Source organism: Pristis pectinata, chromosome 20, assembly GCF_009764475.1.
Source record: "Pristis pectinata isolate sPriPec2 chromosome 20, sPriPec2.1.pri, whole genome shotgun sequence".
NCBI lineage: Eukaryota > Metazoa > Chordata > Chondrichthyes > Rhinopristiformes > Pristidae > Pristis > Pristis pectinata.
In genome coordinates this window covers 35,943,160-36,015,248 of record NC_067424.1, presented here as the reverse complement: position 1 = coordinate 36,015,248, position 72,089 = coordinate 35,943,160, and the positions used below count along the sequence as shown (strand labels likewise).

The 72,089-nt window shown below is 47.3% G+C and overlaps 1 protein-coding gene across 1 annotated transcript; it reads right to left on the bottom strand.

The window, feature by feature from the left end:
- Positions 1 to 33,859: 33,859 nt before the first annotated feature.
- Positions 33,860 to 52,816, bottom strand: LOC127580976 (insulin-like growth factor I). The gene is made up of 4 exons (XM_052034999.1): positions 52,718 to 52,816; positions 47,546 to 47,687; positions 41,699 to 41,838; positions 33,860 to 37,784 (listed from the first exon to the last, which is right to left on the bottom strand). Exons 1-4 carry the CDS (start codon positions 52,760 to 52,762, stop codon positions 37,614 to 37,616), a joined length of 498 nt encoding a protein of 165 aa, XP_051890959.1. The 5' UTR covers positions 52,763 to 52,816; the 3' UTR covers positions 33,860 to 37,613.
- Positions 52,817 to 72,089: the final 19,273 nt, after the last annotated feature.

Here is a 72,089-nt window from a genome sequence, read left to right as displayed (position 1 = left end):
CTCTCACTCTCTCTCTGTCTCTGTCTCTCTGTCTCTGTCTGTCTGTCTGTCTGTCTGTCTCTCTCTCTCTCTCCCTCTGACTCAGTCTCTCTCTCCCTCTCTGTCTCTCTCTCCTTATTCTCTCTCTCTCTCCGTCTCACACACACACACACACACACTCTCTCTCTTGCACTGCTCTTGTCTCAGTCTCACTGTCCTTCTCTATTTTCTCTATTTTCTTCTGAACATCTCTCTGACTATCTCTTATGCTCTTAGCTTCTCTCCCTCAGTTGTTCTGGTGTACATGTAAACAAGTATGCAGACTCTTATGATGTGTTTGATCCTGCATTTATTGTTGTGGATGTGTCCACAGTCCAGAGTCATAGACATATACAGCACAGAAACAGGCCCTTCGTCCCAACTTGTCCATGCCAACCATAGCTGTCTGCTTGAGCTAGTCCCATTTCTCTGCATTTGGCCCATAATCCCTCTAAACCTTTCCTATCCATGAACCTTCTCTAAATGTCTGATTGTACCTGCCTCTACCACTTCCTCTGGCAGCTTGTTCTATATACCCACCACCCTCTGTGTGAAAGAAGTTGCCCCTTTTAAACCCTTTCTGTCTCATCTTAAGAAAGCCCAAGTTCTAGAGTTCCCCTGGTTTGCTCTGTATTACTCTGCACACTCTGCATGTCACTTCTCTGAAGATGAAGAACCCTCACAGACAAGAACTGAGAGTACCTGAAGGAACAAATGCATTGATGGAGATGGTTAGGAACTTTGACCAGCGCACAAAGTCAGTGTTAAAGCAGTGAGAGTGGATGGCAACAACACAGTTGGGAGGTCTAGCACCAAGTGTGAGTCATGGGAACATGTTTAGAGCTAAAGGGGACACACACAGAAGGGAAAGGCTGATGTAATGGAGGTCATTCCTGGCAAAGGCGCCAGTTTACAGCAGCAAAGTGCTTCAACTGCAGAAAGAAAGATCCAATAGCTTAAGCTGAGACCCAGTGTCGCAAATGAGAATAACGTCAGCAAAATGCAGAGACAAGAGATTCTGCAGATGCTGGAATCTGGAGCAACGCACACAAAGTGCTGGAGGACCTCAGCAGGTCAGGCAGCATCCATGGAGGGAAATAAACAGTCAACGTTTCGGGCCGAGACCCACCATCAGGACTGCAGAAGAAGAGGGCAGAAGGCAGAATAAGAAGGTGGGGGGAGGGGGAGGAGCACTGGCAGGCAGGCGATGGGTGAGTCCGGGTGAGAGGGGGAAGGTGGGTGGGTGGGCGAGGGGGGAGAGTGGGAATGATGTGAGAGGTGACGGGTAGAAGAGGCAAAGGGCTGAAGAAGAAGGAATCTGATAGGAGAGGGCTGTAGACCATGGAATAAAGGGAAGGAGGTGGGGAATGGATGGGCAGGTCATGAGGGCAGGGGAGGGGTAAGAGAAGGGGTGAGGGGGCCACAGGAATGAGGGAAATCAAAGGGAAAGAGAAAGAAGAGGGGAGGGGTTACTGGACATTAGAGAAATCGATGTTGAGGCCGTCAGGTTGGAGACTCCCAAGGCGGAATATGAGGTGTTGTTCCTCCAACCTGTGCCTGGCCTCAACGTGGCAGTAGAGGAGGCCGCGTTCACAACGTGAAGTCAACACAGAAAGTCACAGAGTCTTGGACGGTGCTGAAGCCAGTGAGATGTGCGAAGAGCAGCGTTTAAACAATATCTACGTCACGGCAACAATGATGGGAAATGCAGTGATTTTTAAAATTGAAGTTCAACGGCCAGTATTTCAACACGAACATCAATACAGTGGCTATGAATGGCCCTATTGATGTACTGACAGCTCAACCATGAGCAGAGATAGGCTCCACGTAAAAAAACACACTGAAGTCAGAGATGGATGCTGGTGAGCCACTGACAACACAGGGTCAGACGCAAAATACATTTCTCATAATGAGGAACGGGTGAGCTACCAATCAGATCAACATACAGAGTTTTGTTGGCTATCCTTGGATCCAGTGACTGTCTTAGGAACACTGCAGTGGGCATCTGCAGTGTGAAAATGCTGATTCAAATCAAAGAAAAGCTGTGTACACCCTACAAAGAGCGGGGAATTGGCTTCCTGTAACAGAGGTGGTGAAGCAATATTCACACAGAGAGCTCCAGTGCTAAACCAAATGAATGCTGAGTATCTGGGTTGATTCAGACACACGTTTGGTATGAGTATAAGAAGTCTTTCTGTCACAGATTTCTGCAAATCAGGTTTGTATTAAAGGAGCACACAGCACAATTACTATGAAAGCAGAATCATAGAGGAACATCATCTGAGTATTTGGGTATTGGTAACAAGGAATCAATTAACCCTTTATCAACAGCGCTTCCAGTTTCCCAACAGAGACCTCGTTGAGAGAGATGTGCTCACCTTCCTGCTGTTCTATAGAGGCTGCCTGACCTGCTGAGTGTTTCTAGCATTTTCTGTTTTTATTTCAGGACACATCTGAGTCTGATTCAGACAAATCTGGAAGGAAATTTGGAAGGGAGTCAGTTGAAACAGATGCTATAAAGGGAAATATTCAGATTACATGGTAGTTTGGAAATCAAGGAAACCGCAGATGCTTAAAATCTGAAATAAAAACAGAAGACGCTGGAAATACTCATTTATTGTTATTTCTTTATCGGTTTCTTATTGTCATGTGTACCGAGGTACAGTGAAAAGCTTTTGCTTGCGTGCCATCCAGGCAGATCATGCCATACATAAGTACTTCGAGATAGTCAAAAGCAAACAGAATGCAGAATGTAGTGTTGCATGCTCAGCAGCGTCTGCGGAGAGAGAAACACAGTTCACATTTCAGGTCCAGGACCTTCTGTCAGAAGTAGGAAGGTCAGAAATAGCAGGGAAGGTTGGTGGAACAAGGGGTCTATCTCTGAAGGGGAGAGACAGGATGACCTAACGAGGCAGTTAAGGAGCAGTCTGGGTAATGTGTTGCTCATGGCAAGGCAGAGTGAAGAGGTGGTGACTTCAGTGAGTTGGACTCCATGCCAACAGCATTTGTTCAGTGTCCAGAATCCAAACAAGCAACACCGATGCAGCTGTAAGGACCAAGGTGCATTCAAAACTCACTAAACGATTAAACCTGTATAAGACGTTAAACTAGTTTCATTCTTTCTTTCCTTTTAAAGGGAGGAGCAGTGTAGTATCTACAAACGTGACATTACTAACGACGTATTGTGCATGTACACAGTCTGAGTAGAGCCTTGGAATGAGGCAGACGCTTCTCCCAGAACGATCACTTCCCGCCTATTACTCTGCACACCCCACATGTACCTCACCATGGACAAGGAAACCACAGGAACATGTTCGATGCAGTTTCTATCTTTGTGGCTCTCCCTCTCATTCCTTCTCACTTATGTTCTACTTGCTCCCACTTCAATTATTACTAACAGATTTACTTAAGTGGTTTCATTATTCTCTCTTATCCTCAAACTTTGATTCTCTGCTGGTCCGAATCCTCTCAAACCAGTCCCCACCCAAACCCACTTCACCCAGACCAGCAGCACATCTGTTGTGAAGCACCACCAAATAGTTCCGTATTCTTTCTTGTTTTCCTTCCAGCCTTTTCATCCAACTCCATCTGGAGATGGAAACCTCAGTCATCTCTGGATGACTCTGAGGAGTGTTTATGATCACAGGTAGAGTGAGTCAGTGAGTCTGCATCTGGTCTCAATAGACATGAGGCCATAGTGAAAATATGCCCCGGATTCGAGCAGACATCCATTGGTGATGTAAGCAGATAAACCGGGCTTGTTTTCCTCCACTTGCTTTCTTGTTTTCCTGTGGGGTTGACTGGAGTCCGCAGTTTAGGCATGGAAAAATGGAAAAGTACATGGTTGTTTCTCAGTAAATAGTTACATAATTTTTAGAGCAGGAAATGTGGGCAAAATGACCACACATTGCAATAGTTGTGCAAGCTCAGTGATTGCTACATCCCAGTACCAGTCCTCCTTTGGGGAGATGCTGAGCGACAGGAGACACTGTAGGAAATGAAGAAGGCATTGCAGAACATTGTTGGAAATGTGCGGCATTGTTATTGAAGCAGTGAATCTCCAGTTATTGAGGCCTTCCAGCCCATCATAACTGTACGCTAGCTCCTGGGAAGAATAATTTGTCTCCATTCCCTACTGCTTCCCCACAGCCCTTTGATTACTTGGAGTATCGTGTGCGGTTCCGGTCACCACACTGTAGGAAGGACGTGACTGCACTGGAGAGGGTGCAGAGGAGATTCACCGGGACGTTGCCTGGATTGGAGGACTTTAGTTATGGGGAGAGATTGGGGAAGCTAGGCTTGTTTTCCCTGGAGTGACGGAGGCTGAGGGGTGACCTGATAGAAGGATATAAGCTTACGAAGGGCACAGATGGGGTAGATAATCAAAGTCTATTTCTCAGGGCAGGGTAGTCTAGAACTAGAGGGCACAGGTTTAAAGGGAGAAACTTAAAGGAGATCTGAATAACACCCACAAAATGCTGGAGGAACTCAGCAGGTCAGGCAGCATCTGCAGAGGGAAATAAAAACAGTCGACGTTTCGGGTCGAGACCCTTCATCAGGACTCAATGGGAGGACTGAAATCAGGAGTCCTGATGAAGGGTCTCGACCTGAAACGTCGACTGTTTATGTCCCTCCACAGATGCTGCCTGACCTGCTGAGTTCCTCCAGCATTCTGCGTGCGTTGCTCCAGATCCCAGCATCCGCAGACTCTCTCGTGTAAAGGAGATCTGAGTGATGGGTGTTTTACACAGAGGGTTATGAATGTGCTGCCAGAGGAGATGACACAGTTACTATGTTTAAGAGGCATTTACTTAGGCACTTAAAATAGGCGGGGCATAGAAGGATGCAGACCTAACGTGGGCAAATGGGATTAGTGTAGACGGGCAAAAGGGTCAGAATGGACGTGTGGGCCGAAGGGCCTGTTTCTGTGCTGTACAACTCCGTGACTTGACTCTTCCATCGTCTTATTTGTGAGTCAACATGAAATGCACCTTCAGCGACCTCCCACCGTGTTCAGCAGCCCACTGCGGGGAGGAGTTGGCCGCGAGTTGGAATGGGCCCCAATCACATGCACTGAAGAACCAGTGCCGGTCGAGTCTCCCCCCAGAGCATTGCTCCATTGGGTGGGGCAGCTTTGGAAAGGGCGCCGTGGTATCTCCGACCTCCAAAGAAGCAGCGAGTGTCAAGCCGCAGGGTTTCTTCCAGGGAGATGCATTGGTCACTACGGTCAAACCTGCCAGGGTCTCTCTACCTAAAGGGCTGCCATGGGATGGAAGGGATTGGGAGGGGAGGGGTAGGGAGGGGAGGGGAAGGGAGGGAAAGTGGGGGGAAGGGAAGGTAAGGGAGGGAAGGGGAGGGGAGGAGAGGGGAAGGGATTGGGAGGGGAGGGGAGTGGAGGGGAAGGGAAGGGGAAGGGAGGGGAGGGGAGCACAGAGCTCTTCAGTGGCCCCAGTCCAATCTGCTGCTCAAGGAGTCCTTCACCGTCATGTGGTCATACAGCATGGAAACAGGCCATTTGGCCCAACATGTCCACACTGACCAGTGGGCACCCTTCTTGTAAATTTGTAAATTGGTTTATTACTGTCACATGACCCAAGGTACAGTGAAAAACTTTGCCATCCATACGGATCCTTTCATCACATGAGTGCATCGAGGTCATACAAAGAAAAAGCAATTACAGAATGCAGAATTTAGTGTTACGGTCACAGGGAAGGTGCACTGCAGGCAGACAATGAGGTGCAAGGGCCACGAACGGGTTGACTGTGAGGTCACGAGTCCATTCTGGCAGTTGCCTGTAGCTTTCTATGCCCAGGAGATTCAAATGCCAGTCGAGACAACTGCTGTCAGCAACTCTATTTCCACCACTGGTGGACTCGATGTATTCCAGTATTCTCCGGGTGAAAAATGTCCCCCTCAGATCCCCACTGAATTACTTACCCCTTATTCTCAATTTATGTCCTCTCGTTTTATCTGCCTCGTATAAGGTGAAAGGTTTCCTGTAGTCTACCCTATCTATACCCCTAGAGCCAAAGAGTAAAACAGCAGGGGAACAGGCCCTTTGGCCCAACTCGTCCATGCCAACCATGGTTCCTAACAAGCTGCTCCCACTTAACCCATATCCCTCTAAATCCCTCCTATCCGTGTACTTATCTTTGAAATGGTACTATTGTACCTGCGTCATCATTTTAAATAGTTGAGATTGGCCCAATGCTACTGTGAGCTGTGGGGTGATGAGGCAAGACTCTGACCTCGACACACTGAGGAGCATTAAGTCAAACAATGACCAAGCAAGGGGAAGGCGATTGCCCCAACATCCCGTCAGATCTTGTGATCAAAATGTCAAAGTTAGTTAACTTGCACCACGTTCGGGAAACGGGCTGGGTGATCCTTGCTTCCCTACGGCAGTCCTTCCATCAAGATGGGAGGTTTGATTCCAGCTGGGTCGTCGGGAGGAGGAGGGGTTAAAGGGAGCAGTGCCGACGATATGATGCCATTGTGTGGCTCTCCGAGACGGAAAACGCCTACTCCCATTTTGTGAGGGACATTATCTCACTCGCCGATGATTGCTAACACGGTTCACTCTGATGGAGTCAATTTTTCGCTGAATTACCCTTAAATAACGAGCACTGTGCAATCCAGTTTCCAGGCTGACGTGCCTTCATGTCACCTCTTGCTCTTTAGGAAGTTACTTACATCCACGATATCAAATTATCGTCTCCCTTACCATGGGCAAACAACTTTTTATTTAGTCGATCAAATCTACTCGTGATTTCGAACATCTATGTTACATCACCGCTTAACCATCCCAGCTCAAAGGAGAATTATATAAATTTATCCTGTCTCCACACAACCAGTCTTCCTCCTCTCTGCTAAATCCAAGATAAGCCTCCCCTGCACACTGTCAAAGAAGAAACTAGGATCAGGAGTAAGGTCCTTGCCCCCTCAAACCTGCACCAATTTTCCATAGCTGACCTATGGTGACCTCAACTCCTCTTCTGTGCCAGATCTCCCACAGCTTTCTTTGCCTACTTCCTGTTTAAACACCCTCAGTGATCCAGCTTCCGCAAATCTCCAGGGTAGAGAATTCCAGAGATTCCCAACCCTCTGTGAGAAGGAATTCCGACACACCTCGGTCCCTCCGCAAGAAGGAATTCTGACACACCTCGGTTTTAAGTGACCGCCCCCTAATCTCATAACTCCATCTCTGGTTCCTACGAGTGGAAACATCCCAACATCTATCCTGTCTTGCCCCCCGCCCCCAGGATCATATATATTCCAATAAGATCACCACTCTTTCTTCTAAATTCCAAAGGAAGTGGATCTAATTGTAATAAGACAAGCCTCTCACCCCACGAATTAGCATCCAAGGGCCTGGATTGGAACTGAGTGGACATTTTTTTAAAGTTTGGCAAGCCCCTTACTTTTTTTACTCTTTGCCATGGACCCCAGTGCAGTTTTTAAACAGCTATCTCAATGTGCCTAACACCATTAGATAAGATAAGATATCTTTATTAGTCACATGTACATCAAAACACACAGTGAAATGCATCTTTTGCATAGAGTGTTCTGGGGGGCAGCCCGCAAGTGTCGCCACGCTTCCGGCGCCAACGTAGCACGCCCCCAACTTCCTAACCCGTACGTCTTTGGAATGTGGGAGGAAACCGGAGCACCCGGAAGAAACCCACGCAGTCACTGGGAGAACGTACAAACTCCTTACAGACAGTGGCCTGAATTGAACCCAGGTTACTGGCGCTGTAAAGCCTTATGCTAACCGCTATACTACCGTGCCTGCCAAAGTCTTACGTACACACTTCCCCGATTCACTTGCAGCCCTTTTAAAATTGAATTCTTTAGTTTCTGTCACCTCGTTTAATTTTTCTGATCAAAATGCATCACTTCACACTTCTCTCATTAAACTTTCATCTGCTGAGCGGTGGCCATTTCGGCAAGCTGTCAATACGTTCCCACATCTGTCACTATCCATATTGTTTATGACATTCCCTGTGACATCTGGAAGTTAAAATGATGCCATATATTCTCAAACAGGTCAATAATATAAATCAGAAAATAACGGTGGGGACACAGCTGCACACAAGCCTTCCAGTCTGAGAAAATGACAATTCAGGGTAGTGAAGAAGGCATCTGGCACGCCTGCCTTCATCGGTCAGGGTACTGAGCACAGGAGTCGGGACGTCATGTTACAACTGTGCAAGGCGTTGGTAAGACCACACTTGGAGTATCAGGTGCAGTTTTGGTCGCCCAGCTGTAGGAAAAATGTCATTAAACTGGAAAAGGTACAGAAAAGGTTCACAAGGATCTTACCAGGACTGGAAGGTTTGAGTTATAAGAAGAGGCTTGGATGGGCTGGGAGCATAGGAGGCTGAGGGTGTCCTTGTAGAGATTTATAAAATCATGAGGGGTGCAGATATGGTGAACGGTCGCTGACTTTTCCCCTGGTCTAAAACTAGAGCACCTAGGTGAGAAGGGAAAGATTTAAAGGGGACCTGAGGTGCGACCTTTTCGCACAGAGGGTGGTGGGTATGTGGGGCAAGCTGCCAGAGGAAGTGGTAGCAACGGATACCATGACGATGGTTTAAAGATACTGGGACAGGTACAGGGATAAGAAAGGCCTAGAGGGATATGGGGCAAACCCAGGCAAATAAGACGAGCTCATATTGACATCTTGGTCGTCATGGAGAAGTTAGGCTGAAGGGCCTGTTTCTGTGCTGTATAACTCTGTGACTCTATGACTCCAAGTCTCAGCCTTCTGTCCCTGCACTAAGTCTGTGTCTATGTAACCACGGCCTCTTTAATTGAATGGGATTTAATTTAGCTAAGAAGCCTTCTAAATGGTGCTCAATCAAGCACTGTTAAAAACTTGGAATACATAACGTTAGCTACATCACCCTCATCCACCGTTTCCCATATTCCAGTGAACCCAAACAAGTTTAGAATCATAAATCATTGAAATATGCACCACAGCAATGAGCCCTTATGGCCCCCCTCGTCCACGCCAACCGCGATGCCTGTCTCCTCTAATTCCATTAGCCTGCATTTGGCCCGTGTCCCTCTATGCCCTCCCTATACCGGTACCTGTCCAAATGCCTTCTAAACATTGTAACTGTCTTTGCCTCCACCATATCCTCTGGCAGCTCGTTCCATATCAAAGAGAGAGAGAGAGAGAGAGCATTCTCTCTCTCCTCTCTCTCCCACTCTCTCTCTCTCTCTCTCTCTCTCTCTCTCTCTCTCTCTCTCTCTCTCCCTTGTTTTACATAGGGGTGTAACGTTTGCTGTCACCTACCCCTCTGACACCACCCCTGTAACCAAGGAAGATTAGAAAATTGTGACCACGGTTCAATTTCAGTCCTTTTTTCCCTTAGTAATTTAGGATGCTTCCTATTGGAGCGGTCAACTTTTCTACTTTAAGTACATCTTTTTATCTATTTTTATTCTATACAATATCACTATTTCCTCTCTTACTTCTGCATTGACAGTGAAGTTTTCTGAGGCAGTCTTGCAAAGTACTTATTTACTACCTCAGCCATGCCCTTTCCCTCCACAGAATAATTTCCATGTTTGGTCCTTAACTAGCCTCTCCCATCCTTGGAATACCCTTTTACTATTTTTATGTTTGTCAAAGTCTTTTGGATGCCCTTTTATGTTACCCACTAATCTATTTTTTCATTCCCTCTTTCTGCCACTCCTGTGGCAGGCACTGGAATTTAAATGTGGTTGCTTTTGGAGGGGTCCTTTGAACTGCTGCATATGGTACAAGCTCCTTACTAAGGGGCCATGCCTCTGCTATCACCCTAGGCCCCTGCACACTCCTCTGCACGCTTTAGTCCTTTTAGAGTCGCAGAGCACAGAAACAGGCCCTTCGGTCCGAGCCCATGCTGACCATTGAGTGCTGCTTTCCACTAATCCCATTTTATTCCCATAAACTCCCCCCAAATTCTACCATCCAGCCGCACACCAGGGGCAATTTACATTGGCCAGTTTAACCTACATAGAACGTGCAAATTCCACACGGAAATCAGGGTAGAAGTCTGGTCACTGGAAGCACTAGCTGATCTACTAACTGTACTACTGTTCCGCCCTAACCGAACTGGAGAAGCCAGAGACACACTGAGACTACAAGAGCAGGTTGGGAATCCTGTGGTGAGTGACTCACCTCCTAACTCCCCAGGGCCTGTCCACCACCCACAAGGCTCAGGTCAGGAGTGCAATGGAACACTTTCCACTTGCCTGGGTGAGGGCAGCTTCAGTGACACCCAAGAAGCTCGACACCAGACAGGACACAGCAGCCCACTTGACAGGCACCCCATCCACAGCCAATTCTCAGCCCACCACTGACGCACAGTGGCAGCAGTTTGTACCATTTACAGGATGCACTGCAGCAACTCACCAAGAGTCCATAGACAGGACCTTCCGAACCCGCCGCCTCTACCAGCTAGAAGGACAAGGGCAGCAAAAGCCTGGGGAACCCCACCACCCGTAATTTGCCCTCCAAGCCACACACCATCCCGACTTGGAAACACATCGCCGTTCCTTCACCGTCACTGGGTCAAAATACTTGAACTCCCTCCCTCCCTAAAAATTTAACTTCAACAAGTGCAAAATATTTCATTTTGATAAATTAAACCAGGGCAGACTTAACAGTAAATGGCAGAGCACTGGAGAGTGTATGGAACGGAGAGACCTAGGGACCTTAAGGTTAACTTGCAGGTTGAGTCGGTAGTAAGGAAGGCAAATGCAATGTTAGCATTCATTTCGAGAGAACTAGAATATAAAAGCAAGGATGTACTGCTGAGATCAGACGTTGGTCAGACCACATTTGGAGTATTGTCAACAATTTTGGGCCCCGTATCTAAGGAAAGATGTTCTGGCCCTGGAGAGGTTCCAGAGGAGGTTCACAGGAATAGACGTGGAGGGGATGTTTCCATTAGTAGGAGAGTCGGGGATCCGAGGGCACAGCCTCAGCATAAAGGGACGTCCCTTTAAAATTGAGATGAGGAGGAGTTCCTTCAGCCAGAGGGTGGTGAATCTGTGGAATTCGTTGCCACAGAGGGCTGTAGAGGCCAAGTCATTGGGTGTATTTAAGGCAGAGATTGATAGGTTCTTGATTGGTAAGGGGGTCAAGGGTTACGGGGAGAAGGCAGGAGAATGGGGTTGAAAAAAATCAGCCAAGATTGAATGGTGGAGTAGACTTGATGGGCCGAATGGTCTAATTCTGCTTCTCTATCTTATGGTCTTATGGTCTAATTTACAGAGGCCAACTAACCCGCATGCGTTCGGGATGTGGGGGGATCCAGAGCACCTGAGGAAACGCACAAGGTCATACAGACAGCACGGGAGATCAGGATCGAACCTGGGACTCTGGAGCTGTGAGACAGTGGCTCTACCAGGTGCTCCACTGTGCCACCCATTTTAACACTGATTAATTCTCTCTAGACAGGGTGATGACACGCTTGCCTGTATCGGTCAGGGTATTGAACACAAGACATGTTACAACTGTACAAGTCATTGGTGAATCCACCCTTGGAGTACGGCGTCCAGTTCTGGTCCCCCAGCTATGGGAAGGATGTCATTTAGCTGGAAAGGGGGCAGAAAAGGTTCACAAAGATGTTACCAAGGCTGGAGGGCTTGGGTTATAAAGTGCGACTGGATAGGCTGGGACTTTATTCCCTGGAGTGTAGGAGGCTGAGGGGTGACCTTATAGAGCTGTATAAAATCCTGAGGGGCAGAGATAAGGTGAATGTTCACAGTCTTTTTTCCCAGGGTAGGGGGGAGTCTCAAACTAGAGGGCATAGGTTTAACATGAGAGGGGCCCCTAGTTTTGGACTCCCCTACCCTGGGGAAAAGATTGTTACCGTCCACCCTATCTATGCCCCTCACGATTTTATAAACCTCTATACGGTCACCCCTCCTTCTCCTACATTGCAAGGAATAAAGACCTAGCCTGGCCAACCTCTCCCCCTAATTTAGGTGGATGAACTGGTTAAGAGAATATTCTAGATACCAGCCTTTATTGGCCATGGGACAGAGTACAGGAGTTAAGCTCGAACTGAATGAAACACTAGTGATTACTAGAAACACACAAAAGATTCTGACTGTCTACCCTATTATGAGAGGCATAGATGGGGTAGACAGAATCTTTTCCCAGGGTAGAAGCACCAGAGGACAAGCTTTCAAGGTTGGAGAACGGACATTTAAAGGCAACATGAGGAGCAAGTTTTTTACGCAGAGAGTGGTAGGTGCTTGGAATGGGTTACCAGGGGTGGTAGCAGAAGCAGGCAGTTTGGCAGAGTTTAAGAGGCTTTTAGACAGACACATGAATGTGAAGGGAATGGAGGGATGTGGATGATACACGGGAGGAGGACATTTAGTATAAATTGGGGTCAAGATTGGCACAATGTTGTGGGCTGAATGGCCTGTCCAGTGCTGGACTTTTCTACGTTCTATGTTCTACCAGTGAGGCCACAGTGAGAATCTGTGTACAGTTCTGGTCATCACATTACAGCGAAACGTGACTCTATTAAAGAGCATGCAAGTGATTTCACCAGGACCTTTCCAGGACTGGAGAATTATAGTTTAGGAGAAATTGGACTAGATGGGATTTGTTTTCTTGAAAGCAAAGAAATTGTTGGGAGATTTAATAGGGGTGGGAAAATTATGTGAGACAAAGAGAATGAGTTTGTTAATTAAGGGATGGAGAATGAAGTTCTTTGTTTGAAGAATTAAAGACATATTAAGTAAAAGATATTATTCCAAAGTGGGGATGAATCCGGCATTACCTAAAATTAAGGAGGGAAACCTTACCAAGTTTAAAAGCCCTGATGCAGGGTCTCAGCCCGAAACGTCGACCATCTCCTTCCCCCACGGATGCTGCCTGACCCGCTGAGTTCCTCCAGCACCTTGGATTTTTGCTCCAGGTTCCAGCAGCTACATTCTCTCCTGGGTCTCGTGTTTTCAGGTACCGGGGTGAGCAGTTGGGAGCCAAAAAGTACCAGGTTGTAACCTAAATCTGACAAGTTGGGTGGAGTGTTTGAAAAAAGTGGCTTTTGTCAGAGAGTGTGGGGGGTGGGGTAAATCCATGGAAGTGATGGGTCACACATGTGGGGGAGGGTGGGGGAGTGTGACGGTGGGGGACGGGTGGGCAGTGTGTGTGTGTTCATGTATGTATGCATGTGTGTGTGTATGTGTGTGTGAACGTATGTGGGCATGTCAAGTGTGTGTTAGTGTGTGTGCATGTCTGTGTCATTGTGTGTGGGACTGCAAATGGCGAGTGAATGTGCGTGTGTCTCCATGTGTGTCCTTGTGTGTCAGTGTGTCTGTGATATTTGTGTGTGTGTCTGTGTGCATGTGTGTGTCTGTCTGTCTGTGTCAGTATTTGTGTGTATGTGTGTGTCTGTGTGTGAGTGTGTGTATGTGTTTGTGTGTGTGGTGTGTGTGTGTGTGTGTGTGTGTGTGTGTGTGTGTGTGAGTGTGTGTGTGTGTGTGTGTGTGTGTGTGTGTGTGTGTGTGTGTGTGTGTGTGTGTGTGTGTGAAAGGGCCAGGGGCTGTTTTGCTTTAGGGTTTAGTGTGGGGATGGTGAGGTCTGAGGTGCACACCACAAGTCAGGATAGTTCCTCTTCACCGTGTGTAACATTGCCGAACACCCTCCTATGTCTGCATAGCAGTGACATTAGTTTTACACATACAAGTGTTCTAAATGTAAAGACTACACTTCGTCGCTCAGATCTTTCATTTCGTCTTAATGTCTGGAGAACCAGCATTCTGGTGGAATAGTTTGTGGTCTTGTGTTACAGTTGAGCTGCATAATGTTAATGTGGTATAAAAAGAGGGCCTTTGCAGGATTTGGAAGCCTGGACACTTCTCGTGCTGTGGTATAGTCTGTGCTGAGCAGGACGGATTGTAAAGTAGTATATTGTTGGTTAACCTGAGACTGTTATTGGCTTTAGTTATTTTGTTATCCCAATAAGTGTCCATAGGTTTGTTTTACTTTAAGTATATATAATTGAAGTAGATATAATAAAGGGCAGGTACAGTAGTGTAGCGGTTAGTGTAACACTTTACAGCACCAGCGACCCGGGTTCAATTCCGGCCGCTGTCTGTAAGGAGTTTGTACGTTCTCCCCGTGTGTCTGCGTGGGTTTCCTCCGGGTGCTCCGGTTTCCTCCCACATTCCAAAGACGTACGGGTTAGGAAGTTGTGGGCGTGCTATGTTGGCGCCGGAAGCGTGGCGACACTTGCGGGCTGCCCCCCAGAACACTCTACGCAAAAGATGCATTTCACTGTGTGTTTCGATGTACATGTGACGAATAAAGAGATCTCACCTTATCTTATCTTGGTGTATTTGAGCAGTGGTGCCCACGTTTGGGCTGTTGGGAGGAGGGGGGACTGAGGATGGTGAGAGGTTGCAGATTTCGGGTGTTCAGGGGCACCGAGAGAGGATGGGTTGAAGAATGTGGTGTTGAAATTGAAGGAAAAAATCCTAATTGTTTAAACACTGCAGTCTCTCCGCTCAGTTTTGTTTTGAAATGTTTTTTTACATTCAATTAAAGGACGTGGTATTCACAGGCTGACACAGCATTTAATGGCCCATCCCTAGTTGCCCTTGAGGTGGTGGTGAGCTCCCCTCTCGAACCGCTGCTGTCATTGAGGCACGGGTACACCCACAATGTTGTTAGGGAGGGAGTTCCTGGATTTTGACCCAGCGACGGTGAAGGAACGGCGATGTATTTCCAAGTCGGGATGGTGTGTGGCTTGGGGGACAACTTCTGGGTTGCGGTGTTCCCCAGGCTTTTGCTGCCCTTGTAGTTATACAGCACAGAAACAGGCCCTTCGGCCCAAGTGGTCCATGCTGACCAACATGTCTATCCAAGCTAGTCCCATTTGCCCGTGCTTGACCTAATTCCTTCTAAACCTTTCCCACCCATGTACCTGTCCAACTGTCTTTTAAAACTTGTTAATGTACCTGCCTCAACAACTTCCTCTGGCAGCTCGTTCCATATACTGACCACCCTCTGTGTAAAAAAGTTGCCCCTCAAGTGCCTATTAAATCTTTCTCCTCTCACCTTTAACCTATGCCTTTTAGTTCTTGATTCCCAAACTGTGGGAAAAAGTCAGTGTATTCAGCTTATCTGTGACTATTATGATTCTACACACCTCAATAAGATCACCCCTCAGGCTCCAACGTTCCAAGGAATAAAGTCCTCACCTGCCCAACCTCTCCCTATAATTCAGTCCTTCAAATCTTGGCAAGATCCTTGTAAATCGTTTCTGCACTCTTTCCAGTTTAAAGACATCTTTCCTATAGCAGGGTGACCAAAGTCTTGTACAACTGTAATATAACCTCCCAACTTCTATACTCAATGCCCTGAGTAAGGAATGCCAACAAGCCAAATGCCTTCTTCACCACTCTGTCTGCCTGTGACTCCACTTTCAGGGAACCATGTACCTGAACTCCAAGGTCCCTCTGTTCTACAACACTCCCCAGGGTCCTGTCGTTCACTGTGACAGTCCTAGCTTGATTTGACTTTCCAAAATGCAACACCTCCCACTTGCCTGAATTAAACTCTATTTGTATTTCCTTGGCCCACTTACCCAGCTGATCAAGATCCCACTGTAATTCTTGATAACTCACTTCACTGTTAACGAATCCACCTATTTTAAACAAAAAATGCTGGAAGTACTTGGCAGGGAGAGTCAGAGAGATTTCAGGTCAACGTTTTCTCTCTCTCTTTCTCTCACTCTCTCTCTCTCTCTCCCACACACATGTATACAAAACACACACACGAACACACACAAAGTGCACACTAACAAAGAAATCCACACACACACAAACCCTCTATCTCTCACACACACATATACAAAACGCACACACTAACACACACAAAATGCACACACAAACAAACCCACACACACACACACACACACACACACACACACTCAGACCCTCTCTCTCACACACACATACAAAACACACACACTCACACATGCAGACCCTCTCTCACACACATACAAAGCACATACACTAACACAAACAAACACACACACACACACACACACACACACACACACACACACACACACACACACACACACACACACACACCAGACATGGACACGCACATATGCATATTCACACACAGATGCCCCATGTGTTAACAAGTCAGATGTTCTAAATACACTTGGAATAGAGAAGTTTCTCCTGAAAAATTGAGGTATCAGCAGTGGAGAGGGTCAGCAGCTTTAAATGCCTGGGCGTTAACATATCGGACGACCTGTCCTGGGCCCAGCACGTAGAAGCAATCACAAGGAAGTGCACCAATGTCTTTACTTTCTCAGGAGGTTAAGGAGGTTTGGTTTGTCACCAAACACTCTGACGAACTTCTGCAGATGTGCTGTTGAAAGTGTCCTGACTGGTTGCATCATGGTCTGGGACGGCAATTCGAATGCGCAGGAACATAAGCTGCAGAGAGTCGTGGACTCTGCCCAATACATCATAGGCACATCCCTCCCCACCATCAGTAGTCTCTATAGGAGGTGCTGCCTCAAGAAGGCAACATTCATCATCAGAGATCCCCACCATCCGGGCCATGCCATCTTCTCACAGCTCCCATCGGGCAGGAGGTGCAGAAGCCTGAAGTCCCACACCGCCGGGTTCAAGAACAGCTACTTCCCTTCAACCATTGGGTTCTTGAACCAACCTGAACAACCCTAATCACTACCTCAGTATAGCAACACTATGACCACTTCGACCACTTTGCACTGAAATGGACTTTTTTTTTGTTCAAATCGTGTTCTTTCTTGTAAAAATTGTGTATAATTTATGTTTGATTTGTTTTTCTTGTGAGTGCTGCTTCTCTGACGCCATGTGCCTGTGATGCTGCTGCAAGTAAGTTTTTCATTTCACCTGTGCATACATGTACTTGTGCATGTGACAATAAACTCGACTTTGGCTTTGATTTTGAAACTTCTTGTATATACATTTATGAGAGGCAGAGATAGTAAGAAATGTTTCTTCATAACTGAGATATCTAAAACCAGAGGGCAAAGGTTTAAGGTGAGGAATAAGTGGGTTAAAGGGGATCTGAAGGAAAGATTTTTCACCCAGAGAATAGATACAATCTGGAACACACTTCCTGAGGGATTGGTGGAGGCTGGACCCTCATCAGTCAGGGCACTGAGTACAGGAGTTGGGACATTATGATGCAGTTGTATAAGTCGTTGATGAGGCTGCACTTGGAGTACCATTTACCATTTTGGTCACCCTTTTATAGGAAAGATGTGGTTAAACTTGAAAGAGTGCAGGAAAGATTTACGAGGACGTTGCCAGGACTAGAGGGCCTGAGTTATAGGGAGAGGTTGGCCAGGCTGGGTCTTTATTCCTTGGAATGTAGGAGAAAGAGGGGCAACCTGATAGAAATGTTTTAAATTATGAGAGGCATAGATAAGGTGGACAGTAACAGTCTTTTCCCCAGGGTGGGGGAGTCCAAAACCAGGGGGCATAGATTTAGGGAGAGAGGGGAAAGATTTAAAAGGGACCTGAGGGGCAACTTTTTCACGCAGAGGGTGGTGAGTATATGGAACGAGCTTCCAGAGAAAGTGGGTGAGGCAGGTACAACAGTGTCATTTAAGAGGCACTTGGATAGGTGCATGGAGGGGTGGGGCTTGGAGGGATATGGGCCGAACGCAGGAAATTGGGACTAGCTGGGTGGACACCGTGGTCAGCATGGACTGGCTCAGCCGAAGGGCCTGTGTCTGTGCTGTATTGCCCTATGAATCCACAACTCTCATACCATTTATGATGTAAACAAACAAGCACTTCAATTGCCAATGTGCTGAAGGACACAGACCAAGTCTGTGGCAAGGGCAGCATGGTAGCGTAGTGGTTAGCGCGATGCTATTACAGTGCCAGCGATTGGGGTTCGATTCCCGTAGCTGTCTGTAAGGAGTTTATACGTTCTCCCGTGTCTGTGTGGGTTTCCTCCGGGTGCTCCGGTTTCCTCCCACGTTGCAAAGATGTACAGGTAGGTTAATTTGGGTTTAAAATGGGCGGCGCGGACTTGTTGGGCCAGAAGGGCCTGTTACCACGCTGTAAATAAAAATTTTTTAAAAGTTTAAAGAAAAGTGCTGGTAAATGGGATGAGTACAGATGGGTATTTGATGGTTGGGTTGGACGTGGTAGGCTGGAGCTTCTGTGCTTTACAACTCTATGAATTCATTGGAGACTATCCTACATTAAAGGCCTTCCCTATAAATATGAGACAAAATATGTGGAATCTGAGATGTGGCAAGTGTTTGGTGGATGGTTGAGAGGTACGTGCTGATTTTGGACCAAAGTTTCCCTGAGTTATTCTTAGGGATTTCCTTGCCTCATGTCTAAATCTCAAGAAGGCAACATCTTTCATCATAGATCCCCACCATCTGGGCCATGCCACCTTCTCGTAGCTACCATCGGGCAGGAGGTACAGAAGCCTGAAGTCCCACACCATCAGGTTCAAGAACAGCTACTTCCCTTCAACCATTCAGTTCTTGAACCAACCTGCACTACCCTAATTGCTACCTCAGTATAGCAACACGATGACCACTTTGCACGACGATGCACTTTATTTTGTTTTTCTTTTCCAATTGTGTTCTTTCTTGTATAATTTTGTATGATTCATGTTTAATTTATGCTCTTCTTGTGAATGCTACTGCAAGTAAGTCATACATGTACCTGTGGATATGACAATAAACTCAACTTGACTGTAAACATTACTTAAGCTTTGATTTTGATTTTTGCACCGTTGTGTGAAATGGGTCGCTTGGCCTGAAGCGGCCTGTTGGGATTGAGGATGAAGTGCTTCCTCTCCTGTTCCGTGGTTTCTGATAACGTTGACGTAGAATCCACTGACTCCACCTCTGGTGGGGTAGGGAACAGTTGGTGGGAGCAGCAAGTGGGTAGTTGGGAGGTGGTGCACCAGACCAAGGGCAGCCCACTTTGTAACTAACCTTATTCAATTTCAGCATGGTCACAGGTCCTCCCAGGTTACGGCAGAGTTCCGTTCCTGTCAACCGTCCGTGACCCGAACAGTTTGCGAGCCGGGAATTCGGCCGTGAACCGAGTTCCCACACAACAGAAGGTGCAGCCCCGCAGCAGCCGGCAAATCCATCCCACTGCTCCTCCAAATGCTCAATCGTATGTACGGGCCGTACATCAGTCTGGTTTCTTAAACTGAGGAAGGCCTGAATGGTTAAATTGAAATGAGGAGCAGCCCCCTTGTATCTAACCTTGTTCAATTTCATCATAGTTAATATTAGTTAAATGTGTGGAAATGAACAACAGCCCGCTCTAGATAAGATAAGATATCTTTATAAGTCACATGTAAATCAAAACATACAGTGAAATACATCTTTTAGCGTAGTGTTCTGGGGGGCAGCCCGCAAGTGGTACCACGCTTCCGGCGCCAACATAGAATGCTCACAACTTCTTAACCCGTACGTCTTTGGAATGTGGGAGGAAACCGGAGCACCCGGAGGAAACCCACACAGACACACGGGGAGAACCTACAAACTCCTTACAGACAGTGGCCAGAATTGAACCCGGGTCGCTGGTGCTGTAAAGCGTTACGGTAACTGCTACACTAATGTGCCTGCCCTTACACTACCGTGCCTGCCCTACATGACTGCGCCTGCCCTTGGAGACTCCCAGACCAGATGAAGGGTCTCAAACTTGCCCATTTCCCTGACCCGCTGAGTTCCTCCAGTATCTTGTGTGTTGTACATTTCTACCCGTATTCAATTTCAATATAAATCTTTTTTTCATCCACTTTAATTTTCATGAAGTGTCAAGATCTAAATTGCTACTACTAGTTTAAATCTTTATTATTGTTATCTCATGTGACTTCAAAATGGTAGAAAAAGAAGTTGGTGGCTGTTGGTCATTACGGTCAACCATAGTCTACATTCTTCTGTCTGAGGAAAAGGGCCAAAGAGGGTCAAACAGCAGTTATTGTCTTTTTACAACAATAATACTAATTAAGCTTCTGGCTATAGATAGGGCGGACCAGTGGCGCAGTTGGTAGAGCCACTGCCTCACAGTGCTGGTGACCCGGGTTCAATCCTGACCTCAGGCGCTGTGTCCCAGGTTCAATCCTGACCTCAGGCGCTGTGTCCCAGGTTCAATCCTGACCTCAGGCGCTGTGTCCCAGGTTCAATCCTGACCTCAGGCGCTGTGTCCCAGGTTCAATCCCAACCTCGGGCGCTGTGTCCCAGGCTCAATCCTGACCTCAGGCGCTGTGTCCCAGGCTCAATCCGGACCTCAGGCGCTGTGTCCCAGGTTCAATCCCAACCTCGGGCGCTGTGTCCCAGGCTCAATCCTGACCTCAGGCACTGTGTCCCAGGTTCAATCCTGACCTCAGGCGCTGTGTCCCAGGTTCAATCCCAACCTCGGGCGCTGTGTCCCAGGCTCAATCCTGACCTCAGGCACTGTGTCCCAGGTTCAATCCCAACCTCGGGCGCTGTGTCCCAGGCTCAATCCCAACCTCGGGCTCTGTGTCCCAGGTTCAATACCGACCTTGGGCACTGTTTCCCAGAATCAATCCCAACCTCGGGCGCTGTGACCCAGCTGTAATCCTGACCTCGGGAGCTGTGCCCCAGGTTCAATCCTGACCTCGGGCACTGTGACCCAGGTTCAATCCTGACCTCGGGCACTGTGACCCAGGTTCAATCCCGACCTCGGGCGCTGTGACCCAGGTTCAATCCCAACCTCGGGCGCTGTGACCTGGGTCAATCCCGACCTTGGGCGCCGTTTCCCGGGTTCAATCCCGACCTCCGGCGCTGTGTCCCAGGTTCAATCCCAACCTCAGGCGCTGTGACCCAGGTTCAATCCCAACCTCGGGCGCTGTGACCCAGGTTCAATCTCGACCTCCGGCGCTGTGTCCCAGGTTCAATCCCAACCTCGGGCGCTGTGTGCACGTTCTGCCTATGAACCCGTGGGTTCCCACCACCCCTCCCCTCCACCCTTCCCCCACATCCCACCATGTGCTCCAGTTTCCTCCCACATCCCAAAGACGTGCAGGTTGGTCAGTTAACTGGCCACTGTAAATTGCCCCAGAGTGGTAGAATCTCAGGGAAGCGGATAGGGAGAATAGGTCACGTGGAAAGTTAATGGCAGAATGGGATTGAGCTAGCATAGACTCGGCAGAATGGCCTCCTCCCATCCTGTAAGGAAATATATGGAAAAAGTAAGGAATGGTTCTGTCCCCCTGAATAGCAAAGGAACACCAAGAGAGTTTGAGAAATACTGACAACAAATTTGGATATTTCACATCGCCCCTCAAAGTAATACATCAAACTGTTCCTAAAGTCAGACAGCAGATAAGGGTGTCATCTCAAACCGACATCCAAAACATCCACCACAGTGCCTTTCCATGCAGGGGCGGCCCTCTGCGTCAGTAAATGCTAACAGCTGTATGGCGTATCTGCTTTCGATGGACAAACCAGCCTGCAACCACAAATCAGGAGAAAGTGATGGTCCAGCCAGCCTGGAGAGACTCAATTAACTCAACAGCTCAGCGCTGGCTGACTGCAATTGGAGAGGGCCCAGGAGAGGGTGTGGGCAAGGCTGAGGTCACAAGCCACACGCCGGCTCTCCAAGGCGAGTGACCATGATGTCAGCTTCCCCTTTCGAACACCCTCACAGGACACAGGAACACCTTCCACACCCGCCACACAGTGCTCACAGGGTGACACAGCATCAGAAACAGACCCTTCGGCCCAACGGGTCTCTGCCGACCTACGTACACCAATTCTACATAGGTCCTATTTCACTCTCCCCACGTTCGCCCCCGGATTCTGTTACCCACTCCACACGTTACTGAGGCCAATTAACCAACTGGCCCGCACGCCTTTGGGATGTCGGGGGAACCAGGCGAACCGGGGGGAACCTCGCGTGGTCCCGGGGGATACGTTTTTCCAAAATTGTGGCTCATGAGATCAGCTGGGGCCACAATGTCTCAGATGATGGAATCCACTGTCACACACCCCTCCCCTCCCACACTACCCTCCCCTCCCCTACTGTCACCCTCCCCTCTCCTCCCCCACTGTCAGCCTCCCCACCCATCCCCCACCCCACCCCACCCCTCCCCTCCCCCAATGTCACCCCCCACCCTCCCCCACCATCACCTTCCCCTCCCCCTCCCCCACCCTCCCCCACCGTCACCCTCCCCTCCCCCTCCCCACCGTCACCCACCGTCACCCTCCCCTCCCCCTCCCCCACTGTCACCCTCCCCTCCCCCTCCCCCACCGTCACCCACCGTCACCCTCCCCTCCCCCTCCCCCACCGTCACCCTCCCCTCCCCCTCCCTCACCCTCCCCCACCGTCACCCTCCCCTCCCCCTCCCCCACCCTCCCCCACCGTCACCCTCCCCTCCCCCTCCCCCACCCTCCCCCACGGTCACCCTCCCCTCCCGCTCCCCCACCGTCACCCTCCCCTCCCCCTCCCCCACCCTCCCCCACCGTCACCCTCCCCTCCCCCTCCCCCACCCTCCCCCACCGTCACCCTCCCCTCCCCCTCCCCCACCGTCACCCTCCCCTCCCCCTCCCCCTCCCCCATCGTCACCCTCCCCCACCCCTCCCCTACTGTCACCCTCCCCCACTGTCACTCCCCTCCCCCTCCCCCACTGTCACTCCCCCACACCCCCCCACTGTCACCATCCCCTGTCCTTCCCCCACTCACACTCCCCTACCCCTTCCCCACTGTCACCCTCACCCCCCCCCCCACCGTCACACTCCCCCACCCCCTCCCACATGTGTGACCCATCACTTCCATGGATTTACCCCACCCCCCACACTCTCTGACAAAAGCCATTTTTTTCGAACACTCCACCCAACTTGTCAGATTTAGGTTACAACCTGGTACTTTTTGGCTCCCAACTGCTCACCCCGGTACCTGAAAACACGAGACCCAGGAGAGAATGTAGCTGCTGGAACCTGGAGCAAAAATCCAAGGTGCTGGAGGAACTCAGCGGGTCAGGCAGCATCCGTGGGGGAAGGAGATGGTCGATGTTTCGGGCTGAGACCCTGCGTCAGGGCTTTTAAACTTGGTAAAGTTTCCCTCCTTAATTTTAGGTAATGCGGGATTCGTCCCCACTTTGGAATAATATCTTTTACTTAATATGTCTTTAATTCTTCAAACAAAGAACTTCATTCTCCATCCCCTAATTAACAATCTCATTCTCTTTGTCTCACATAATTTTCCCACCCCTATTAAATCTCCCAACAATTTCTTTACTTTCAAGAAAACAATCCCATCTAGTCCAATTTCTCCTAAACTATAATTCTCCAGTCCTGGTAAGGTCCTGGTGAAATCACTTGCATGCTCTTTAATGCAGTCATGTTTTGCCGTATTGTGGTGACCAGAACTGTACACAGATTCTCAAAGTCATAAGTCAAAGTCGAGTTTATTGTCATAGGCACAAGTACATGTCTGCACAGGTGCAGTGAAAAACTTGCTTACAGCAGCATCACTGGCACATAGCATCAGATAAGCAGCATTCACAAGAAATTCTTAAATTAAACATAAATCATACATAATTTTTACAAAAGAAACATAATTAAAACAAAAAAAAACAAGGTCCATTGTAGTGCCAAGTGATGAAAGTGGTCATCGTGTTGCTATACTGAGGTAGTGATTAGGGTTGTGCAGGTTGGTTCAAGAACCCAATGGTTGAAGGGAAGTAGCCGATCTTGAACCTAGTGGTGTGGGACTTCAGGCTTCTGTACCTCCTGCCCGATGGTAGCTGTGAGAAGATGGCACGGCCCGGATGGTGGGGATCTTTGATGATGGATGTTGCCTTCTTGAGGCAGCGCCTCCTGTAGATACTGCCGATGGTGGGGAGGGATGTGCATGTGATGTATTGGGCTGAGTCCACTACTCTCTGCAGCTTCTTATGTTCCTGTGCTTTCAAATTGCCGTCCCAGACCATGACGCAACCAGTCAGGACACTCTCAACAGCACATCTGTAGAAGTTTGTTAGAGTGTTCAGTGACAAGCCGAACCTCCTTAACCTCATAAGAAAGTAAAGATGCTGGCACACCTTCCTTGTGATTGTATCTATGTGCTGGGCCCAGGACAGGTCACCTGATATTTTACCACCCAAGAATTTAAAGCAGCTGACTCCACCGACAATGTAGATTGGTGCATGTTCACCCTCCTTCCCCTTCCTGAAGTCAACAGTCAGCTCTTTAGTTTTGCTGACGCTGAGCGAGAGGTTGTTGCTGTGGCACCATTCAGCCAGGTGTCCTATCCCGCTCCCGTACGCCAGCTCATCACAACCTGTGATTCGTCCAACAACTGTGATGTTGTTGGTGAATTCGAAGGTAGCATTGGAGCTGTGCTTAGCCAGATAGTCATGTGTGTATAGGAGGTAGAACAGGGGGCTAAGCACACGGCCTTGAGGTGCACCTGCGTTGATGGTCAGCGAGGAGGAGATGTTGTTACCAATCCTCACTGACCGAGGTCTGCCAATGACGAAGTGGAGTATCCAGTTGCAGAGGGAGGTACAGAGGCCCAGGTCTTGAAGCTTGATGATGAGGTTGGATGGGAAGATTGTGTTGGACGCCGAGCTGTCGTCGGTGAACAGCAGCCTGACGTATGAGTTCCTGTTGTCCAGATGGTCCAGAGCAGAGTGAGGAGCCAGAGAAATCTCATCTGTGGTTGACCTGTTGTGGTGGTAGGCAAATTGGAGTGGATTCAGGTCACCTCTGAGGCAGGAGCTGATTTGCGCCAAAACAAACCTCTCGAAGCACTTTATTATGGTTGATGTAAACTCTACCTGACTGTAGTCATTGAGGCAGGTCACCTCGCTCTTCTTGGGCACCGGTACAGTAGACGCTTTTTTGAAGCAGGTGGGAACCTCAGACCGCAGAAGTGAGGGGTTGACTACATCCGTAAACACTCCAGCCAATTGGTAAACACAGATCTTCATTACTCGGCCAGGTACACTATCTGGAACGGACACCTTTCGTGGATTTGCCCTCTTGAAGGATGTCCAGATGTTGGCCTCAGAGACTGAGATTACAGGGTGATCCGGAGATCTGGGGGGTCATGTGGGTGTGTCGTAGTTCTCTGGATCAAAGTGTGCATAAAGCGCATTGAGCTCATCTGGGAGTGATGGGTCATTGCCACTTATGATAGCCGGTCTCGCCGTGTAAGAAGTTGTGTTGTGCAAGCACTGCCACAGCTGTCGAGCATCCGTCCGCGAGCCCAGTTTAGTCTGAAATTGCCTTTTTGCGCTCACAATGGGCTTGTGGAGGTCACACCTGGACTTCTTATATGACACCGGGTCGCCTGTCCTCAACACCACAGATCTAGCCCTCAGCAGATTACGAATCTCCTGGTTCACCTAAGGCTTCTGGTTGGGGTAGACTCCGAATGTTTTTCTGGGTAAACACATGTCTTTATAAAGTCGGTGATGAATCCTTGAACGTGGTCCAGTCCACTGACTCAAAGCAATCCTCAATTCGCTGCTCCGCATGCACACACACACACACACACACACACACACACACACACACACACACACACACACGAACACAACACACACAAACACACACTAAGGCACATATACAGACACAAACAGAGACACTCAGATGCACACACTCACACACACACACAACCCCACACACACACACACACAGACACACATACAGACACAAACAGACACACACACAAACAGGCACAGACTCACACACACAAGCACACACAATTCTACCTCCTTTTGTTCCTTCGGTTCTGGCAACATCCTCAAACTCTGGGAAATGACATACTCACCTTTGTTTCTTACTAAGAAAACAATGAATAATCTAACTGGTATTCCATCAGTATGTTTTTGTCTGTGGTATTTCCCATCATTGCATTGCTGTGTGTTTGCATCATGTTTAGTTTTCTAATGAAATCCATCAAATTCAACTGAATGCCAATTCCTCCCTTTATTTCCACAGATGTGTTACTTTCTAGAGAATCAGCAAAAAAACAAATTATCTCTGGCTCTGCCAGCTAGCACATTTAAAGCCAACCTCAGTTACAACTGTAACCTTGTGCCGGTGGGTTTCCAAGTTCTAATTAGTAGTCATCAGGAGCTTTGATCAGTGCGTTTGATCAATAATCCATGGTTCTGTTTGATCTCGTTAGATTGAATCCAAGAATTCATTTGCAAAACAAGAATACCGCAGGTGCTGAAAACTTGAAATAAATAATGTTGGAAATATGTGGCAGGGGGAATCAGGGAGATTTCAGGTCAATGTGCTTTCTCTCTCTCTCTCTCTCTCTCTCTCTCTCTCTCTCTCTCTCTCTCTCTCTCTCTCTCTCTCTCTCACTCTCTCTCTCTCACACTCTCACACACCATACAAAATGCACATGCACACACACAACAGACGCACCCATGTATATTCACACACACATATACAAAATGCACATATTAACACAGATACAAAACAAACAGACACACACATATACATATTCACACACACACACAAAGTATGCACATGCAAACCACACACACATAAACACACACTTATACACATGTGTGCAAGCACACATGTATGCACATGTGCAAGTACACACAAACACATAAACACACAATCACACGTGTGCAAATACAGACAAACATACACTCACATACACGTGTATGCAAATACATACACAAACATACTCATACAAGCACACACATACATGCAAGCACACACATGCACATACACAAACACACAGACACGTGCAAACATACACACACGTTTTCACGGATACAGTATGCACATCCATCTATGGACATTCACACACACGCACATGCATACAGTTTTGTACTGACGCATCCAGTTCTCAGCAGGAGTCAATAAATTACTATCAGGAGCAGTGGTCTGAGTTGACTCCTCCATTCCTGAGAACTCGGAGCGTTTCCAACCCCAGAAAAGGATGAAGAAAAGGGAAAATAGGAAATGATCATTAATTCGATGAAAAACATTCAATCAGACTGTAGGAGCTTCAACAGGTTTGTAAAAAGGAAATAACTGTGTCCTTCACAGACAGAGATGGGAAAACTTAAAATACAGAATAAGGTAATGGGAGAGAAGTTATACAATTACTTTGTGTCTGTCTTCAAGGGAGAAGATACAAAACACCTCCCAGAAATACTGGAGAACTAAATGTTCAATGCATCTGAGGGAAAAGGGGAAATCAGTTTTAGTAAAACTCTCCACTAGAGAAAAGGAATGGACTGAAACCTGATGGATTCCAGGGACCTGACGATCTACATCCCCGAGTTTTGAAAGAGGTGGCTGTAGAGAATGTGGCTGACTGATTGTCATTCTCCAAAGTCACGAATGGTTCTTGCAGTTCAGAGGGTGGCAAATGTGAACCCTCTTTGAGAAAAGGGAGAGCAAGGTCCTGTTCACCTGACATTAATAGTAGGAAAAATAAAGGATATAATATCAAAACTTGATGAGAAGATACAAAAGCCTGGAAGCACGTACCACCAGGCACGAGGACAGTTTCTATCCTGCTGTTATAAGACTATTGAATGGACCTCTTGTACAATAAGATGGACTCTTGACCTCACAATCTACCTTGTTATGGCCTTGCACCTTATTGTCTGCCTACACTGCACTTTCTCTGTAACTGTAACACTTCATTCTGCATTCTATTATTGCTTTTCCCTTGTATTACCTCGATATACTGGTGCAATGAAATAAACTGGACGGATGGCATGCAAAACAATTTTTCACTCTAACTTGATACATGTGACGATAGTAAATCAATTACCAATTAGATGCCCTCATTCCCATCCTGAACATTCCCACCTCAACTGAACTAAAGCTAGGGTTGACTTCACTCTCTTCCCTGTTTGTAATCCCTTCCCACCACCCAATTTCCTCAGTTAAGGACAAAAAAAGTCAACCAGATTTCCCTAAGCCTCAACAACACACAATGTCGACTTAAGGCCAGTATCAGACTCAATCATGTTTACCTCCACTGGTAAATGAGACCCAGGTGTACAAAATGGCTGTGGTTTGTTATTGAGCATCTAACAGGAAGAGATATCATTATACTTGGTCACAGGCTGGGGTACAGCACAGAGAGAAACAGTGTGAGATATAAATTAAGTCAATGTCAAAGTCAAAGTCGAGTTTATTGTCATATGCACAAGTACATGTATGCACAGGTGCAGCGAAAAATACTTGTAGCAGCATCACAGGCATTGTATTGGGCAGAGTCCACTACTCTCTGCAGTTTCATACAGTCCTCCACATTTGAACTGCCGTACCAGACCATGTCAGGACACCTTCGACAGAAGTTTGTTAGTGTTCGGTGACAAGCTGAACCTCCTTAACCTCCTAAGAAAGTAAAAACACTTGTTTGCCTTTCTTAAGACTGCATCTATGTGCTGGGCCCAGGACAGGTCGTCTGTTATGTTACCACCCAGGAATTTAAAGCTGCTGACTTTACAAAGATGGGTTACTGAACACAGTCAGTCTCAGAAGCGAGTACCATACACAGTCCACCCCAGAGTAGGACATATACACAGACTGACCAGAGTAAGATAACGTACACAGTCACACGGGTGATACTGTGTGCAAAGGATGGGATACGGTACGCAGATAAGCAGAGGACACATGGATACTAACAGAAGGGGACACTGAGGTTTTTCACTGTACTTCAGTACCTATGACGATAATATACCAATTACAAGACTTTCAGAAAGTAACCTGAGCCACGAAGTTATGAATGGGACATCATGTTTGACTAATCGATTGGACTTCCTTGAGAACGTATCTAGTGGTGCAGATGAGGGGGTGCAGGTGGGTGTGTTGCATTTGGATTTTCAGAAGGCTTTCAGAGAAGTCCCACACTGGGCAGGGTTAGAGGAGATGGAAGTGCAGTGTCCTGAACTAGCATGGATGGAGAGTTGGTTAACAGGCAGATAATAAACAGGTCCTGTTCAGGTTGGCAGGCTGTGACAGGTGTCCCTGCTTGCGCCGCAGTCACGCATAATCTGAGTCCTGATGCCGGGTCTCGATCCGAAAGGTCGACTGTCCCTCAGTCTCCACAGATGCTGCTCGACCCGCTGAGTTCCACCAGCAGTTTGTCCTTCGCTCCAGATTCCAGTGTCTGCAGTCTCTTGTTTTCTGCATCCACCGTTTCAGCCAAGGGCATCGCACGTAACGTTGCCAAGTTTGCCCTTGATACAAAACTAAAGAGGGACGAGGGTTGAGGTGAGGGTGCAAAGAGGCTTCGTGAGGCTACAGACAGGGTGACAACGTGGGTGACAACAACGTGACGTGTGGAGTACCACGTGGAGAAATGTGGGATCGTCCACTCTGGCTGTAGTGCTTGAGTATAACTGGTGAGAGATTGGGAAAAGCTGATGTTCGGAGGGAACGGGGTGTCCTAGTACACGATTCACTGAGCGACTAAACGTAGGTGCAGCAGGTAATTAGGTAAGCAAATGGCATGTCGGCTTTACTGAGAGAGGGTTTAAGTACAAGAGTTAAGACTACGTATGGAGTATTGTGCACAATTCTGGTCTCCCGACACGAGCAAAGGATATGGTTGCGATAGAGACAGTGCAGCGAAAATTCACCAGACTGCTTCCTAAAGACAGTGGGTCTGTCATCAGGGAAGAGCAAGAGTAGACTGAGTCTCAGATCACAATACCTCAAGACAATAAGACATAGGAGGAGAATTAGGCCATTCAGCCCATCGAGTCTGCTCTGCCATTCGATCATGGCTGATTTATTTTTCCCTCTCAGCCTCATTCTCCCCGTAACCTCTGACACCCTCACTAATCAAGAAACGATCAACCTTCGCTTTAAATACACCCATTGACTTGGCCTCCACAGCCCTCTGTGGCAACGAATTCCACAGATTCACCACCCTCTGGCTAAATATACACTAATTCCAGTTTTGCGTTGTTTTGAATTGAAGTGATAGTCTGCACATTCTAATAACTCTTTAGATGCAATTTCTTAGGGAAAGTTCTACTTTATAATTTGGCCTGGTCTGTGTTCATTTATGGCTTTGGCTGTTGAGCACCCCTTTGCAAAATCACCAAGCTGGTTGTATTCGAAATTAAACACCTGCGCTTGTGCTTCAAGGACAAGGATAAAGCCTTTTGTTTCCACTTATCAGTCTTCCTCCTCCTCCCCTCTCCCCACCTCACTCCAACTGCCCCCTTTTTTCCCCCGGAGAAACAAAGGACTGCGGATGCTGGAATCCAGATGAAAAACACGACGACGCTGGAGGAACTCAGCAGGCCAGGCAGCATCCGTGGAGAAAAGCAGGCGGTCAACGTTTCGGGTTGGGACCCTTCTTCAGGACTGAAGATCAGAAAAGGGGGGAAGCCCGATATATAGGAGGGAAAAGCAGAGGTGGACAAAAGAGGGGAGGCGGGGAGGGCACAGGGTGGTGATAGGTAGATGCAGGTGAGAGATAGAGATAGGCAGGTGTGGGGGAGGAGGGGAGGACGGATCCACTGGGGGATGGGTCGAAGGTAAGCGGAGAGAGGGAAAGGAAAAAAAGGGGTAGAAAAAATATAGGCTCAGAAAGAAAAGAAGAGGCATGGTTGTGTGTGCGTGTGTGTGTGCGTGTGTGTGTGCGTGTGTGCGTGTGTGTGGGTGTGTGTGTGTGCGTGTGTGTGTGTGTGGGTGTGTGTGCGTGTGTGTGGGTGTGTGTGTGTGCGTGTGTGTGTGTGGGTGTGTGTGTGTGCGTGGGTGTGTGCGTGTGCGTGTGTGTGCGTGTGTGTGTGCGTGGGTGTGTGTGGGTGTGTGTGTGTGCGTGGGTGTGTGCGTGTGCGCGTGTGTGTGTGTGTGGGTGTGTGTGTGGGTGTGTGTGTGTGGGGGTGTGTGTGTGTGTGTGGGTGTGTGCGTGTGCGTGTGTGTGTGTGTGTGGGTGTGTGTGTGTGTGTGTGTGTGCGTGTGTGTGTGGGTGTGTGTGTGTGTGTGCGTGTGCGTGTGTGCGTGTGTGTGTGTGTGGGTGTGTGTGTGTGTGGTTGTGGGTGTGGGGGGGGGGGGGTGGGGGTGTGTGGGGGGGGGGGGGGGGGTGTGGGAATTACTTAACGTGGGAGAATTCAATGTTCATGCCGTTAGGCTGCAAGGTTCCAAGATGGAAAATGAGGTGCTGTTTCTCCAGTTTGCGCTTGGAATTCTCCTGGCGGTGGAGGAGGCTGAGGGCTGATATATCAGTGATAGTGTGGGAGGGGGAGTTGAAGTGACCGGTAACGGGGAGATGCAGGTGGCGGTTACAACTTTTTCCTTTTTTTCCTCTTTTTTCCCACCTATAACCCACCAGTGACTCCACCCCCCCCCTTCCACCTGTCCATCACCCCCCCTTCCTCACCTGGTTCCACCTATCACCTGCAAGCCCCTGCCTCGCCCCTCCCCCTTACCACTGCCTATCTGCCCTCTACCCTCTCAGCCCCGGTGCAGGGTCTCGACCCGAAACGTCAAGCGTCCCTTTGCCTCCGCAGATGCTGCCTGACTCCCTGAGTTTCTCCTGCGGTTTGTTTACTGCTCCGGGTTCCGGCATCTGCGGTCTCTTGTCCCTGTGTTCTCTAATGTTCTGAAGGAAGAGAGGTGACCTCGTTGAAATGTGAGAAGTCCTTCGAGAGCTCAACAGGCCAGATGCAGAGCGGATGATACTGCTGGGTGAAGAGTCTAGGTCTATGGGTCACAGTATCAAAACAAGGGCAGCCCACTTTGGTCTACAATAAAGAGCAATATCTTCACTGAGAGTGCGATGAATTCTATGCTGATTCTATTATCTGGAGATCTGTGCAGACTTGGTCATTAATTTCAGTCAAAGCAGGTATTAATAGGTTTCTGGATACTGGATGAACAATGGGATACAGGGATAGGGCAGGAAGCTGGTGTCTGAGAGACAATATCAGTCATGATCTCAACGAATATTGGAGCAGGTTCAAGGAGCCTATGGACTACTCCTGTCTCTTACACTCACCAGACCCTGGGAACCTTGCTGACAGAGCAAAGTAGCCCTTTGGAAGTCCACTGCATGTTTGAAGCAACTGCAGTTAACCAATTACCTATCAATTAACCCTTTCCCTTCCTGCTCATGATTTCTGACTTGAGTTGAATTGATTGAACTATTTCTCTGGTAAATATTGTGGAAGTCAAATCGAACACAAGCCGCTGCAGTTCAATATGAAGAGCAATATCTTCACTGAGAGTGTGATGAATTCTGTGGTGATTCTTTATCTGGTGATCTGTGCAGACTTGGTCATTAATTTCATTCAAAACAGGTATTAATAGGTTTCTGGATACTGGAGGAATAATGGGATAAAGAGGACAGGCCAGTAAGTTGCTGTATGTATTTTCTGCTTGTACGGTAAGGTGGACTCTTGACCTCACAATCTACCTCATCATGGCCTTGCGCCTTATTGTCTGCCTGCACTGCACTGTAACACTTTATTCTGCGTTGTTATTGTTTATCCCTTGTACTACCTCAATGTACGGATGTGGTGAAATGATCTGTATGGATGGCATGCAAAACAAAGTTTTTCACTGTACCTCGATAGGTGTGACAACGATAAACCAACTACCAATTACGAGGAGTTATTGATTTACCACCTACTTTACTTGTGCAATGTATCTTACAAACTTCACAATGACCTCTCAGATTTCATTGTCCCTCGTGATTTATACCAATGGTCCAGTCATCAAACAACTAGATTTATAGCTAAGCCTTTTTGGGAACTGGAGCTGAAACCTCTGTGTGTTGTACACCATCACAACCTGACAAGCTGTGGAACTTACTCAGGAATTCAATGGAAGCCACTATACTGTATGGTCCATGTGCTTATATCATTGCCAGACCTTAACCACTGGCTAGAGACTACCACAGTTCCTCAGTTAAAAAACTTGAGGCTAGAGCAAAATCAAAATCAGTGTAAATCAACATAAATCCTGCCAATCGTTTCCAAAATCTGAAGGCAAATGCTGCAATACACACACATCTAACATATCACAGTTCTTTGAGAACACTTGTCTGGTGCTTTCCTAATATTGACAGAATTGTTATAGCAATAAGCATCGATAGAAATCATCATGTTTCTGTAGTCAAATACCACAAAGGTCTACCTCATTATTCTGAATTCTTTTCTTTAATTCATTTCTTTAATCCATGGAAGTATAGTTCTGAGACATAATGGTCTCTCAGAGTGGCTCCCCTTATCCAGATATGCCTGGCTTCAGGGTTGTGTTGGCACAGGGACCCTAAAGATAATGGAGAATGGATTCATGAGGTAAGTGTAGGTGACAGGAAATGGATCCATGGATTCACCGAAGGTGACAGGGAGTGGATCTGTGGTCTAACTGAAGGTGGCAATAAATACATCCAACGGGTTCCTGGTGGTGATCAGGAATAGGCAGCGAATGGTTCTGTGGATCCATTGCTCTTCACCTTGGATCTTGAAGCTGGAAAAGGGTCCATAGAGATTCATAGGGATCCTATAGAGGTAGGGAAAGGATCTGTAGAGATCTGTAAGGATGGGAAAGGATCATTGAGATCCTGCAGAGGTGGGGAAAGGATCCATACGGATCTGTAGGATGGGGACACTTTTTTCTGAAAGAGACCGCACTGTTTAAGAGCTGAGAATGCCCACGGTGGTACGTGGGATCTGATACCTGCTCTGGGAGGTGTGTCTCGTCCATTCCACCCCTGGACCAGTTATCACAGTCTTGACTAATAGACCCTTTGCTTCGGCTTCCAATGCATCTGCCTTTTACATAATATCATAGTTATAATACCAACATTAAAGTATGGAATAAATCAGTGACACGTAGTGAATTTGTGAAACCCTTTCTTTATTGTGTACCACCACCTGTGTGTCTGTAGACAGGTGCAGTATCACAGCACATCACACACTTAAAACAACTGCACAGTTCAAAGGTGCAACTTTCAGACGGAACCCTGTACGTCCAAGACCAGGTATGCATGGGGTGGGGGGTTGGGGAGGTTGGGGGGTGGGGCGCGGATTCACTGAAGAGTCCCCTCCCTGGGGTGCTCGATCACCCTCCCACCTGCCCACCATCCCATCAGCAGCAGCAGGGAGTATTCTGTCTTGCTTCTTGGCCTCACTGTCACAATTTGGTTTCCTGTCCCCTCCCTTTCTTAAGACCTCACCATCCACTGAAGGCACTTCCGTTACTTGGTCACCGATCTTGGAACACCCCCCTCAATCCAAGGCGTGAGTGTCAACCATCAATTGGACTGCAGTAGGTATCAACACTGAGTTCCCTCACTAGGTGCAGGGTGCCATAGTGGCGCAGTGGGTAGAAGCTGCTGCCTCACCACACCAGAGACCTGGGTTCGACCCCGACCTTGGGTGCTGTCGGCATGGAGTTTGCACCTTCTCCCTGTGACAGCGTTGGTTTCCCCCGGGTGCTCCGGTTTCCTCCCATATTCCAAAAGTGTGGAGGTTGGTCCATTAACTGGCTGCTGTAAATTACCCCTAGGGTGTAGGTGAAGGGTAGAATCAGGGGGGAGAATAAAAATGGGAGTAATATAGGATTAAATGGGTGGTTGATGGACTCGATGGGCCGAAGGGCCTGTTTCCATGCTGTATCTCTCCATGGGGAACACTCTCTACCTTAGTGGTATTGAGGCCTCTCATAGTGTAACTGGCAACTGCCCTCACAGCTCACGGATTCAACCCGGGCTCTTCTCAATCTGTAAGGCTGAGTCCACCCAAAGAAATGCGGGGAGCTCCAGTCAACTACAAAAATTATCCCATAGAAAATGTGTGATACAAAATTTCTCACCTGCAACACTAATTGAAAGTCCAATCACGCTTTACGTTTCACCGCCTGTTAAATGCTGCAGGAATTTATTTTCTGTCCAATAACAATTCAGAACACGGGTCCCTGACTTGCTGCTGAGGTACAATGCATTGATTTTATGAAGTGTACAGAATTCTAAATAAATAGAAAATAACAGTACAAATTCTTCCAACAGAACTCTCAAACCATCCCAAGACTAAAGGACATTTTCACTGGTCGTTTGTGACGTTGTAAAAGTGATGGGAAGATTATTTGGCTCCTCCTTCAGTGAAAGGCATTACAGCTTTATGATTCGTTTTAAGTATGAAATGTTATAGAGAGAATAGATCCATTTGATCGGGGGGGAAAATTATGGAACGATGGATGTTAGGATATGGGAATGGAGTGGGTAATTGGGAAGGGATTTTATATTTTACTTGGAGTGTAAGGACTGTTTGGGCCAAGATACCAGCTTGGATGTTGTAATCTGTGTATGATCTAGACCCCAAGGTAGTCACACTATTTGGGTCCATTCTTCCCTCCTCTGATCACAGGAACCAAGAAATACCCCTTAAAAAAAATCTAACCCAGCTACCACTGCACTTGATCGGTTCACGGTAGCACAGTGGCGCATCTGGTAGAGCTGCTGCCTTACAGTGCCAGAGACCCGGGTTCGATCCCGACCTCAGGCACTGTCTACGTGGAGTTTATGCGTTCTCCCTGTGACCCCCACAAGTTTCCTCCGGATGTTCCGGTTTCCTTAATGACATGTGGGTCGGTGGTTTAATGGGCCACTGTAAATTGCCCCTAGCGGGTAGGTGAGTGGTAGAATCTGGAGGGGTTAATGGGAATGTCAGGAGAATAAAAAAATGGGATTCATGCAGGGTTGGTGTAAATGAGTGGTTAATGGTTGGGGTGGACTTGGGTAGCTGAAGGGCCTGTTTCTGTGCTGTATCTCAATATGACTCTACTTTGCATTTATATAGGAATATTATTGTAGAGAAACGTCCCAAACCGGTCGCACAAAAACTAACACAAACCACTTCAGACTGCAGGGCAGCTGACAAGAAAGCTAGGTCAAGGCTTAGGTTCAACGTAAGATCATTCCCAAAAGGAAGAAAGGGGCAGTGTGGCTGGGTGGCTAAGAGGAGAAATTGCAGAGCATAGAATCCTGGAAATGGAGAGAACAGAAGCACGGATTGGAGCTTCAGCAGACAGTAGGCTGAGGTGAGCGTGGAAGGGATAGTGAGTGGCGAGTGACAATGGAGCCTGAACTCCAGTTCAGGATCAAGTGGGCACTGAGGTTGTACCCATGACACTGGCTTGTGGGTGGGATGGAACTTCTCCCTGGGGGATATAAGGTCTGAACCAGTTTACTTATCCAGCAGTGACTGTGCTGAACCTCCGCCTCTAACTTTGGTTCCCAAATGATGGCGGACCAGTGGAAATCTCCTTTTTATTCCTTTGCACATTGACAATATAAAGATGAGAAAATCTTTCAGTCTATAAAGCATATCATCCACTGTGACTACTGAAAATCAGCGGATCAATGATGCAATGCTGTGTTACATAACATATTAATGGATTATGGTAGTGTCACACTGTAATGTAGTGTAGCAGTGTAATACTGGGAAAGAATTGTAATGATGTCACGTGGTACTGAAGAAATTACAATGGAATACATACAAATAAGTCAACAGGCATTAAATACATGTACAGGTAGTTTGACATCAGACACAATGGGCGCCTGCAATACTCACTGGAATCGACCAGCACCAATTTTCAGAACTCTCCTCTTTAAAATAAGGTGCACCTTTGATCATTGTGGAACTGTCCGATGCGACACCTGATTTCGTTTCATTTTGCTTAAGACTTCATAGAGAGAACGGTGCTTTGTGAGTAGATTCACACCAGGTCCTCGGCTATGCAAAATTCACAAAAGGATTTAATGCGACCTTCCTCTCCCCTCCTTCTCCCGCCACTGCCCCCCTGCCCTGTCCAGCCTCTATGTTTCTTGTTTGGATCTAGGGTTTCGACAGAACCCTATGGTAAAACACTTGACTTCAAGATATCCAGCTATGGAGCCCTTATTACCGATATTGACTTCTGGTTACAGGGAGAAGGAATATTGGAAATACGCAACAGGTTGGACAGTATCTTTGGAGAGGGAGAGGAAAGAATGAGATGGCTAAACCAGTTCTGATAGGAGATCATAGAAGCAACTAACTCTGCCTCTCTCTCCACTGATACTGCCTGACCTGCTGACTATCCTCAGCGCTTTCTGTTTATAGTTCTCATATCCAGCATCCACAGCACATTGCTTTTAATGCTGTTTGACAATAAACTTGACCTTGTTAGTTAACTTGTCCCCAGAAATGCAGCCTTCTTGTTGCCGGAGGAAACTTAGCGAGTGGGTACGGTTTTCAGTTATGTTTTGTCCAGATTTCTTTGTTTTCTTCCAAGAAAAAGCCCACGTGAAAGTAGATATCAGCTACAGGGGCAATTTGAGACGGAACCTTTTGAAGTCCTGTGAGTTTCTTCCTCAAGGCCAGATCATGAGACGATTGCAGAGGCAGCAGAGTGAGGAGAGTGTGCAAAACACTTCAGTACAGCACGATCTAAAGTGATGAGCAAAATGTTTTATTGAACGAAAACCACTGGTTCAATCCAGCTCACTTCTTCATTCTGATTTCAATCACTGGCATTGAATTCACAGTAACATTGACGAGGAAAGAGCAGTAGGAACGAGTGCATCCTGCCATCTCTCCTTCCTTAGTGCTATCATAACCTCGTTCTCTGAGGTTCTGGAGCCTTCTTTGGCAACTTGCTCAACAGCGCCATCAAAGAGGTCTGACTCTGGGATGGGCTCGGGTCCTGAACCACGTGCTTGCTTCTTGAGATCCATCGGGCAGACTTGGAGGTCTCTTTGTATGATTTATGTAAATTTTCTTCCTGAAGTGAGATGAAATAAGTATTACACTTATTGCACAGTGCTCATTACATCAGCAGCATTGCCAAGCGTGGGCTTAGGGGGATTGTCATAGAGTCAAAGAGTCACACATGACAGAAACAAGCCCTTCATCCCGTCGTCTGCTTTGACCATCAAGCTCCCACATGTCTTACTTTATTCACTCTATATTCCCAACAACTCCACCCCCCCCCATCTCCCGTTCTAGCCTCACCTACACACAAAGGGACAACGTAAAATGGTCAATCAACCTACCAACCGCATGCCTTTGGGATGTGGGAGGAAACTGGAGCAGGGAGAATGTGCGAACTCCACACGGACAGCACCCAGGGTCGGGATTGAACCGGGTTTGCCACAGCTCTCCCAGTTGCACCACGGCGCCGCCCTAGTGGGGGGACGGGCAGCAGAGGCCCACTAGCTCCCTGTGCTGATTCTCTTGACACCACGTCGTCCGACACGCAATCAGAAGTTACTGTTCCTCCAAGGAGAAAATGGTTCAAGGGAAAAAAAGCCAAGGTCTACGAGGACATCTTCATAAGACATAGGAGCAGAACTAGGCCATTCAGTCCATCAAGTCTGTTCCGCCATGCAATGGTTTCAACCCCATTCTTCCACCTTCTCCCCTTAACCCCCTTACCAATCAGGAACCTATCAATCTCTGCCTTAAATACACCCAATGCCTTGGTCTCCAGACCCCTTTGTGGCAACGAATTCCACAGATTCACCGGCCCCCGGCAGAAGAAATTGCTCCGCATCTCAGTTCCAAAGGGACATCTCTTTATTCTGAGACTGTGCCCTCAGATCCTCGACTCTCCTACTAATGGAAACATCCTCTTCACGTCCACTCTCTCCAGACCCTTCAGTATCCAGTAGGTTTTAAAGAGATCCCCCCTCTCATCCTTCTGAACTCCATCGAGTACAGGCCCAGAGACATCAAATGCTCCACATATGTTAAGCAACACTGAGAATTTCCAACCATCATAAGAATTGTGCAGGCTGGGACCCTTCAGTGGGGAGATGAGGATGATGAAGGGACTTGATGGAGATCTGTAAAATTTGGGAGAGATCAGATTGGATGGATGTAAAGAAATCGTTTCCTGTTTCATGCAGTTCGAGAATATAAATTGTGAGGAATTTCTTCAAATAGAGAGCGGGGAGAATATGAAGCTCATGATAAATGAATGATTGAAGCACAAATGCACTAATGTAATGGATTCATGAGGGAGCAGAGGGATCTGATACAGGGTGGGAAGGGACTGGTCGTGGGGGAGGATGTTTCTGTGTGGGATTTAAGCATGGACTGGCTGTAGATGGGATGAGGTATCTGTGGCCATTACTTTACTCACATTGTCAATTTAGTGGAGACACAAGAGACTGCAGGTGTTGGAATGGAGAAACAAAGTCTGCTGGAGGAACTCAACAGGTCGAGCTGCATCTGTGGAGGGGGAAGGAACTGTCGACGTTTTGGGTTGAAACCCTGCATCAGGACTGAGAGTGGAGAACATACAGGGGAGAAGATAACGATGAGACAGGGGCCAGTGGGTGACTGGTGGACAGAGGAGGGGTAAGTGTCCAGACAACGCGGTTCCTATTTCACACTCCTGCTGAATTTGTCAGCTATCAAAGTGCTCAAGGGTTCATGCCCACCCGAGGCTGCAAATTCTAGGGAGTCCTCCAGACGGACAGTCGCTCTCCACAGCTTCAGGAGAAATAGCTTTCAGTAACTTTGCTGGATTTTTCTTTCCTTTTCTCTGAATGTTTATTATTTGGACACTAGGTCCCAAAGGTTACTTGACTGACGTTGATAATCATTTGGCTGGGTCAGGCAGATTACGTTGAGGAGGAGTTAGGAAGGGATGGTGATCAAAAGTTGGACAGTTGGGGTGCGGCAGATGTAGTGATGGAACTTCTAGGATGTACAGTGAATTGATCCAACTTGTGCTGGTGTTCATTCCCACAGGAGACCCCTACAACCTATAACAGTTGGGACGATGTGTTGCATCTTTACTAAACACTGGTGAGGCTGCTCTTGGAGTATTGTGTGGCGTTCAGGTTGCCACATGATAGGAAGGATATGATTGTGCTGGAGAGAGTTCGGCGGAGATTCACTGGGATGTTGCCTGGATGGGAGGACTTTAGTTACTGGGAAAGATAGGAGTGGCTGGGCTTGTTTTCCCCAGAGCAAAGGAGGCTGAGGGGTGACCTGACGGAGGTGTATAAGATGATTGGAGGCAAAGCTATGGTAGAAAGTCAGAAGCTTTTTCCCATGATAGGGGTATCAAAAACAACACATAGGTTTAAGGTGAGAGGAAGGAGTTTCAAAGGAGATCTGAGGGGTAAGTTTTTAACACAGATATCTAGAACTCAGCGCCAGAGGAGGTGGTGGAGTCAGATACGATCACTGAGTTTAAGAAGCAGTTGGGCAGAGACTCCAATAAGCAAGGCACGGAAGGATATGGTCCTAAGACAGGCAAATGGGGTTAGCGTAAATGGGCAGAAAGGTCAGCATCGTCGCGATGGGTTGAAGGGCCTGTTTCTGTGCTGTACTGCTCCATGACTCTTCACCTAATCCAATCCCCTACTGCTCGACAGTCTAGCCTTCTCCGGACTAGTGGCTCCACCGGGTGGGCCATTGTGCCGTCCCAGACTGTCTCCTGGCAGGGGTTCGAATCTTGGTCTCCCGCGAGCGGATACAAACCACTCTACTAATGAGGAATTTGTTTTCAGCATCAAGCTTTCAGTGATTTCTGCCTTTGCAAACAATGCCCAGATCCAAAGAATTTTTCCCGAAAAAGGGATAAAATTTATCCCAGATCTCCCTCCGTTAAACAGATAGAAATGATTTGCTGACAATCCAGGGAATTAGGGCTCACTCCTTGCTGTGTCTGACAGTAAAATTCCCCCTAATCCGTTGGCAACATTTCCCAGGAGCTGGTATGGGCCAAATAGTTTACTTCATATCCCTTCAGTTGTGCTTGAGTTGAAGCAGTAAAACTCCGGTAATCCGGCATCCTAATGTTCGGAAATTCTTATGGTCCCGGCATCTGGCTCACTGGTCAGTCCGAGAGGGGAGACAGGGGTCCGGAGTGGAAGAGGGGCGTGCGGCCAGAGCTGGAGGCCCAGGATGGGGCTGGGGGCCCAGGAGTGCAGCTGGATCTGGAATCGGAATCCGGAACACCGGAGGGGTGGGGGGGGGGGTCAGGAAGGTGGGTGAGTTTGTCGCCAGAGCGGGGATCTGGAGTGCTTGTACATTTCCCACTCCTTTTACACTCAGCGGATTCACTGGAACATTTTGTCGTGTACAACGTAACATGTAAAACAAAAGGTGAGACGACAATGTGTTTGGGTATCGAAGGGAGTAACATCCAACGGGCTGGGAAATCTGCTGGAAGTTCCGAGGGTGAGGGATTACTGTCAGACACAGCACGGAGCAAGCCCTAATGCCCTGGATTGTCAGAAAATCATTTCTATCTGTTTAATAGAGGGAGATCTGGGATAAATTTTATCCCTTTTTCCCTTTACTATTCCTGAGGGCAGGCACGGTAGTGTAGCAGTTAGCGTGACATTATTACAGCGCCAGAGACCTGGGTTCAATTCCAGCCACTGCCTGTAAGGAGTTTGTACGTTCTCCCCATGTGTCTGCGTGGGTTTCCTTTGTGTGATCCAGTTTACTCCCACATTCCAAAGACGTACGGGTTAGGAAGTTGTGGGCATGCTATGTTGGCACCGGAAGAGTGGCGACACTTGCGGGCTGCCCCCAGAACACTCTACGCAAAAGATGCATTTCACTGTGTGTTTCGATGTACGTGTGACTAATAAAGAAATCTTGTCTTGTCTTGTCTTAATTATCGGAGCTTTAGTTTGGCTGCTAACTCCTTTCAGAAGCTGGTCTCCTCACCTGGTGTCGGGCAGTGACAAACATTGGGGTGGACCTTGACGTCTGAGGAGTCGCACAGTATGATTCCAACAACTGCAGGTCACAGCTTTTGAAACAACATCTCTCCACAATCCCTGTACTCGGCTTCACGGAATTCTTGTCTGGAGAGCAGAGTTCAGAGTTACTTTCTGACATAGAACACCTCGTTAACCATTTGCCAATCAATCTGAGTACTTGTCACTAAGCCAGTGTATCCTTGTGTGCAATATCATTCCCAGGCAGTGAGTCCCGACTCTTCTCAGCGGAAGACCAGCCCGAGACAGTTCAATTGTATCAGGATGAAAACTAAAGCACCGTAGATGCTGGAAACCCGAAATAAAAACCGACAATTTTGGAAATACTCAGCAGGTTGGGCAACATTTGTGGAAAGAGAAACAGTCACCATTTCAGGTCAGGGACCCTTCATCAGAACTGAAAAATGGAGAAAAATTCAGGAGAAGAGGAGCTGGAGAGGGAATATTTCTGATAAGGTGAGACCAGTTGAGTGAATGACGCCTAGAACATAGAATAGAAGAGCACAGAAACGGGCCCTTGGTCCTACAAAGTCTGCGCATTACACGATGCCAAATTAAGCTAACTCGCTTCTGCCTGGAAGTGACCCATATCCCTCCATACCCTGCATATTCATGTGCCTAACGGCCTCTGGATGTGCTGGGAATGGAGGGATATGGATCATGTTGGGCTTCTTTGTCTGCGTAATGTGTTGGTATTAAAGACCGTGGGACAATCCTACAGTAATAGAAAGAGAAAAACTGAGCCAGAAATGATGAAGGGTAGAAATGGCCAGTTCTGAGTCAAAGAGTTACCTAAAGTTGGAGAGTTTGACATCAACTCCGGAGGGCTGGAATTGAACGTAGAATAGAACAGGACAGGAACAGGCCCTTCGGCCCACGATGTCTGTGCTGACCACGAAGCCAATTTAAACTGCACATCTGCCTGCACATGGTCTCCATCCCTCCACTCCCTGCCTGTTCACGTGCTTGTTCTAAATGCCTCCGAAACACTGTTATCGCATCTGTTTTCACCATCTCCCCTGGCAGTGTGTTCCAGGCACCTACTCTTAAAACTTTCCCCTCTCACCTTAAAGCTATCCCCGCTACTATTTGACATTTCCACCCTGGGAAAAAATACTCTTTCTACCCGATCGATGCCTCTCATCATTTTATAGACTTCTGTCAGGTCGTCACTCAGCCTCCGACACTCCAAAGAAAACAATCCAAGTTTGTCCAACCTCTCCTTATAGCAAATACTTTCTAATATACTAATGCAGAGAATGGAGGGATATGGGTCATGTGCAGGCAGAAGAGATTTAATTTAATTTGGTATCGTGTTCGGCACAGACATTGTGGGGCTGAAGGGCCTGTTCCTGTGCTGTACTGTTCTACGATCTATGTTCTAATGCAGGCAATGTCCCGGTGAAATGTGTTCAGACAGAAGGTGAGGTGCTGTTCCTTGAGCATATGTTGGGCCTCACTGTAACTGTGCAAGAGGCCACAGACAGAAAGATCAGAGTGAGAGTGCAATGTGGAATTAAAGTGGCAGGAAACAGGGTGACAGACCTGTCAAGGAGAGGGAAGATTTGGCATTCATGTAAGTTTGAAGGAGGAAGATCAACATTATTGCAGCTGATGACTGAAAGGAGAAAATTTATCACCAACTATATAGAATGCTATATATTGCTATATAATCGTGGAAAGATGCCGTGTGGAAATAGATTTTTGATCCCATTGAGTCTACACTGACCATCAACCACCCTTTTGCACTAATCCTACATTAAAATCCTGTTATTTATTCTCCCCTCGTTCTCATCAACTGCCCCCAGATTCTACCACTCACCGACGCACTAGGGGCAACTTACAGCGGTCGATTAACCAGAGCAGCCAGAGGAAGCCCACAAGGTCACAGGCAAACTGCACGCAGACAGCGCCGGAGGTCAGGATCGAACCCGGGTCTACGGCGCTGTGAGGCAGCGGCTCTACCCGCTGTGCCACTGAGCCGCCCTATCTGACAGTCATCAGGGTTCACACTAAGATTTGCAATGTGGGCAATTGCACCCGAAGCGCAGCACCACATCCAAGCGACGGTCCAAGCCTAGTTTTGCATGGCAGTAAAATAGGAAGTGATTAAACTAGCATCAGTGCGTCCAGTCTCAGGGTAGGCTTGGTTCCGCCAGTCCATTGAGATTTCCATAGCAGCCAAAGATTCCCAGGTGTGGACATATAAAGGTCAGCTGGCTGTTCCATTCCTTCAATGAGGCAGAAGAAAAGGAAGCGTGCCAATGTGATTCAGGGAAACAGAGAATTAATCAGTGGTAAAATGGGTGGCACAGTGGAGCACCTGCTAGAGCCGCTGTCTCACAGTGCCAGAGTCTTAGGTTCGATCCTGATCTCCGGTGCTGTCTGTGTGACCTCATGGCTTTCCTCAGGTGCTCTGGTTCCGCCCACGTGCCGAACACATGCGGGATAGTAGGTTAATTGGCCTCTGTAAATTGGACCATAAGATACAGAAGCAGGATTAGGCCATTTGGCCCATCAAGTCTGCTTTGCCATTCAGTCAGGTCTGTTTTTTCATAGACCCCATTCTCCTGCCTTCTTCCCGTAACCCTTGACCCATTTACCAATCAAGAACCTATCAATCTCTGCCTTAAATACACCCAATGACTTGGCCTCCACAGCCCTCTGTGGCGACAAATTCCACAGACTCACCACCCTCTGGCTGAAGAAATTCCTCCTCATCTCAGTTTTAAAGGGATGTCCCTTTATTCTGAGGCTGTGCCCTCGGATCCTCGACTCTCCTGCTACTGGAGAAGGCAGGAGAATGGAGTTGACAAGGTTCAGCCACGATTGAGCAGTGGAGCAGACACAATGGGCCAAACGGCCTAACTCTGCTCCTATATCTTATGGTTTTATGGCTTATCTTGCTGGGCTTTGGAACTAGGCCAAACCCTATCTACTGAATTCAAGCAACTGCTCACATGATCTGTGCACACACTGGGTTTAATTAGACACAAGAAGGAGTCTTATTTAGTTTAATCTTGGCTCCAGGCCAAACATCTGGTATAAATATTAGGTCCATATAGCTCCACATATGGGCCTTATGGTGTAAAGCAGAGTAAAGCACTGAACACTTGAATCAGAAAACCACACGGTAACTTCAGTGCCCCCGTGATTCCAGTGAAATAAAAGGCCAATGAACTTAACATCTGACTTTTTTTTTGACACAACCTGGCAAAATTTCATATTGTAGATTAAACATTCCAACCACTCACAGAGGACAGGAGCCAACCCATCGGACAACCCAATCATCTTCACTTACCCACAGCCCATATCCTATACTTAGGAGTGTCTTGGAATTAGATCAGTTCCAACTTCTGAACAGTCTGGAACCCATGAAACAGGAGAGCACATGTCTCATAAGATGTGACTGACCGTCCGTTGGAAGGCTCGGGACTGCTGATGGACATGTCATCTGAGACAGTCCTATGTGTCCCAAACTGCTTCAGGAACTCAGTGGGCCAGGCAGCGTGGGTGGAGGCAAAGGGATGGTCGACGTTTTGGGTCTGAACTGGGAATGTAGAGGGCAGATAGCTAGTATAAGGAGGTGAAGGGGAGGGGCGAGGCAGGGGCTGGCAGGTGATAGGTGGAACCAGGTGAGGAAGGAGATTGGGTGATAGTTTATTATTGTCACATGTACCACGATGTATCAATAACCTTGGCATGCCATCCAGGCAGATCATGCCATATGTAATCACATCGAGGTGGTAAAAAGAAAAGAGTATTCAGAATATAGTATTGCAGTTACAGAGAAAGTGCAGTGCAGGTAGACCATTAAAGTGCATTGGCCACGACGAGGTAGATTGGGAGATTAAGGGATCAAGAATTTATCTTTTAGCTGATGTGAGGTCCTTCCAAGAGTCTGATAACAGCAGGATACAAGCTGTCCTTGAGCCTGGTGGTGTGTGCTCCCAAGCTTTTGATGTGAGGGGGGAGAAGAGAGAATGACTGAGGTGGGAGGGGTCTTTGATTACGTCGGCTGCTTTCCTGAGGCAGTGGGAAGTGTGGACGGAGTCAGTGGGGGGGGAGGCTGGGTTGCGTGAGGGGCTGGACTGTGTCCACAACTCTCTGCAATTTCTTGCAGTCTTGCGCAGAGCAGTTGCTGTACCCAGCTGTGATGCATCCGGATAGGATGCTTTCTGTGCTGCACCTGTAAAAATTGGTGAGAGTCACTGGGGACATGCTAAATTTCCCTAGCCTTCTGAGGAAGTAGAGGCGCTGGTGGGCTTTCTTGGCCACAGCATGAATTTGGCTGGACCAGGACAAATTGTTAGTGATGGTTACACCGAGGGACTTGTGGGCAGGTGGAACCAAAGGAAGGGGGGGGGTGGGTGGACTCAGAAAGTGGCTGGTGGGTGACAGGACAAATTGTTATCCATCCCAACCTACCAGGTGATGCTTTGCACAGTAGAACAGCTCACTGGACCAGGTCTTAGGACACTGAGGGGGGCAAAAAGAGAGTGCGTAAGGGATGGCAGGTTTAAATCCCTGGGAGGCATTAATGTTCCATGAAAGTACTGTCGCAGGTAGACAGGGTGGTGAAGAAGGCTTTTGGCGCACTGGCCTTCATCAGTCAGGGCACTGAGAATAGAAGTTGTGACACCATGTTGCAGTTGTACAAGACACCGGCGAGGCCGCTTTTGGTAATACTGTGTCCAGTTTTGGTCACCCTGTTATAGGAAAGATGCCATTAAGCTGGAAAGAGTGCAGAGGAGATTTACGAGGATATTGCTGGGACTCGAGGGACTGAGTTATGGAGAGAGGTTGAGCAGGTTGGGACTTTATACATTGGAGTGTAGGAGAGTGAGGGGGCTTATCGATGTGTATAAAATCATGAGGGGCATAGATAGGATGAATGCACACAGTTTTTTTCCCAGGGTTGGGGAATCAAGAACTAGAGGGCATAGTTTTAATGTGAGAGGGGTGGGATTTAGTAGGAACCTGAGGGGCAACTTTTTCACCCAGAGGGAGGTCAATACATAGAATGAGCTGCCAGAGGAAGTGGTTGAGGCAGGTACACAATAAGAACACTTAAAAGGTGCTTGGACAGGTACACAGATAGGAAAGGTTTAGAGGGATATGGGCCAAACACGGGCAGATGGGACTGGCTAGATAGGAATCTTGGTCAGCATGGACCAGTTGGGCCGAAGGGCCTGTTTCTTTGTTGTATGACTCTATGACTCTAATGAATGAAGCATTGACCATTATGAGAAATTGAGGAGCCTGTTCAGCCCTATGAGCCAGTCCTGTCATTCAAGTAAATCATAGCTCATCAATTGTCCTTGGCTGAACTTAAACCCAAGGAGAGTAAAGCTGGCATTGGAGGGGTGAGAGTAAAGGTGGGTGCAGGAAGGAGAGAGAAGTGGGGCGGATAATGTGTTAAGGATGAGATACCACGTTAGAAAAACAGGGGAGGTACCCAGGGACTCCTGGCCAATATTTATCCCTTGTGGAATGTCGATAGAAAATCAGATTATCTGATTGTTTTCACACTACTGTTTATGGGATCTTGCTGTGTGCAGATTAGCTGACCCTCCTGCACAATGACCAAGCTGCAAAGCAACTTTAGGAATCCTCAGAAGCACAACAAGCCACAGTTTAGCGGCCAGATGATTAACCCGCAAAGGCGAAATGTGTTTTCCAAATAGTCCTCGAGCAGCCTGTTGGAAACGTTCACATCAATTTGCACTAATGCAAGGGCATGGTTTAGCTGGAAGACACATGCCTAAATCAAAAGGCGTTAGCCAGAACTTACCGAAGTAAAATCCTCGATCACCGCATACGAACTGCAGCGTGTCCACCAGCTCAGAGCCACAGAGATTCTCAGCCACCACTACCCACTGGGGCAGAGTAATGAGGCAAAGCAGGAGCATCCAAAAGTGATTCAGTGTATGGACCTGTCCAGGGAAGGAAAAAAGAGAAGCATCAGACCAGCCGGGGGGTTACGTTCAGTGAGCTAAGCTTAGGTGTACACTCCGTAGCACAACACGTACCCACTGCCCTATGGACATCGCTGACAAACAGACTCAAAAGGAAATTTGGCATGTCCCTGTTGATCCTCACCAATTTTTTACAGATGCACCACAGAAGGCATTCTATCTGGATGCATCACGGCTCGGTATGGCAACTGCTCTGCCCAGGACCACAGGAAATTGCAGAATTGTGGGCACAGATCAGTCCATCACGAAAACCAGCCTCCCCCTCCATAGACCCTGTCTACACTTCCCGCTGCCTCTGGAAAGCAGCCAACATAATCAAAGGCTCCCCCCCACCCTGGACATTCTCTCCTCCCCCCACCACCCTTCCATCAGGCTTGAAAACACGCACCACCAGCCTCAAGGAAAGCTGTTTTGAGTCTCTTGAATGGATCTGTTATATGATAAAGATGAACTCTTGACCTCACAGTCTACCTCGTCATGGCCCTTGCACCTTATTGTCTAATGCACTGCACTTTCTCTGCAACTGTAACACTATAGTCTCTGTTCTGTTATTGCTCTTCCCTTTGTACTACCTCGATGTATTGATGTGGTGAAATGGATGGCGTGCAAACAACAGTGTTCACCATATCTCTGTACGTGACAATAATAAATCAATTACCAATTAGATGCCCTCATTCCGCATCCCGAACATTCCCACCTCAACTGAACTAAAGCTAGGGTTGATTTCACTCTTTTCCCTGTTTGTAATCCCTTCCCACCACCCAATTTCTTCAGTTAAGGACAAAAAATATCAACCAGATTTCCCTAAGCCTCAACAACACACAGTGTCGACTTAAGGCCAGTATCAGACTCAATCATGTTTACCTCCACTGGTAAATGAGACCCAGGTGTACAAAATGGCTGTGATTTGTTATTGAGCATCTAACAGGAAGAGGTATCATTATACCTGGTCACAGGCTGGGGTACAGCACAGAGAGAAACAATGTGAGATGTAAAGCACTGAGGGGACTGTGATACTGTATAAAGCTGGGATACTGTACACAGTCAATCCCAGAGGCGAGTACCATACACAGTCCATTCCAGAGTAGGATATATCATTGGTAAATTGGTTTATTATTGTCACATGTATCGAGATACAGTGAAAAGCTTTGCTTTGCATGCCATCCAGACAGATCATTTCAAGACACAAGTACATCAAGGTAGAACAAAGCAATAACAGGATTAACAGAAAGCAGTATACAGCGTTACGGTTACAGAGAAAGTGCAGTGCAAGTAGACAATAAGGTGCAAGGGCCACAGTGAGGTAGATTGTAAGATCAAGGTTTTGTCTTTATCATACAAGAGGTCCGTTCAAGAGTCTTATAACAGCTGGATAGAAGCTGTCCTTGAGCCTGGAGGTGCATGTTTCCAAACTTATGTACCTTCAGAGAGAATACACGGACTGACCAGTGTAAGATAATGTATACAGTTACAGGGGTGACGCTGTGTGCAGAGACAAAGGATGAGGTACAGTTTACTGATAATCAGAGGGCACGTAGATACTAAAAAAGGGGGATACCGAATACAGTACTGGAGAGGAATACTGTAAACATGGTGCACCGTATCATGATAGGCAACTGCAAACAGTCAGTCACAGGGTGGGATACTGTACAAGGGATGGGGGAACACTATATACAGTCACAGCATGAGATGCTGTAGTCAATCACAGGCTGAAGTACTGTACTCAGATAATGACCTGTGACTGGTTGTACATAGTGTCCAAAGCTATGCTCAGACAAACACAGGATGGATTTTTTACACGAATGATCACAGGTGGGATACAGTGTACTGATATTCACAGGGTGTGCTCATGTACACAGTCCGACACATGGTGGGATATTGTATGCAGTTCACTGATATCACAGGTTGAGATACTATACACGGTCAGACACCTGATTGGATACTATACATGGTCAGTCCTAGGGTAGAATACTGAACACAGGCAGCTACCTGGTCATGTAGCACACAGACAGTCACAGGTGGGTAATGAACACAGTCAGTGGGCTCCTTCCTCACAGGTAGTTACAGGGTGGAGTACTGCACGTGAGAATCACAAGTGGGATGCTGTACACAGTCACACTGGGATGCTGTACACAGTCAGTCACATAGTGGGATACTGTACACAGTCACACTGGGATGTTGTACTCAGTCAGTCACATAGTGGGATACTGTACACAGTCACACAGTGGGATGCTGTACACAGTCAGTCACACAGTGGGATGCTGTACACAGTCAGTCACACAGTGGTATACTGTATACAGTGAGTCACACAATGGGATGCTGTATGCAGTCAACTGTGGGATGCTGTACACAGTCAACTGCAGGATGCTGTACACAGTCACACTGTGGGATACTGTACACAGTCACAGGGTGGGATACTGTACACAGTCAGTTACACAGTTGGATACAGTACACAGTCAACTGCAGGATGCTGTACACAGTCACACTGTGGGATACAGTACACAGTCAGTCACAGGGTGGGATACTGTACACAGTCAGTTACACAGTAGGATACAGTACACAGTCAACTGCAGGATGCTGTACACAGTCACACTGTGGGATACAGTACACAGTCAGTCACAGGGTGGGATACTGTACACAGTCAGTTACACAGTGGGATACAGTACACAGTCAACTGCAGGATGCTGTACACAGTCACACTGTGGGATACTGTATACAGTCAGTCATGGTGTGGGATACTGTACACAGTCAGTTACACAGTGGGATACTGTATGCAATCCATCACAGTCTGGGATACTGTACACAGTCAGTCACAGTTTGAGATACTGTACACAGTCACACTGTGGGATACTGTATGCAGTCCTTCACAGTTTGGGATACTGTATACAGTTAGTCACAGGGTGGGATACAACACTGATAATCACAGAATGAGACAGGACACAGTTACCTGGCTTTGATGTGTACAAGTGTCTTAGGATGTTAGGATGGGGTGATTTACAGAGTCACAGGATGAGACCTGTCCAGATAGTGACACAGGTGGTCACCGGGTGGGTTACAGAAGTACTCACAGCAGGAGACACTCTACAGACTCAGACATGGGGCCTGGTAGTGTTTTCAGTTACCTGGTCATTCACTGTACAGTCACAGGGTGGCGTACACAGCTTGCAGTGCTGCCCAGACTCAATCATAGGATGCGATGCTGCACACAGATAATAACATTGGGGCAGTTTTTCCATTGTCGTAGGGCAGAACGTTGTATGAAGTTACAGGTCAGGTACCATGGAGGCAGTCACAGAGTAGGATAGCATTTACAGGCAGGATACTGTCCAGACAGTCACAAGGTGAGGTACTATACAATAACTGTGTATGTTACAGTGTACACACAATTACAGCTGAGTACGTACAGAAATAGGCAGAAATACAGTTGACATGGTCAGTGTGGGGCATTGTCAATATACATTCAAACACCCGAGTGTAACACACAGAATGGGTGGATACAACACGTGCAGTCCAGGGTTAAGTATTATGCACAGTCACTGAGCCAGACTACACACACGTATGGTCACCCGATGGGGTACAACGTACAGTCACATTACAGAGTCATCGGCAGCATATTGTAGAGACAGTCACAAGTTAAAGTACTGTGTGTGCATAGAATCAGCCGGGGTGCTGTGCACAAAGTCACAGGGTAGTGTATTATACACCATCATTGAATGGACTAGTGGACATACACAGTCACAAGGTGTGGTATGATACATAATAACGAGTAGATTATTCATTCATAACACCCAGGAGTGATACTGTACATAGGGAAACATGCAGACTCAGACAATAAGTGGGACATATAACATAAGAACAAGAAGGACATTGTACACACTAGCACAGAAAATTGTACGGAATAGACTTCCACTACAACAGGGTGCTTCACATGAAATGCACACCAACTATAAAGGCTTCACATACTCAGGCTACACATAGACTGTACACAAAACTATGCACACATACTGTACAGAGGCCTGGAGCTTTGGCTCTGGAATCCCCTTCGGATAAGAATTCAAAGCATTTCCTTCTATCACAAGATATGTTTTTAACTTTATCCGTATCTCTGAACTTTTCTGGCATTAGCCTTCGATAAATCTTGCAATACATCGCAGTTGGTTCACAGCCTGCCCACCAGCCCAGCTGTGAACGTTTCCCTTGCCAGGAGGACAGTTAGCAATCAAACACTTAACCAATAAACACCACTATTATTTCAAGTTAAGATTCTTAAGTGGATGGAGAGAGCTCTCTGTTCCCCGTCATGATCACTCTGTATCTTTGCCAATAATTACACTTCTGCAGCTTTTCATTTATTATGACAGGAATATAATAAATTATGAAACTCGATGCTTATAAGTTTAAAAGCCAATTGCTAGTACCTTCAATTTTTCTCCTTCTATTTTACATCTACTTTTTCTGCTTCTCTTATCTGGCTTTCCATCATCTCACTTTCTCTGCCCTGTTCCTGTTTTTTTCCCTCTATTTCTTCCTCGCTCTGTTCTGCCCAACTTCCTGTCATTTTGCACCCTCTTGTTCCCTTTTCTCCCCTCCTCCCACTGTTTTTTTTACCCCCTTTGCTGCCTTTGTTCTTTCACCTTCCTGTGCTCCCTGTCTTGGTGCTCCTCTCTCTCCTTCTTGTGAGTCCCTTCTCCATACTCTGCCTTCAGCCACTTTAAATTTTGTTTTCTTTTTGCCGTTTTGATTGTACAATCGGTTGTCCATGTCTAGCAAGAGCAGAACTTCAAAAACTAATGCCCTGGCAGAAACAACTGAAGCTTCACATCAAATCCCCAATTGCTATGTCAAATTTTTTTTTTAAATCCAGCATAAAATCCCCCTAGCAATAAATAATGGAATTCAACCTAAATCATGAGCATTATAAAGATGACTTGTGGTTGACTTTAGACGTCAAACACAAATTGGCAAGATTATTACACAAAGAGGGTCACCTTTAGTGCACAACTGCAGCAGATGGAGTTGTGTGTAGAGTTCATGATGGAGGTTGCAGTACGACTCTCCACAGCGATCCCTCAGTGTCTGCTAATGATGTGGTGAGAGTCGGACTCCTTTGCTTTATAGCACAAGGGGAAGTCCTACCCTCAGTTACACCCGCCCACTTTCAAAGTTTAATTTATCAAAGAAAAACAGTGGTTTTCCTTGCATTCCACTCCTTCCACTAATGCACTCTGCATCTTGACTTGCCTTCTTCTTAAATCTTATTATCAATGCAGCATATTAAAAAATCTAAGCCAGTTCTGTTTTTTTGGCTGATGTCTTCATTCCAGCAGACACGTTGTGAATTCAATTTCTGACGATCCTTGCCTGTGTAAGTTATTATTCCACATTGTGGGTGTGTAATGTAAAACTGCTCCCGTCTCTCTAATAATTCAAGAGGCTAGGTCTGTTTTCCCTGGAGCGGAGGAGGTTACGAGGGGACATGACTGAGGTATGTAAAATTGTGAGAGGAATAGATAGGGTTGACTGCAGGAAACATTTCCCCTTATCGGAGGTGAATAAAACTAAATTTAGGGTAGGGGGGAAGAGGAAATCCCTGAGGAGGACATTTTTCACCCAGAGTGGGGAGTACCAGGGATACACTGCAGTGGAATAAGGTGCACTAGCGTCTCTACTTTCTGAAGTTTAAGGAGATTCGGCATGTCATCGAACACTCTGAAAAACTTCTGCAGATGTACAGTGGAGAGTATTCTGACTGGTTGCATCACAGCCTGGTATGTAAACTCCAATGGACAGGATCGCAAGAGGCTACAGAGAGTGGTGGACTTAGCCAGTTCCGTCACGGGCACAGCTGTCCCCACCATCGAGGACATCTACAAGAGGCGGTGCCTCAGGACGGCGACGTCCATCATTAAGGACCCCCACCATCCCGGCCGTGACCTCTTCTCGATGCTGCCGTCAGGCAGGAGGTACAGGAGCCTGAAGACCCCACACCTCAAGGTTCAACAACAGCTTCTTCCCCACTGCCGTCAGGTTTTTGAACTGACGTAATTCTACCTTGGACTATATTTCCCTCAATTTACGCTAACGTCGTTATGTTTGTTTTTGTTTATTTTGTTGTACAATTTATGTTAATTTAAGTTTATGTAATTTATGGTTGTCATGTCTGTAAAGTACTGTGCTGCTGCTGCAAAGGGCTAATTTTCATTGCATTTATACCCTGGGTACGTAAGCCCATAACAATAAATTTGAACTTGAATTTGACTTTGGTGGACTCAGAGTCGCTGACAACATTTAAGAAGTGTCTGGACGAACACTTAAATTACCTTGGCACCGAAGACTGCAGGCCAAGTGCTGGAAGATAGGCTTGCTGTGGATGGGTCATTGTGGGCGTGGTGGGCTGCTTGGTCTGTTTCCATGTCTCCATGCCTCAAGTTGAAGGCTGCAGAGTCCCAGCAGCTCATTGTAAACGTCTGCCAGCTCCTGCTTCCTCCAGGATTGAGCTGGCAGGGTTGGCACTCGGAATCCAGAGCTGCTCTCGTTCTCCCTCTGTCAGTGGGTGGAGGAAGAAGAAATCCTGTTCCTATCGGCATGCAACAACTCCCACTGTCGGGCACGATGGCTGCAGTGCTCCCCATGGCTGAATGACTTATGTAACAGTCATAGGGAATTGGTTAAGCTGGCAGAGTTGAAGACACAGAATCATCTTGGCATGCTTAGAACCAAGCCCCAAAGTGATCTAAGTGACGGGTCAGCACTGAGGAATGTGATGTATGATGTTCCAGATCAGAACTTCTAGAATCCTGGGCTGCAGACAATTTCAGGATAGAAGAGGCCAAATCAATTAAATGGACTATTAACATTAGAATATGTTTTTCCAAGTAAAGCTCAGAGGTAGCCCGTCAACAGTTCATCAAGTTCCTAATCAGTGTTTGTCAGCATGAGACTCTATGTGTAACACTTCCAGACACGGTAGTGTAGCGGTTAGCGTAACGCCATTACAGCGCCAGCGACACGGGTTCAATTCCGGCCGCTGCCTGTAAGAAGTTTGTACGTTCTCCCTGTGCCTGCGTGGGTTTCCTCCAGGTGCTCCGGATTCCTCCCACATTCCAAAGACGTATGGGTTAGGAAGTTGTGGGCGTGCTATGTTGGCGCCGGAAGCGTAGTGACACTTGCGGGCTGCCCCCAGAACACTCTAAACAAAGATGCATTTCACTGTGTGTTTCGATGTACATGTGACTAATAAAGAAATCTTATCTTATTTTATCTTATCTTATCTTACAAAAGGGTGCTTGGTCATCAACATGGACTCATTGGGCATGCATGTCTCCGTGCTGTATGTTTCTGTGAACTTCAGATCTATAAGATATCTTTATTAGTCACATGTACATCGAAACACACAGTGAAATGCATCTTTTGCGTAGAGTGTTCTGGGGGCAGCCCGCAGGTGTCGCCAGGCTTCCGGCGTCAACATAGCACGCCCACAACTTCCTAACCTGTACGTCTTTGGAATGCGGGAGGAAATCAGAGCACCCAGAGGAAACCCACGCAGACACAGGGAGGTCGTGCAAACTCCACACAGACAGCACCCAAGGTCAGGATTGAACCCCGGGTCCCTGGAGCTGTGAGGCAGCAGTTCTACTAGTTGCGCCACTGTCCAATTTAAGACCCCCAGCCCTCGCCACATTCTAGCCTAGTTACTCTTCTCACTGCAATCAATGAGCTGGTTACCCCTTGCTGCTTCCTGTTCAATCATCTGTAGACCTGGGTGGTCAGCGGCAACAGGCTGATTTACTATAGAAGGACACATGCTCAGGCTGCACAGAACAGAGTTTCACTAAAATGGCACCAGGGGCTCTGGCTATGTGAAGGGACTGCAACATCTCCAAACCTTGGAGTAAATAACATGAAACTGCTTTGTTAGTTTGGAGATGGTTTAATTTGCAACAAAAACAGAAGGTAAATAGATCAGAATTGCTTTTATGCTTTGAGTTAGTGTGTGCTCTGGAATGTACTGGCTGAAAGAATGATAAATGCTCTGTGATAATTCAAAAAGGAACTGGATAAATTTTTTAAATGGAATCAAATTGCAGGGGCAAAGCAGAAACTGATTTGAGATCTCTTTCTAAAGCATGGCATAGGAATGAAAGCCTGATGCCCTTGTTATTTTCTGTACAGCTTTAAGATTCTGTGAACGTCCACATTTGCTAACATTGATCACTAACAGGAAACCATGTGAAGAGATTTAACCCTCCCCGACTGTTGAACAGACCCCTCATACGTTAAAAGATGAACCCTTGATCTCCCAATCTAACTCACTGTGGCCCTTGCACTTTATTTGTCTACCTGCACTGCACTTTCTCTGTAACACTATACTCTGCTTTGCGTTGTTGCTTATCCCTTTGTACTACCTTGATGTACTTATGTTTTGGAATGATGTGTATGGATGGCATGCAAAGCAAAGTTTTTCACTGAGACACAAGAGATTCTGCAGATGCTGGAATCTGGAGTAACACACACAAAATGCTGGAGGAACTAGGCAGGTCAGGCAGCATCTATGGAGGCTTGATGAAGGGTCTTGACCCGAAACATCGACTGTTTGTTTCCCTCCAATAGATGCTGCCTGACCTGCTGAGTTCCTCCGGCATTTTGCGTGTAAAATTTTTCACTGTATCTCAGTACATGTGACAATAATGAAACAATTACCAAATTACCTGCACTGCACTTTCTCTGAAACGGTATCACTTTATTCTGCATTCTGTTTTCCTTTTTACTATCTTGATGTACTTATGTATGGAATGATCTGTCTGGATGGCACGCAACCAAAGCTTTTCTCTGTATCTCGGTACATGTGACAATAATAAATCAACCAATTAGAAGCCAGAGATTACTGGGTAGCACAGTACTGCGGCAGTTACTGTTGAGGCCTCCCAGCCCCAGGCTCAAGGCCGACCTCCACTAGTGCCTGTGTGGAGTTCTTCCTCTGACTGTGTGGGTTTCCTCCGGGTGCTCCGGTTCCTTCCCACATCCCAGACATGTGAAGATCGGAAGTTAATGGACTGCTGTAAATTACCCCCAGTGTGTAGGAGAGGGGTAGAATCTGGAGGGGAGCTGATGGCAATGTGAGAGAGAATAGGTCACAGGGTATTTAGACTGGAACTGGTGGGAAGGCTCTGAGCTGGCATAGACTCGATGGGCTGAATGTCCTCCTTCTATGTTGTAAGGAAACATGGACATGAGCAGATGAGATCATTAACCTTTATGTAGGTGAACTGAGTGAAAGGAGAAACAGATTAATTAGAAAACCTAATAATAATTGCATTTAAAGGGATTTAAGATGTTTTGTAAGGTTTCTGAAATAATGGGAAGGGCAGCTGAGACTGAGTTCCTGCAATTCTTTCATCTTCTGGGAATCTCATGATGCCCCCATGGGGTGCTTTGTACAGTGGAAGTCGCTCTGGCGCCTTGAGCTCGAGCTCAGAGTTTCGGAGCTCGAGGGGTATCTGGGGCTGCTGAGGGTGTGAGGGGCTTCCAGGAGGTGGTCAGCCAGCAGCCGCAGGTGGTTGGCCATCCAACAGGGCAGGAAGACTGATGCTCATGTTCATGTGTCCTTATAACGTAGAAGGAGGACATTCAGCCCATCGAGTCTATGCCAGCTCCCACCAGTTCCAGTCTATAATACCCTGTGACCTATTCTCTCTCACATTGCCATCAGCTCCCCTCCAGGTTCTACCCCTCACCTACCCACTGGGGGTTATTTACAGCAGCCCATTAACCTTCCGATCTTCACATGTCTGGGATGTGGGAGGGAACCGGAGCACCCGGAGGAAACCCACACAGTCACAGGAAGAACTCCACATAGGCAGTAATGGAGGTCGGCATTGAACTTGGGGCTGGCAGGCATGGTAGTGTAGCGGTTAGAGTAACGCTATTACAGTGCCAGCAACATGGGTTCAATTCCGGCCACTGTCTGTAAGGGGTTTGTACATTCTCCCCGTGTCTGTGTGGGTTTCCTCCGGGTGCTCCGGTTTCCTCCCACATTCCAAAGACGTACGGGTTAGGAAGTTGTGGGCGTGCTATGTTGGCGCCGGAAGCGTGGCGACACTTGCGGGCTGCCCCCTGAACACTCTACGCAAAAGATGCATTTCACTGTGTGTTTCGATGTACACGTCACTAGTAAAGAAATCTTATCTTAAAAAAAAGTGCAGCAACTTTCAGTGCATCGTGCTGCTTGCAAGCCGGTCTGAGACTGGTTCAGGTGAGCACAGCTTGAAGGACTACAATCCTGAGCATTGCACAGCATGACTAAGGACGGGAGAAACGGGAAATGGTCGAACTTCAGTGGTCACAGAGGATTCAACAAGAGTAAAACTCCGATAACCCCGGCACCCTCAGGACTCTGGTGGTGCTGGAATGGCAGATTTTTCTGGACTATTAGGATGCTATTCCCTTTAATACCCAAACAGACTTTTATTTTGGAGACACAAGAGACCGCGGATACTGGAAACTGGACCAACATGCGAGATGCCGGAGGAACTCAGTGGGTCAGGCAGTATTCTTTGGGTCCATTTTCCTCCACGGATGCTGCCTGACCCACAGAGTTCCTCCAGCACCTCGTGCCTTACACGTTATTTCACTGTTTTTTTTACAAGTTACACGGGATACAATAAATCTTCCAGTGAACCTGGCTAGTTTAAAGGGAGCGGGAAATATGCAAGCACTCCAAACCACCCCCCCATCTCCCCCCCCCCGGGCTCCTGCCGCAAACCCACCCACGTTCCTGATCCCCTGACCCCTGTGTTCCGGATTCCGATCCTGGCTCCCAACAGCACAGCTGGGCCCGCCCTCAGCTCCATCCAGACCCCCAAGCTCTAGCTGCGCACACCCCCCCCCAACCCCTACCACCTTTCGTTCTGGACCCACCCCCAGCTCACATTGCCAACCAATGAGTCAGCCAGATGCCGGACCATCAGGATTTCTGAATGATCGGATGCCGGGTTATCGGAGTTTCACTGCAGCTGCGTCCGCCGTCGTCAGGGTGAGTCCTGCATGGTGAATTGCCGCCCTGGTGCCGGAGGGCAGGACGTCACAGGGAAGGTGGTGGGGAAGAAGGGGAAAGGGTCAGAACCTTTAACCTGGGGAGGGAGAGGTTTGAGGTCCTGTGGTCAGAATTTCAGGAGCTGAAGGGAAATGTAAAAAAGTGGGAGCTCTAAGATACCGATCCTTGGATAACTTTTAGCACCACTCACCATAGAACATACCACAGTACAGCACAAGAACAGGCCCTATTGCCCACAACGTTGTGGCAAACTAATTCGGCTAATGACACCTAATCCCTTCTGCCTGCACATGGTCCATATCCCTCCACTCTCTGCACATTCATGTGCCTATCTAAGAGCCTTTTAAACGCTTCTATTGTATCTGCCTCCACTACCACTCCTGACAGTGCATTCCAGGCACCCACCACTCTCTGTGTAAAAAACGTGCCCTGCACATCTCCTTTGAACTTCCCCCTCTCACCTTAAGTGCACTCCACCTAGTATTAGACATTTTGACCCTGGGAAAATGGTACCGGCTGCCTACTCTAGCTATGCATCTCATAATTTTATAAACTTCTATCAGGTCTCCGCTCAGACTACACCGCTCCGGAGAAAACAACCCTGGTTTGTCCAGCCACTCTTTAAATTACATACTCTCTGATCCAGGCAGCATCCTGGTGAACCTCTTCTGCACCCTCTCCAAATCTCTACATCCTTCCTATAATGGGGCAACCAGAATTGAATGCAATACTCCAGAATGCGGCCTAGCCAGAGTTTTATGAAGTTGCCACATAACTCCTGAACTTGATGCCTCAACTAATAAGGGTGAGTGTGCAATATGTTTACCACCCTATTGACTTGTGCAGCCGAGTGAGAGTTAGGTCAGGAGGAGAAGGCAGATTGGAGATCACGACTAGACGCATGGTACAGGAAGGAGGGCTTCATATTCTGAGGGCATTGGCATCATTTCTGAGTCAGTAGGGACAGTAGGAGTAGGCCATTCAGCCCCTCTTGCCCGTTCCACCATTCAGTTAAATCATGGCTGATCCTTTGCCTCAGCATCACTCTCCTGCACTAGCTCCATTTCCTTGATTCCCCCTTATCTAAAAACCTGTTAATCTCTGTGTTAAATATACTCAGAGCCTCCACAAGCCCTCCTGGGTACAGAGTTCCAAAGATTCACCACCCTCTGGATGAAGAAATGTCCCTTCTCTGTGCTGAATGGCTGACCCTTTATTGTGAGACTTATAATCCAAACACCCAAGCCAGGGCGACTTCATACCTACAGCTACCCTGTCAAGTACTGTAAGACTAGTTGCATCATGGCCTCCAACGTACAGGAGCACAAGAGGCTACAGAGGGTGGTGGGCTCAGCCAGTTCCATTGCGGGTACAGTTCTCCCCACTATTGAGGACATCTACAAGAGGTGATGTCTCAGGAAGCCAACGTCCATCATCAAGGACGCCCCCACCATCCGGGCCATGCCCTCTTCTCAATGCTGGCATCAGGCAGGAGGTACAGGAGCCAGAAGACCCCACACCTCAAGGTTCTTCTTCCCCGCTGCATCAGGTTCTTGAACAAACCCGTACGCTACTTGCATTTTTTTCTCTCCATCAACTTGCAATCGTTATGTTTATTTTGTTTATTTTGTCGTGTAAATTATGCATAATTTATGTTAACTTATGTTTGTCAGGTCTGTTGTTGTTGCAAAAAGCTCATTTTCATGGCATTTATACCCCGGCTATGTTTGCTTATGACAATAGACTCATACAGCAGGGAAACAGGGCCCTCGATCCAACTGGTCCATGCTGACCAAGATTCTCATCTTAGGCAATCCCATTTGCCCGTGTTTGGCCCAAATCCCTCTAAACCTTTCCTACCATGCACCTGTCCAAGTACCTTTTAGGTGTTGTTATTGTACCTGCCTCAACCACTTCCTCTGGCAGCTCGTTCCATATACTGACCACCCTCTGTTGCCCCTCAGGTTCCTATTAAATCTCTCCCCTCTCACCTTAAACCTATGCCTTCTAGTTCTTGATTCCCCAACCCTGGGAAAAAGACTGTGTATTCACCTTATCTATGCCCCTCATGATTTTATACACCTCCACAAGATCACCCCTCATTCTCCTATGCTCCAATGAAAACAGTTCCAACCTACTCAACATCTCTGCATAACTCAGTCCCTCAAGTCCCAGCAACATCCTCGTAAATTTCCTCTGCAATCTTTCCAGCTTAACGGCATCTTGACTGTAGCAGGGTAACCAAAACTGAACACAATATTCCAAATGCGGCCTCACCAACTTGAACTTGAGGATGTTGTACTTTTCAATGAGATCATCTCTCAGTCTTCTGAACTCTAAAGACCTCAGGCCCAGTCTGCTTGAATCTCTCCTCACACACCCACCCCCATCCCAGGAATTGCATCTTTGCTGCATTTTCTCTATCACAGGTCCATCCTTCCTCACGTAGGGAGACCAGACCTGTACACTACATAATCGCAGAGAGATACAGCACGGAAACATGCCCTTCGATCCAGCAATCCACACTGATCGCCAACCACCCAGTTACACTAACCCCACATTAATCCCTTTTTCTTTATTCTTTCCACTTTCTTATCAACTCCCCCCAGATTCTAGTACTCTGAGGGTAATCTACAGCGACCAATTGACCTACCAACCTGCATGTCTTTGGGATGTGGGAGGAAACCAAAGCATCTGGCGGAAACCCAAGCAGTCACAGGCAAATCCCTGCAGACAGCAGCTGAGGTCAGGATTGAACCCGGCTCTCTGGCGCTGGGAGGCAGCGACGCTACCAGCCGCACCACTGTGCTGCCGTTCCAGGTGCAGTCTCACAGTAGCCCTGTGTAGTTGCAGTAGGAGGTCTTTATTCATTCTTATACTCAAATCTTACAATACTGGCCAATATATTGTCTTTCTTCCTAATTCCTTTCTGGACCTGCATGTTAACGTTCAATAATTCAAGTGCAGGGATACCACATCCCCCTAAACGCCAGCACCTTCCAGTCTCTCACCATTTAAAAAATATCCTGCCTTTCTATTCCAAGGTGGATGGGTTGTATTCAACAGGACTGTGACCAATATCCTAACAGAAGGGCTTACCTGTGCAGCTGGGAGGGGTGTATTTAAACCAGTACAGCAGCGGTGAAGGGCAACATCATGTGGCACTATCATAAATACGGCACATAGACGATTAGAAGTGGTCAAAAGTAGGAAGACAGACACGAGTAGACAAGGCATCAGAGACTACCAACCTGATATGGGCAAATGGGATGAGTGTAGATGGGCAAAGTGGTCGGCATTGACGTGGTGGGCCAAAGGGCCCATTTCAGAGCTGCACAACTCTATAACTCTAAAGTAGCAAGAGCCATTACAAGTCAAATGGTGTATAGTGCAGTTACAGTTGTACAGGGTGTCAGTGAGGCCACACCTGGAATACTGTGCACGGTTTTGGTCCCCTTGCCTCACAAATGATATAGTAGCATTGGAGCCAGTCCAAAGGAGATTCACCAGGGTAATTTATGGGATGAGAGGGTTGTCCCATCAAGAGAGGCTGGATAGTTTGGGGCTGTATTCTCTGAAATTTAGAAGAATGAGGGGTGACCTTATGTTGGATCAGGGTCTAAATTGTTATTTTTCTTGTAGTTTGGCTTTCTTTATGCCTCCTTATATGTTTGTATAATGTTTGTCTGTAAGTGTTCAGTGGATTTTCAGTCATTTGTAGCATAGTTGGTTCCGTACTTCTGTAGGTTGTCTGTAAGCCTGAGATGTCGTGGCAGCGTAAATCAGGACTGTCCTTGTTGCCTCACAGGCTGCTCTTATCAGGGGATCCTCCGTTATCCATCCAACTTGAACCAGTTTTCAGTATAAAGAAAGACCACGAGGCAGGTTCTTGGTTAGAGTGTGTTAGAATGTGTTAGAGTGAGTTAGTTAGAGTTTAGTGTTACTTGCTCGCAGTTCCTTACTGCCATTTCTTTGTTATGAACATTTAATAAAATGACTGTGACCACAAGATCTGCGCCTCATTCTTAACTTCTGGACAATATCATCTCCAGATCCAACACATATAAGATCCTAAGAACGACAGGATAGATGCTGAAACGTTTTCAATAGTGGGAGGGTCACAAATGAGGGGACATCATTATAAGAGAAAGGGCTGGTCATTTAAGCCTAAGATATGAAGAAACTTCTTCTCAGGGAGGGTGGTGAATCGCTAGAATGCTCTGCCTCAGAGGGCCGTGGTGGTCAGGTCATTAAGTATTAGAAGTGGAGGCAGATATATTTTTGAATGACCAGTGGAAGAGTTGAGGCCTGGGGCAGATCAGCTGTGATCATACTGAATGGTGAGGCAGGCTTGAGGGACAGAGTGGCCTATTCCTGCTCCTATTCTCTGGTGTCTGAAGAGAAAGCGGTGAGAGTATAGTTCGTGGGCAACAGGCGTAAACTTCCATGTGGGAATATGATGTCGTGGCAAAACAGAAATATGGAAGAATAAGGGCCAGGTACTTATTATTCCTGGATTCGAGGTGTTCGGGCTAGATAGCGAAGGAGGTAGAGAGGCTGCAGACCTGAATAGCGAGGACATTCTCATGACAGAGGAAGAAGATGCTTCAAGGCCTGAATCCATCAGGTTAGAGTTAAGAAGATACGAGGTGTCCCTACTAGGGTGTTTTCTGCAAGCCACCAAATTGTTGTAACAAGGTGAAAGAGCAAATCCGCAGGGAGTTACAGAAAGGGTGGCACAGTGGCGCAGAGAGTAGAGCTGCTACTTTACGATGCCGGAAACCTGGGTTCAATTCCAACTCGGGTGCTGTCTGTGTGGAGTTTGCATGTTGTCCCTGTGGCTGCGTGGGTTTCCCTCCAGGTGCTCTGGTTTCCTCCCAAAGCCAAGGACATGTGGGTTGGGTGGTTAACTGGCCACTGTAGATTTTCCCTAGTGTGCAGGTGAGTGGTAGAATCTGGGGGGGTTTGATGAGAACGTGGGGAAGATAAAAAAAATAGGATTTGTGCATGTGGGTGGTTGATGGTCAGCACAGATTTGTTGGGCTGAAGGGCCTGTTTCCATGGTGTAAATCTCCATGAAAGGAGCAAGTATTGTAGACCAGTGCAGTTGGTTGTCACTTTAATTCTCCACCAATATTCCCACTCATTGGCTCCTACAATATTCCAAAGAGGACCAGTGTACGTTCAAGTAACAGCACCCAATCTTTCACCTTGGCATGTCTCAGTCCTTGGAACTCAATATTGAACATGACAATTTGCACCTTGCGTCTTATTGTCTACCTGCACTGCACTTCCTCTGTAGCTGTGACACTTTACTCTGTACTGTTACTGTTTTTACCTGTGCTGCTTCAATGCACTCTGTACTAACTCAATGTAACTGCACTGTGTAATGAATTGACATGTACAATCGGTATGCAAGACAAGTTTTTCACTGTACCTCGGTACAAGTGACAATAATAAACCAATACCAATACCAAAACCAATTTCAGATAACCAGCCTTTCCTGTTTGTGTCAGTTATGATGTTAGGTCAGTTTCCATAACATTAATGCAGTTTTGTTGTCTTTACAGGGGTACTAAAACTAGAGAGCACAGACTTAAGGTGAAAGGGAAAAGATTTAAAGGGGATCTGAAGGGAAACTTTTTCACACAGAGGGTGGTGGGTATAAGGAACAAGCCACATAGTAGAGGCGGGTACAATTACAACTTTTAAAAGACATTTGGACAGGTTGATGAATAGGAATGGTTTAGAGGGATATGGGCCAAATGCAGGCAAATGGATTTAGTTCAGGTAAGCAACGTGGTCAGCATGGACGAGTTGGGCCGAAAGGCCTGTTGCTCTGCTGTGTAACTCTATGACTCTAATGACAACTACATCTCACCGTTCCAATTTGTTCCTATATTTCTAATAGAACCATAGAACCATACAGCACAAAACAGGCCCTTTGGCCCACCGTGTCGTGCCGTCCATCAGACCACCCTCACACTACCTAACCCCTTCCTCCCGCATATCCCTCTATCTCGCGTTCCTCCATATGCCTATCCAACAAGCTCTTGAACCTGTTCAATGTATCTGCCTCCACCACCACCCCAGGCAGTGCATTCCATGCATCAACCACTCTTTGGGTGAAAAACCTCCCTCTGACATCTCCCCTGAACCTCCCACCCATAACCTTAAAGCCATGACCTCTCGTCTTGAGCATTGGTGCCCTGGGAAGGAGGCGCTGACTGTCTACTCTATCTATTCCTCTCAATATTTTATATACCTCTATCATGTCTCCTCTCATCCTCCTCCTTTCCAGTGAATAAAGCCCTAGCACCTTAAGCCTCTCCTCATATTCAATACCTTCCAATCCAGGCAGCACCTCTGCACCCTCTCCAATGCCTCCACATCCTTCCTATAATGAGGTGACCAGAACTGAACACAGTACTCTAAATGTGGCCTAACTAGAGTTTTGTAAAGCTGCATCATAACCTCGCGGCTCTTAAACTCAATCCCTCGATTTATGAAAGCCAACATCCCATTGGCCTTCTTAACTGCTCTTTCCACCTGTGAGGCAACTTTCAATGAACTGTGAATATGAACCCCCAGATCCCTCTGCTCCTCCACACTGCCAAGTACCTTGCCGTTTACCCTGTACTCTGCCCTGTAGTTTGTCCTTCCAAAGTGTACCACCTCACACTTCTCCGGATTGAACTCCATCTGCCACTTGTCAGCCCAGCTCTGCATCCTATCAATATCCCTCTGTAAGCTCCGACAGCCCTCCACAGTATCCACAACACCGCCTATCTTAGTGTCGTCCGCAAACTTACTAACCCAGCCTTCCACCCCCTCATCTAAGTCATCTATAAATATCACAAAAAGTAAAGGTCCCAGAACCGATCCCTGCGGGACACCACTAGTCACTGCCTTCCAATCCGAGGGCACTCATTCCACCACAACCCTCTGCTTTCTACATGCAAGCCAATTCCTAATCCACACAGCCAAGCTTCCTTGGATCCCTTGGCCTCTGACCTTCTGAAGAAGCCTACCATGAGGAACCTTATCAAATGCCTTACTAAAATCCATGTAAACCACATCCACCACACTGCCCTCATCAATCTTCCTGGTCACCTCCTCAAAGAACTCTATCAGGCTTGTGAGGCAAGATCTTCCCTTCACAAAGCCATGCTGGCTGTCCCTAATCAGTCCATGATTCTCTAGGTGTTCATAAATCCTATCCCTTAGAATCCTTTCTAACAGCTTACCCACCACAGACGTGAGACTCACCGGTCTATAATTCCCTGGCCTATCCCTATTACCTTTTTTGAACAAGGGGACCACATTCGCAATCCTCCAATCCTCCGGCACCACCCCCGTAGACAACGAGGACTCAAAGATCCTTACCAGCGGTTCAGCAATCTCCTCCCTAGCCTCTCGAAGCAGCCTGGGGAAAATCCCGTCAGGCCCCGGAGATTTATCTGTCTTAATATTATTTAACAACTTCAACACATCCTCTCTCTTGATATCAACAACCTCGAGAACATTACACCTACCAGCACTCCCTTCCGCATCATCAAGACCCCTCTCCCTGGTGAATACCGAAGAGAAGTACTCATTCAGAACTTCTCCCACTTCCGCCGCCTCCAGGCAAATTCTCCCACCTTTGTCCTTAATCGGACCTATCTTCACCCTAGCCATCCTCCTACCCTTCACGTACTTGAAAAAGGCCTTGGGATTTTCCTTAACCCTACTAGCCAAAGCCTTTTCATGTCCCCCTCTAGCTCTCCTCAGCCCTTTCTTAAGTTCCTTCCTCGCTACCCTATATTCTTCACGGACCCTGTCTGAACCTTGCTGCTTATACCTCATGTATGCTACCTTCTTCTCCCTAACAAGTCGTTCCACCTCTCTCGTCACCCACGGTTCCTTCACCCTGCCATTCCTTCTCTGCCTCACCGGGACATATTTATCCCTAACATCCTGCATAAGATTCCTGAATATCGACCACATCCCCATGGTACATTTTCCTTCAAAAAGGACATCCCAATTTACACTCCCAAGTTCTCTCCTTATAGCCTCGTAGTTAGCCCTTCCCCAATTGAAAAACCTCTTGTCCTCTCTGCACCTGGCCCTGTCCATGACAATTTTAAAGGTTATGGAGCAATGGTCACTGTCCCCCAAATGCTCACCCACCAATAGATCCTTCACCTGTCCCGGTTCATTTCCTAAAACTAGATCTAACATGGCATTCCCTCTAGTCGGCCTGTCAACATAGCGCGTCAGGAATCCCTCCTGGACACATTTAACAAATTCTGTCCCATCTAAACCTTTGGCACTAAGCAGGTTCCAGTCTATATTTGGGAAGTTGAAGTCTCCCATTATAACGACCCTGTTATTTCTGCTTCTCTCCAAACACTGCCTGCCAATCTGCTCCTCTATATCTCTACTGCTACCGGGGGTCAGCATGATCAGCATGTTTGGACTAAGCAGTCTCAGACACACACAGCACAGAAACCGGCCCTTCACCCTGGGGTGCACAGGGACATCTGGATGCAGTTTTAGAGACAATAATAAAGGGTCAGGTACTTCGTTTTTGCAATTCCAGGACTTACCAAATGACTTTCGTTGCCACAACCATGATGCAGGAAACCTGGCAGTCAATTTTAGTGATTGTGTTTCAGGATCAATATTGGTCAGGACACGAAGAGTTCCTCTGCTAACTTTCATTGAATCATGCCAAGGAAAATCTTGTCTCCTGCTGAAAGGGAAAATCAGGTCCTTAGCAACTCATGGGATAGACAACACCTTCAACAGAGCAGCATTTCCCCGGTGCTATTCTCCAAGTGTTCATCTGGATTATGAGTTCTCCTCTCTAATGTCCTCCCCATACGTTCTCCCCGTGTCTGCGTGGGTTTCCCCTGGGTGCTCCGGTTTCCTCCCACATTCCAAAGATGTACGGGTTAGGAAGTTGTGGGCATGCTATGTCGGCACCAGAAGCGTGGCGACACTTGCGGGTTGCCCCCAGAACACTCTGCGCAAAAAGATGTATTTCACTGTGTGCTTCGATGTACACGTGACTAATAAAGAAATCTTATCTTCTCCATCTTATCCTAATCACATTCATCTCCTGCACTGTTTCTAGTTAAGAATATTTTCATTTGTGAAGAATATATTGAGTTTCCTGGATGTATTGCACATCATGGTATGGTATGGAGGCTCCAAATGCACAGGATCACAAGAGGCTGCAGAGGGTTGTAGACTCAACTAGTTCCATCACAGGCACAACCCCCTCTGCCATCGAGGACATCTTCAGGATGCAGTGCCTCAAGAAGGCAGCATCCATCACTAAGGACCCTCACCACCTGGTACACGCCCTCCTCTCGGTACTACCATCGGGGAGGAGGTACAGGAGCCTGAAGACCCACACTCAACAATTCAGAAACAGCTTCTTCCCCTTCGCCGTCAGATTCCTGAATGCTCCATGAACCCATGAACACTATCTTGTTATTCCCTTTTTTGCACTATTTATTTTATTTTTGTAATTGAAAGTAATTTTATGTCTTTGCACTGTACTGCTGCTGCAAAACAACAAATTTCACGTCATAGAAATCAGTGATAGTAAACCTGATTCTGATATTTCAGTTTTTTTGAATAACTTTCAGGGTCAGGAGGAAGGTACCACAGGTGGCATCAAAAACCCAGTTGCCCTGGTCTCACCACGAATGCCTTGGAATTGGGCTCCTCAAAGTCCAGTGGATTATTTAAGTATTATTCAAGTAATTATTTTCTTTCTAATACTTGTGAATCCATCTGATTTCAATGTTTTTTTTATATCGTTCATTCAGGAGATATGGTCATCACTTACAATGCCAGCATTTATTGTCACTACAGAACTGGCCTTAAACTGTGTGGTTACCTCAGGTAAGCATCTACCATATTGTGAGTCAAGGATCACGTATGAGCTAGAACCTGAAGGAGAGGCCAATTTCCTTTCCTGAGGGACGTCACGAACCTGATGCTCACTGTTGGTTCACAGTCTCCATCACTAGATCTTCATTCCAGAATCTATTTAGTTACTTGACTTTAAATTCTCAGATCCTTTGGATACTAGTCCTGCATGCTAATTATTGTGCTAACAGACCCTTCACTGAGCAGGGAGATCAGCAAGAACCTACATTTATATCGCACCTCCCAGATCCTGATGTTACCTCACAGCCAATGATTCCTTCCGAAGTATAGCCACTGTTGCAATGTACGAAGTGTGGCCACTAATTTCCGCAGAGCAAGCTTCCACAAACAACACAACGATGATCTGGCAGTGACCTTGAAATTCTGATGCGCAGCATAGTTTACTTCAGCATCTTAGACGTGTTCATTTCGGGGGTGGGATGAGATTACAACCACTTCTCAGACAAAGTGTTCCTCTCTGGAAATTCAATCAGGCATGTCCAATTACAAATCACCCTTTCTAAATGGGGAGAACATTCAGAAATCAGAGGTACAGAGGGACTTGGGAATCTAATTCAGGATTCCCTCAAGGTTAACTTGCAGCTTGAGTCGGTAGTAAAGAAGGCAAATGCAATGTTAGCATTCATTTCAAGAGGACTAGAACATGAAGCAAGGATGTGCTGCTGAGGCTTTGTAAGGCCTTGGTCAGACCACATCTGGAATATAGTGAGCAATTTTGGGTCCTGTATCTAAGGAAAGATGTGCTGGCCCTGGACAGAGTCCAGAGGAGGTTCACAAGAATGATCCCAGGAATGAAAGGCTTAACTTATGAGGAGCGTTTGATGTCTCTGGACCTGTCCTCGACAAGAGTTCAGAAGGATGAGGGGGGATCTCATTGAAACCTACCGGATACTGAAAGGCCTGGATAGAGTGGATGTGGAAAGGATACTTCAATTAGTAGGAGAGTCCAGGATGTGACGGCACAACCTCAGAGTCCCTTTAATACTGAGATGAGAAGGAATTTCTTCAGCCAGAGGGTGGTGAATCTGCAAAATTCATTGCCACAGAGGGCTGTGAAGGCCAAGTCATTGGTTGTATTTAAGGCAGAGATTGATAGGTTCTTGACTGGTAAGGGAGGTTAAGGATTATGGGGAGAAGGCAGGAGAATGGGGTTGAAAAAAAGAATCAGCCCTGATTGAATGGCGGAGCAGACTTGATGGGCTGAATGGCCTAATTCTGTTCCTATACCTTATGCTCTTGTGCAATTTTCATGTCAGTTACACACCGGCTGAGCTTGTACCTTGTAGGCATTGCCTGGGAAATTAGCTCCTATTGCTCCCAAGGTGCAGATATTGCTTGGCACTGCCAGAGCAACCAAGTTCTCATGTTTAAAGGAGGTCACTTGGAGCAAGTCCCAGCTGGGAACCTGTCACTGGTAAATCTCTGAAGGCTTTTCTCTTCCCCTTGAGGCCCAATATTCTCCTGATCAGTGCTGAACCTTCAGTTCTCTCATTCTCAAGGAAGCCATAGAACAGTCCAGCACATGAACAGGTACCTTGGCCCACAAGGTCTGTGCTGAACTCGATGCCAAATTAAACTAAATCTCTTCTGTCTGCACGTGATCCATATCCCTCCATTCTCTGCATATTCATGTGTCTCTCAAATGCCACTATCGTATCTGCTTTCACCAATTCTCCTGGCAGCCCGTTCCAGCTACCCACCACTCTGTGTATAAAACCTGTTCTGTACATCTCCTTTAAACTTACCCCCTCTCACTTTAAACGCATGTCCTCTAGTAATGGGCATTTCTATCCTGGGAGAAAGATTCTGGTTGTCTACCCTATATGCCTCTCATAATTTTATAAACTTCTATCAGGTCTCCCCTCAGCCTCTGACGCTCCTGAGAAAACAACTAGTGTTTGTCCAACCTCTCCTTATAGATCATAATCTCTAATCCAGGCAGCATCCTGGAAAACATCTTCTGCACCCTTTCCAAAGCCTCCACATCCTTCCTGTAATGGGGCGACCAGAATTGCACACAATACTCCAAGTGCAGCCTAACCAAAGATTTGTATGGTTGCAACACGACTTCCTTGCTCATGTACTAATGCCCCGACCAACGAAGGCAAGCATGTCATATGCCTTCTTCACCACCCTATCTATTTGCATTGGAACTTTCAGGGAGGTATGGACTTGGACCCCAAGATCCCTCTGTACATCACTGCTGTTAAGGGTCCTGCCATTAACTGCATACTTTCCCCTTGCATTTGACCTCCCAAAGTGCAACACTTCACACTTGATCAGCTTGAACTCCATTTCCATTTCACTGCCTATATCTGTAACTGATGTATATCTTTGGCAGCCTTCTACACTGTCCGCAACCCCGCCAACCTTTGTGTTGTCTGCTAACTTACTAACCCATCTATCTACACTTTCATCCAAGTCATTTACACACATCATAAACAACAGAGCACTGATCCCTGCGGAACACCACTGGTCACGGACCTCCAGCCAGAATAACACCCTTCCACCACTATCCTCTGTTTTCTATGGGCAAGTCATGATGATTGAACAAGGGCTGTCACAGTGCTACATCTACATCTTTGTACCCGTGATGTGGCTAAAACATGGTGTTGGATCCCCTTCTCCATCCCACCCACCCCACCACCCAGCCTATAACAGTACGTTTCTTGGGGACTTTTCTTGTGTCCATAGAACCATAGAACAATACAGCACAATACAGGCCCTTTGGCCCACAATGTTGTACCGACCTTTAAACCTCGCCTAAGACTACCTAACCCCTTCCTCCCACATATCCCTCTATTTTAAATTCCTCCATATGCTTATCTAGCAATCTCTTGAATTTGACCAATGTACCTGCCTCCACCACTGCCCCAGGAAGCGCATTCCATGCCTCAACCACTCCCTGGGTGAAGAACCTTCCTCTGATATCTCCCTTGAACTTCCCACCCATTACTTTAAAGTCATGCCCTCTTGTATTGAGCATTGGCGCCCTGGGAAAGAGGCGCTGGCTGTCCACTCTATCTATTCCTCTTAATATTTTGTACACCTCTATCATGTCTCCTCTCATCCTCCTTCTCTCCAAAGAGTAAAGCCCGTGCTCCTTTAGTCTCTCCTCATAATTCATACCCTTTAAACCAGGAAGCATCCTGGTAAATTTTCTCTGCACCCTTTCCAACACTTCCACATCCTTCCTTATAGGATGTGTCCCTAATTCTGAATCCATGCCCCTGTATGGGATATCAAGCCTGATTTGTTGTGGTCATCTCCTTCCTCCTCCTCTTCCTCTGCTTCCTCTTCTCCTCCTTCTTCTTCTTCCCCTCGGAATCAAGGACGAACCGCCTCCCGTCCAGTTTCGT

Excerpts from the sequence above, each read along its gene's own strand:
- LOC127580976 (XM_052034999.1), bottom strand. The coding sequence starts at position 52,762 with ATGAACTCTACACACAACTCCATCTGCTGCAGTTGTGCACTAAAG. Across the intron at positions 47,688-52,717 it reads GCTGCAGTTGTGCACTAAAG|GTCCATACACTGAATCACTT; the intron begins GTGACCCTCTTT and ends TTCCCTGGACAG. Across the intron at positions 37,785-41,698 it reads TTGTCACTGCCCGACACCAG|GAAGAAAATTTACATAAATC; the intron begins GTGAGGAGACCA and ends ATCTCACTTCAG.